General features: G+C 39.8%; 1 pseudogene; it reads left to right on the forward strand.

Annotated features, from left to right (window-relative positions):
* Nucleotides 1-595: 595 nt before the first annotated feature.
* LOC121458827 lies at nucleotides 596-35,074 on the forward strand (annotated as a pseudogene).
* Nucleotides 35,075-72,089: the final 37,015 nt, after the last annotated feature.

Consider the following 72,089-nt stretch of genomic DNA (forward strand, 5'->3'; position numbering starts at 1 on the left):
TATATTGAGTATAATCTCTATATATCTAAAGAACCTGATTTGTCTAATTATAAATGACAAACTTAGATGACTATTAATTTATATAATTCTCAATATCTATCTAACTTAAAGACTAAGAAAATAAACGACTGTGAAACAAATGAGGACAATGACCTCCAAATATAAACAATGTACAAATATACATTGCAGTAGGTAAATATATATCAATACACAAACATTATATAAGTATCTTAATCAGAGGTAGAAATGTACACTGCAATATGGTAAATATATACTATATATATATATATATAAATTCAATATGTCAATACATAAAAAATGTTTTAAACAGAGGTAGAAACATGCATGCATACAATAGTCAATATAATTTAACTTTGTATCAATATACAAGAATCTATACCAATATATTTGTCTAAAAACAGTAACTCACAATTACAAATCTATTATCCCATCATCCCTCTTTTTTTTTTTTTTGAAAATGATCCCTGAGCTTATAAAATTCCTCCCCCAACCCTCAATCGTATACTAATTATAATCAACCCCTAAATGATGTCCCTAAACCCAAGGGCAAACTTTACTGGGAGAGGGGGCGCTTATGCCTCCACATGACAGATACACCCTGAGGAGTTGCAGCTTTCAGCAACTGGCAACTGCGTGCTCTGGTTTGCACCACGTAAGAGCTGTGCTTGCAAGGGAGATTTAAAAATGACTCAGAAAAGAGCAAACCACGCTGGCAGAGACTACGCAGGCCTGTTGAGTTTAATTCCACGTGGGGAGGCAGATGATAGGGTGCATGGGGACTGGAAGTCAATCTGTGGTGTCCAAAGGGAAAATATAAAGAACTGCAGCAAGAAAAGCCAGTGCGTGATGATTTATGTTAAGCTGCTGGCTCCACGCACAAGACACAGGCCACAAGGCCGCCACAAGGTCGCCGCCGAGGAAGGGAGGCTCACGCCAAGCTGAACTCGAGGCCGGCAGCCGAGAGGGGGAAGGAGGGGTCCTAACACCAAACTTTGAGTGCCAACTGAAGGTGTAAGTCACAAACAATGCCACACCAATTTGGTTATGATTGATAGGGTGGTATTTATTTAAAGGGGAAAAAACTTACAGATCACCATCCCAGACTACAGCCCTCTGCGCAACCAGGAAGGGAGTCTAGGAAGTGAAGAGAACTAGGAGAGGGAAGTGGCCACTTTTTTAAAGGGAGAGACCATGCCCCAATGGGCTGGTGTCTCAGCGGCTATAGGCTGAAGGAGTGGGAGGACCTCCCGCAACACATCTTGCTTGTTATACTTGCTTTGATTTTTTTAAATCAATATGACTGTTTTATATGCCTGCATGGATATGTACCATGAAAGTGATCAAAGGATATCAGAAATCCTTACTCTGGAAAATGGATAGTTATAATCCCCATGCAAGTACAGGCAAATTTGTCCATCTCCATTCAAAATCAGCAAGAGTGCTGACTTAATCTGCCCTCTCTCCAGGTCTGTGTTGATTATTTATGACCAACATTTATATTTCTACTGTTTTCATCTGTCCACTTTTAACTGTTTTATACAGGAAGTTCTTTTTGTTCAAAATGTTATTGGTATTGCAGTTTATATTAGGATACTTCAGGGTCTGGAAGAAGACTACAGAACTGGAGTGAAAACAACTCTTTGTAGAAACTTCAATAAAAGCCTGTTAGTTTTTCTATCCCATTGTTTGTGTTATTGAGGTTTGCAATGGAGACAGAGTCTTAATGTGTACTGCCACCTCTCCTGGACCTGATTATATTGACTTGCATGACATTTAACTCAGAGACAAATATACCCACCTCTGTTTTCTGAGTGTTGTGGTCAAAGGCACAATACACCAATACACCCATTTGTGTATCTTTTTTCCTTTCTATGATGAGGAATTTTTCATACAATTTTTCTCATGCATACAATTTACTGTTGATCTTTTTTCTCATCTCACCCTGTTAATAGATATTGTTCTTATAAGGTGAAATCCCATTCAAAGTGTATAGAAATGACAGAATTGACTCTCCTTTTCAATTTATTTCTAAAGTAACTGACTATATCAGAGAATAAGAATGGGGAGCACCAGAATCATACAACGGTACTGTCAAAGAAGTATGCATTTCCAATGATGTCACTGTCATGCTTACATTGTATACATGTGTGGTATATTTTTGAAGGCAGTGACCTATGATGATGTGCATATCAACTTCACTCAGGAAGAGTGGGATTTGCTGAATCCTTTCCAGAAGAATCTCTACAAAGATGTGATGCTGGAGACCTTCAGGAACCTCACTACTATAGGTAAAAATGAATTTCCTTCATGTTTCAAAATATGGAGACAACCTTTCCTTGTCTTATAATGTTGTTCTGTAATTTGATTTAGAAAGAAGAAAATGAGATGAATAACACAATCATAGTTGTTAGGTGCACTTAAGATAATGAGCTAATTGTTGTACAATATTAAATAATATAATATACATATTCTGGTACTGTATTTCAGGGTACATTTTGGAGGACTGTAACACTGAAGAACATAGTCAATGTTCTAGAAGACCTGCAAGGTAATTTTCCTGTGCAAGTTTATAAAAATGTGCCTCTGATGAGTTTGTAATATGTCCTGGAACAATGAATCAAAAGCAGTAGCATAAATAAGCACAGCTTTAAATGCATTGATGGTTATTAAATTCTCACAAATCCATATTCCTCAATTTCTCATATGTGAATTGCATTTGCAAGGCATTCATTAAAGAAAAAGTCAAGGAAGCAATGACTAAACAGAAATCACCATTTGAATCATAGCAACGTGAGAGCTATGTAGTAGATCTGTCAGTCCATTTCTTTCTTGCTATTCATGACAAAAACTGTATACACATTTCAGTGATGAGTGTAGCTGCAAACTTTCTCCTAAATCAATAGCTCATGGTAAGACTTGGATTACTCATATACTTTTTGTGACTTGTTAAGTTTAGTGAAAGTGGCAGTTAGAGTCAAGGGTCAAGGGGCAGTTGTTGTGGAGAAACCTTAATATCTATACCACAAGTCTATGAGGAACAGCAAGTCAAACCATGAGGATTCAATGTGGAAATCTTTTATTCACTATTCTTCCTTGACTATGTATATCATATGTTAACTCTTGATACAAGCATATGAGAATATGGATATGGAAAGATGTAGCATACGTCTCATTAAGAACAATTAGAAGATAAACTGTAGTTCCCATGGAGAATATACTTGTTCAATTAAGTCCAAGTATACAGTAATTGGTTTTCTACCATCATTGTTAATACATAAACAACTTCACATTACAAAAAAGCCCCATGAGTTCTAAGTCTGTCAATCCTTCTTGGTGTCTTAGTTCACTTAGCCAATGCATAAGGATTCATAGTAAAATTTATAAATGCGGTAAAGTTCGTAATGCACTCAGTGTATGCAGTTCCTTAAAAAACATGAAAAATATCATAGAAAAAATATAGGGACAAGTATAGATGAAATGATAAACCATGACACAATAGAATTTATTATCACAAATATTTTTCCAGATGCAAAATGACCCCTAATGAAAGAAGAAAACATGATTTTAAATGAAGTTATAAGACATTAATATTTGATTCATTTTTATAATTGGAACAAATTATGAAATTAATTCATACAGATCTGAGGTTCAACAGTATATTGAATGTGGTAAAGCTTTTACATGTGTAAATTATCCTTGCAGGATTAAAAGAAATCAAATTGGAGAGAAATTTTCAGGATGTTCTCACTGTGATAAAGCCTTGTCTTATGACACTCACCTTCTAAGGAATGAAAAAACACATACCAGAGAAAAATGCTGTGAAATTAACCAATGTGGTAAAGCCTTTGATTATCACAGTCATCATCAAATGCATGAAAGAACACACACTGGAGAGAAAGCCTATGAATATAGTCAAGATGATAAAGACTTAGTTCTTTATGAAACTCATCAAAGTCATAAAAGAACACATAATGAAGAAAAATCATATGAATTTAATCTGCTTGTTAAGGCCTTTGCTGATCACAGTCATCTTCAAAAGCATAAAAGAACACATACTGGAGAGAAACCCTATGAATGTAATCAGTGTGGTAAGGCCTTTGCACGTCACAGTCACCTTCAATACCATAAAAGAACACATACTGGAGAGAAACCCTATGAATGTAATCAGTGTGGTAAGGCCTTTGCTCAACGTGGTACTCTTCAAAAGCATAAAAGAACACATACTGGAGAGAAACCCTTTGAATGTAATCAGTGTGGTAAGGTCTTTGCTCACAACTGTTCTCTTCAAAATCATAAAAGAACACACACTGGAGAGAAACCCTATGAATGTAATCAGTGTGGTAAGGCCTTTTCACGTCATAGTTACCTTCAATACCATAAAAGAGCACATACTGGAAAGAAACCCTATGAATGTAATCAGTGTGGTAAGGCCTTTGCTCAACGTGGTACTCTTCAAATGCATAAAAGAACACATACTGGAGAGAAACCCTATCAATGTAATCAGTGTGGTAAGGCCTTTGCTGACAACAGTAGTCTACGACAGCATATAAGAACACACACTGGAGAGAAACCCTATGAATGTAATCAGTGTGGTAAGGCCTTTGCTCAACGTGGTACACTTCAAAGGCATAAAAGAACACATACTGGAGAGAAACACTATGAATGTAATCAGTGTGGTAAGGCCTTTGCTCAACGTGGTACACTTCAAATGCATAAAAGAACACATACTGGAGAGAAACCCTATGAATGTAATCAGTGTGGTAAGGCCTTTGTTGAAAATAGTACTCTTCAAACGCATAAAAGAACACACACTGGAGAGAAACCCTATGAATGTAATCAGTGTGGCAAGGCCTTTGCACGTCATAGTCAGCTTCAATACCATAAAAGAGCACATACTGGAGAGAAACCCTATGAATGTCATCACTGTGGTAAGGCCTTTGCTCAATGTGGTACTCTTCAAATGCATAAAAGAATACATACTGGAGAGAAACCCTATGAATGTAATCAGTGTGGTAAGGCCTTTGCACGTCACAGTCATCTTCAAAGGCATAAAAGAACACATACTGGTGAGAGACCTTATGAATGTAATCAATGATGTAAGGTCTTTGCTCACAACTGTTCTCTTCAAAATCATAAAAGAACACATACTGGAGAGAAACCCTATGAATGCCATCAATGTGGTAAGGACTTTGCATGTCACAATCATCTTCAATTGCATAAAAGAACACATACTGGAGAAATATATGTGAATGGAATCTGTCCTGAATCCTTTTTCCCAATCATTTTCAAATATGTAAAATAAGACATCCTATAGCGAAACTCTGAGTTTAATATGTGTGTTCTTTAAAAACATGAGAAAAATCATACTGTAGTGATACTCAATGAAAATCAGTGTCAGAATGTTTGGTGCTTCATATAGGCGTAAGACTTTTTGTGTGTAATCAATCTGATTAAGTTTGTGGTGCATATTACCATAATCTTTGGACCTGAGGAAAAAACTGAGGGCTTATTGTAAATTATTCTTTAAACAAAGACAGTTATTGTATAGAAAAGAATTTTATAGTGTCAAAAATTTGTTCAAGCATCATGATACCTCTTATTACTTTAGTTTGAAGTAGCAAACTAATGGACAAACATTTTATGAAGCATTAATGGTTGGAGAAAGGGTATTCAAAGAAACATATATTGGTCCTGAAACCAGAGCCAAAAGAAAGTACCTTGTCTCTGAATCTAGAAGTAGTTTATGAAACAACATCTCTCTGAAAAGAGCCAACATTAAAAGGGGCCAGTAAAGTTGACACACAATTTGGCTCTCAAATCAGATCCATAAAAACAAACTCTATCCTTGTCCAACTGAGCACAAAAGCAACGAATCGCTCGGCATAAAATCAAGGCCATCCCTGAGCTTTTTCAGGATCAGGGATTGAAATCCAGCAAATTCCCACCATCAAAATCTCCTTTGCTCTCTGTTATTAAGAAGTCCTATTTGAGCCATATGCTCATTCAGTATACAGCTGTCCCTTTCCACACTTTGCAGAGGTATTCATACTCATGTTTTCTTCCTTCTCAAATAAATCTGATTCAAGATTTATGTGAATACCTCTTTTACTGGAATGTTTCAGAAACTCCTGGAGTTGAGCCAAGGTACAATTGATGCCTCTGTTTGGGAACTAGTTCAGAAGATGACAGAGGAATTCGACATATATTATGAAATATTCCCTTGGGAGTAGAGGAGATCAGCACCAGATATTTCTACTGGGAAACTTTCTTTTTTTTGGTTTTTGTTTTTTTTTCTTCTGTTTTTTGAGACTGGGTTTCTCTGTAGCTTTGGGGCCTGTCCTGGAACTACCTCTTGTAGACCAGGCTGGTCTCTAACTCACAGAGATAGATCCACCTGCCTCTGCCTCCCAAGTGCTGGGATTAAAGTTGTACACCACCACTGCCCAGCCTGGAAAACTTTCTTAGAAGAATTAATTTCTTTTACTTCAAGTCTAAGTTTGCTTTTTTTTACATGAACAAATTCATTGGGTAAGTAAGCTGTACAATGACTCTCAGCTCCTCTTTTACAGAAATGAATGAATGTTTACAGGAGAAAAGTGTTCATGAGTGAAAAACTGTCTTAAAAGTTGTGTTCATTTTAGTTATGTAATGTATGTGTGTGTGTCTTGTGTGTATTTGAATGTGCATTCTGTATCCACATAAAGATAATACCTTGGATATTATTGCAGAAGAAATTACAGGAAGCTGTCAAACATCTGACATTAGTTCTCACCTAGGCATGACTCTAGTGCCTCATATATTTTAAGTCTATTTATATCTTTTTGAAATCTGGAAATAGGAACACACTCTTAAAAAAAGAAAGTTCAATTCATGACAACAATTGGTTAATTTCTTTCACAGTTTTCTTTAGCTTTAAGTAAAAATTTTTATCATAACCTTGAAGGAAGTAAATTACATACCATGGTTAATCAAGACTGGTGGAAATCATTGCATTGTGGTTTCTACATTGAAATATTTGAAGTATGTACTAAAGTGAGCTATATGTGTGGCAAATCCATTTAGTGAATTCTATTTTGTAGTCTTTATATTACTTCTATGGATTTTGTTCATCTTTTATTGTGCCTTTACCAAGTGATGGGTATTTTTCTGCTATAATGTATAGAATGGTAAACCCATCATACTTGTTTCCCATTGGTTATTGAAGTGTCAGGCCATGTGGGAACATACTTTTTGAGTAAATGTTTTGGGTTGTTTCTGGTTTTGATTTTTATCTTTTCAGAAATTCCCTTCAGCTTTTGTTTGTTATTAATCCTAGCTTGGATATCAGTAAAAATTTAGGGATAATTTGAACTCATGGTGCTCATATGTCTGCCCCCTGTATACAAGTCCAAGGTTCGATGATGAACTCCAAATGTGTGTGGTTTTTCAACAGAATTTGATAATATTCACATTAAATGACTGATAAAATAAATAATAAGAAACATTAAATATCTTATGTGTATTCAAAGAAGTATTCTCATTCATGTTTTATAGATGTAATAAAGAAGTATAATCAGCAATCAACTGTTTATCTGACACCATCGCTTAATGTTCTTTTCTTTTAAAATTTTTTGATCTTTATTGAGCTCTACATTTTTTTTTGCTGCTCCCCTCCTGCATCCTCCCTTCCCTTCAATACTATCACAAGGCCCCATCCTCCCAATTTACTCTGGAGATCTTGTCTTTTTCTATTCGCATGTATATTAGAACTTTGTATGCCTCTTTAGTGTCCTCATGTTGTCTAAGTTCTCTGGTGCTGTGATTTGTAGGCTGGTTTTCTTTGCTTTATGATTAAAACCCACTTAATGACTGAGTACATGTGATAATTGTCTTCTGTGTCTGGGTCACCTCACTCAAAATGATGTTTTTTAGCTCCATCCATTTGCCTGGAAAGTTCAAGATGTAATCGAGGTTGGGATTCTAGTCTTGCCCATAAGAGTCCTTTCCCACTGAGTCATCTCATTGGTGCTCAAATTCAATTAGAAGAAATATTACAACAGTAGAGTCTTATTTTCTTTTCAAATTGTAAATGCAATTTCATTCAATAATAGAGGACCATGGGAAATTTTGAATAGTCAATCTGCTATGCATGTGAAAATATTCTTACCAGCACAGATTTTTTTAATTTCTTCATTCTGAGAACAAGACATGTATTTATACTTGCTCAAAACCAAAATTACATGCCAGAAAGTTGCATCATTTATTAAAGTTCATTGCCTCTAAGTCTGATAACCTGGCTTCCATATCTTGTTTACCCTAAAACTCTTACAAATTTTTTCATATTTGCTGACTTCATCAGTTACTTATACACACTCCTACATCATCTCATTCACAAATAATTTTTAAATGAAAGGAAGTGTCTTTCAGTGTATTTGCAGTCAAATGACTCCCTAAGTTTAAGGACTAAAACTCACAAAATGGAAGTAGATCATAGACCCCTGTTAATTTTCCTATCTGTGCTACATGCACATCATGGTGCAGGTGTATTCACAAAAGCACACTTCAAACATTTTTAAATGGATGGAATTGACAATGCAATAACAATGACTCATTTTGAACATAAATTATTTGGCCATTTAAATTATACAATTTGAAGAAATATTGTTATTTATCAAAACAATGATGTTCCTTTTTAAGTCTTTCATTATGTTTTCTTTTACTCAATAAGTCCTTTACAAACATTTCAGCTCAACATAGAGGTGCATGGCTCTAATCACAGAACACGGAGTGTGGGTGGGTCCAATTTCAGTGAGTTTGATGCCAGCTTGTTCCACATAATGCATACCTGGCATCAACGGCCACATGGACATATCCTATCTCAAAAAGATCACAAAAGACTCCCAAATTATGGAAGTTTTCCTAATAAAATCTGCCTGGAGTCAGACTGATTTCAACCAACATTTTAAATATTCCCTCACATAAAGAGAACTGTCTTAACAATGAAAATAAGAAGCAATATACAAATTCCATTCACATTCCATCCATTGAATCTTTGACAACCATCTTGAGTGGACTTTATTCTTCAAATGATGAGAGACAGAAGGAACAGTGTGACTTCTCTCCCTTAAGAATTATGACACATGTGGGACCTGGAGAGTTGTCTCAGGAGTACTGCTCCTCTTGGGTACCCAGGTTTGACTCATAGTACCATATCTGATTGGACAGAACTCCCTGTAATTGGAGGTCCTGGAGATGGGTGCATTCTTCTGGCCTCTTAGGGTACAAAATGGGCAAATACTGAAAAGACAGATCTGTATTTGATTCTATATTTTAAATAGGTTTTCTTCATGTGTCTGTTACCTTAAAAAGGAATGAAATTCAATCTAGATGTAGGAGTTTGACCAGTGAGTGTAGCAAGTGTATCTCAGGTACTAGTGATAACCAGAAGACAGTTTCTACTCTCCTGTGACCGGAGGTACAGGCAGTTGTGAGCTGTCTTGTGGGTGCTGGGTATCAAAGATTCTCTGGATGAGTCACCAATGTTCTAAGAGCTGAGCCTTCTTTTCAGCCTCATGAACATGAAGCTGCATTTAACTATGTAGTTTTGTGTTTAGATTCCTTTTCCAAGGTATTTCAGATTTTATCTGAAAATTTTGGCCACACATTGGAATGCCATTTTTATTTTTTTTACTTTAAAATTATACCTTTAATTATAGAATATTGTTAGGATAATACAGCCATAGACAAGACACTAGGATAACTTACCAATACCAACGGGATCCGCTCTCCACAACCACAGAACACAGGCACAGAGTGTCTGGGTATGTGCAGGAGCAGCCAGGGGCCTGCAAACAGCAGGCATGCAAACAGCATTGGTGAAGTGTGACAGAGGCATGACTTCCACAGAGCTCAGCACTGGGAGTGGGCCGCGGATGACTGCAGGAGGAGGGCACTCAGCTGGCGCAGACAGGTATGGGGAGATGGGAAGGCAATCAGAGACCCTCCCTGAGCCTTTCGTCTACAAGGCAAAAGCAGCAAATGGCACACTAGCAAAACCTTTAGGCTGGAGGTGGTGTTGCAGGGCTGGGGGGATGGGGACCGGGTAGAGAAAGGGGTAAAATGAAGTTGGATCAGAGGTGCTGTCTTCTACAAGCTACTCCCAAGCAGACACTTACAATGACTCAACCAAGTCATTGGCTACATACAGATGCCATATCTGAGTTTAGTTACCAAGGATACATAAGTCACCTAATGGGTAAAATGTGAATACCCACAGCAGGCTAGATGCCGTACAGAATAGAAACCACATGCCTGCCCCAAGTTCATGCTCAAATGGGAGGGGCCACTCGGAGTGCTTTTCATTTGGTTGCTTTTGAGGCTGTCACTAGTGAATGACACGGTAGGTGTCACCCAGCTGCGCTCACAGTGACTCTGTAGTGAAAGCACTAAATGCCAAATCCCAAAGAACTTCAACAAAAAAAAAATTTTTGTTTTTTCAAGACAAGGACTCTCTGTGTAGCCCTGGCTGTCCTGGAACTCGATCCTGTAAACCAGGCTGGCCTTGAACTCACAGAGATCTGCCAGCCTCTACCTTCCAAGTGCTGGGATTAAAGGCATGTGCCACCCCCAATCCCCACCCCTGCAAAAAAAAAAGGTTTCTTGAAAAAAAAAACATGTTAACATTTGCAAGTCTGCACTAAGCACCATAAAATGCACTGGGCCCCATCCCCTTCCATCCCCACGGGATGAAGTAAGCACCAATATCCGGGCTACTCATAATTCCTGCCTGGGCTGAGATAAAGAGAACTGAGATACTGGGCGACACTGGGCAACTCTCACTGTAACTCTTTGTACCTGGAGGTGGGAAACACACTCCTCTTTAGGCTTATTCATTTCTTCTGATGAGGCCAAAGAGGTTTCGTCAGAGGAGAAGATAACTCAGTCTGAGAAAGGGCAAAGGACCTAACTGTCCAGTCATTGTCTCACAACTGATGGACACATACGAGCAAGAGTTTAGTTCTGTACAAAACCAAGCCTTACAGGAGAGTGCATGCCTGCGCACTAGTGTTCAAATTCTTTCCCATAACACAAGAAAAATAAGGAATTCTCTCACATGGAGTATGCCTACAGTTCTATCTTATGGTCTACATCACGTAAGAACATGCTGATTCTTAGGAATTCGGTCTCTGCTATTAGAATACACACTTCACTATACATACACATTCCTTTAAGCGAGCTATGATAAAGACTGGGGCGTGGCCCTATCAAACCCTAGAGTTAGCAGTACAAGGGCGAGTGACCTAACTGTTAAAGTTAGATGGCAAAGGACACAGAAATGACTGTCGCTCCCTGGGAAGGGCTCGGTGCTCCCTTCCCTGAAGGAGTCAACCCACTTCTACTCCTTCCATCATCACCTGCGGTCCTGTCCTTTCCTAAAGGCAGTTTCCACACTGCGATCTCTAAAGTGATTTCTTAAGACAATTCATAAACCTGATTAATGACAGCATCAATGGGTATCTCTTGCTAAGGTCACCACCACCCAAGGGCCCTTGATCCTCAACCTTGTACCCTTCTCCTTTCACACTGTGTCTTCGGGTAGCTTTCAAAAGCATGCAAGCTATATACAAGTGAGAAACAAGGGAAATGATTCAGTCACTGCCTTCAGCGTGCAGAATCCTGTGCGCAAGATGGCCAGGTACCAATATGAGCTACTCAAGGAAAAAGCCCTTTGGAAGGGAAGTGCATGAGCCTGGCCACTTCGGTGTGTGAACAGTGGCTACCCAGGACAAGTCTGCCTGCCTTCTGCCAGAGCAGCTGTGGCCACCCTAGTCCAGTTCTACATTCCCACTACAGTCTTTTGGGGCCAAAGATACGAGAGGAAAAAACAACTTTTGAAAAACCTACTCCATTTCCAGGACTAAGCATCCACCAGCATCTTGTCCTCTGGTCTTCAGCTTTCAAGTTACTAGGAATGGGGGCTGCTTCTGATGGAAGCAATTCATGTAATAAAATCGGTGAAGAAAACTATTTTGGAGAAGGAGAAAATTTCCCCAACGCTGTGGGTCGGAATTTCAAAGGGGTCATATTCTTCCATGTTTGAAAATGTGGCCAACAATAAGGAAAGCCAGTCTAAACGAAGCTCACTGATATCAAATCAAATATAACTGTACCTCCACAAGTCATTTCTTACTCAGGAATACAGGACTTAGTCGGTATGGACTCTCTTGTGTTTAATAAGAGCTGAGCTCCGGCTGAAACTCTTGTCACACTTGGTACATTCGTAAGGCTTCGCTCCCGTGTGAACTCTTTGATGGGTGATGAGGTTGGAGCTTTGTGTAAACCCCTTTCCACACTGCACACACTCGTAGGGCTTTTCTCCCGTGTGAGTCCTCTGGTGCTTAATCAGATCTGACCTCTCCCTGAAGCTTCGCCAGCACTCGTTACACTCATAAGGCTTCTCCCCGGTGTGAATTTTCTGGTGTGTGATCAGATGGGAGCTGTGGCTGAAGCTTTTCCCACAGGCCGTGCACTCGTAAGGCTTCTCTCCCGTGTGCGTCCGCTGGCGCTGGACCAAGTGCGAGATGCGGCTGAAGTTCTCCCCGCACTCGTTGCACTGGTATGGCTTTTCCCCGGTGTGGATTGTCTGGTGCTGAATGAGGTGAGAGCTCCTTCCAAAGCTCTTCCTGCACTCGTTGCAGTCTTAGGGCCGCTCGCCCGTGTGTGTTCTCTGATGCTGGATAAGGTGGGAGCTGCGGCTGAAGCCCTTGCCGCATTTGTAACACTTGTAGGGTCTGTGTCCCGTGTGCGTTTTTTGGTGTCGATTGAGGTCTGAAATCTGACTGAAGGCCTCCCCACACTGAGAACATATGTGATAGCGGATGCCTGTGTGAACTTCTTTGTGGGCCAGCAGGTCAGTGACCTGCTGGAGAGGGTAGCTGACCCACTCCTCTGCGGTCAGCTCTCCCCACTGTCTTTCGCACCTGTCCCCACTTTCAAAGACGTCTTCGCTTTCCAGGTTCTTCTCAGCATCCCCAATAGGCTCTTCGGACATGGTCACAAACTCCACATCTTCACTAAGCTCTTCTTTCAGATTTGTTTCGTTCTCGCTCCTGATCTCAAAGTCCACTGAGACAACATTTCCGTAATTCTCCTGCATCGCGTCCCTGTAAAGGTCTCTTTGTGTAGGATCCAGAGGTCTCCATTCTTCCTGAGTGAGGTACATGGCCATATCTTCAAATGTCACAGGGGCCTGAAATCACACAATGCTTCCTCACTACTTAGCATCTAGGAGTTTAGTCCCAGCCTTTCTTCTTGAAATTAGAGACATGGTTAGAAATGTCGAGAAGGCATTGGCATTAAGTATGATCTGGGACCCAGCCATGAGCAGGGTGGCTGCCATCTCAGGCTCAAACGTTCGTCTCCTGGGAGAGAGAGCAGGAAAAGTAGCTAGTAGACAACGCTGAAGGAGAGGAAAGCAGGGAGAGAGGCGGCTAGAGGCCCTGCCCACTCCCTAGGGCTGGAGTTCTGGTGGCCGCCGGGTATGCAGGAACAGCCCAGGACCGGTCACTCTCCTCCTTCTCTGACCCCCGAGCGAGACTCGCTCTCCGCGTCTCGGTTAATAACAAGTACATGCAAGGCTAGAGTAAGGGAGGACAGCCCCTGGCTAGGTGCCCCCCGAACTGGGGGTCAGGCGGATGCTATTAGACAGAGGCTTTCAACCCAGCCCTACAGAACGCCTCTGTGTAGAGATAAGTCCCGCCCCTTGGGGGGCGTGTTCGCCTTGGACTAATGTCTGCCTATAAATTTGGCGAGCGAGCTCCAAGCTGTCGCTTCTGCTTTCCTGGTCTCTGCTGGAATGGTGGTTCTGTAAGTCTATTTTGACATTAAAGCTATATATATATATATATATATATATATATATATATATATATATATATAGTTATATAGTTATATAGTTATATTGTTATAATCTGTCTACATTCGTTTAAGCCGTTACATTTTGGCGTCCAACGTGGGCTCTTTTTGCCCCGACTCAAGCGGGTTGCCCGCTAGCTAACACAGCACCCTCCAGGGTGCTGTTTTTTAGTTCGTGACTCCGGCCCCAGTGCCGAGTCCGAGACATACTCGGCCACACAGGCCCATTCTGCCTGCCTTGGCTAAGTTTGCAGCGGAACCCCACTGCTTGAATTAGCAGAAACTCAAGTACCTGCGGTTTTGCAACAAAAGCTGCCACAGCGGCAGATTTGGTCTGATAAAAAGAGACTTGGCTGGGCAGTGGTGGCGCAAGCCTTTGATACCAGCACTTGGGAGGCAAAGGCAGGTGGATCTCTGTGAGTTTGAGGCCGGCCGGGCGATGGTGGCGCACGCCTTTAATCCCAGCACTCGGGAGGCAGAGGCAGGCGGATCTCTGTTTTTTTTTTATACATAATATTTTTTTGATTTATTTATTATGTATACAATATTCTGCCTCCATATATGCCCACATGCCAGAAGAGGGCGCCAGATCTCATTACAGATGGTTGTGAGCAATCATGTGGTTTCTGGGAATTGAACTCAGGACCTTTGGAAGAGCAGGCAATGCTTTTAACCACTGAGCCATCTCTCCAGCCCCCTTTACAGAGAATCTCTTACTTTAAAACAGTTGATCCGACCAAGGACATTCTTAGTGCCAAAGCCAACACACTTGGTAGTCTCAGCCTCTTGTGAACAGTTGGCTGTGGGTATTCCATCAGTCCTTGAGTTGATGGCCCTGGTTCTTGGGCACAACTATTTTAGTTTTGTTTTTTGTTTTTCGAGACATGGTTTCTCTGTGGCTTTGGTACCTGACCAGGGTGAGTTCGAGGCCACCCTGCTCTACAGAGCTAGTTCTAGGACAGGCTCCAAAAACAGAGAAACCACCACTGGCAGGAACCGATCATTGCAGGTAAAAAAATTTTCTTTTATAAATAAAATGTCTGAACACATTACTGTTCAAGAATTTAACAGTTTTTTTTAATTGTACCATGTGGGAGATTTTACAAGAGGTGTCTATCACCCCACATCTATGGATCCTTCTGGGATTCGTAGTTTTCATTGGCACCAAATGGTTTGATAATAGAAATATGATAAAGTCTTTATGAGATGAATCCAGGATTCTTTTTTTAAAAATATTTATTTATTATGTATACAATATTCTGTGTGCATGCATGTCTGCAGGCCAGAAGAGGGCACCAGACCTCTTTACAGATGGTTGTGAGCCACCATGTGGTGACTGGGAATTGAACTTAGGACCTTTGGAAGAGCAGGCAATGCTCTTAACCACTGAGCCATCTCTCCAGCCCCGAATCCATGATTCTTAAGGCAGAGATTGAATGCTTAAAAACAATTGAGAATGACAACAATCTTCTCAAGAATCAGTTTGAAGTTCTCCAGGCTGATGTTAAAGAGAAATTCATTACTATGGAAGAGGGAACAGCTGATCTGGATTGTAAGTTTCAGTCCCTTTCTGTAGGAACTGAAACATTAGTGGCTGATATTAAGGAGAAATTCATTACTATGGAAGAGGGAACAGCTGATCTGGATCATAACCTTCAGTCCCTTTCTGTAGGAACTGAAACATTAGTGGCTGATATTAAGGAGAAATTCATTACTATGGAAGAGGGAACAGCTGATTTGGACCATAAGATTCAGTCCCTTTCTGTAGGAAATGAAACATTAACTGAGAGAATCAAAACTGCTGAATGTGACAATCAGATTTTGTCTAAAGCTTATGACAGATTGGCGGAAAGCTTGTCAATACAAGAAGGCACGGTTTATGCCATAAAAATTATGTCCAAAGATGAGATGTTGTCTCTAACAGACAAACTTCATAATTTAGAATCCTCAATGAAGGCTTTGGAACATAATTCTGGACAGGAGATTCAGACATTGCAGAAGGCAATGGTGAATAGAATTGAAAAGATTGAGGAATTTCTAAATTCTGATGAAGAAGAGCAAAGGGTAGAAAGGCAAATTTTAACTACATCTATGGGTAAATCTCTCCGGAACAATTTCCACAAAGCTCTACCTACAGCTCTACCTGCCTTTCCAGTAATAACAACAGAGAAGGTGATTGGTTCCAAAAACCCTATAGTCATCAAGGAGGATACATGGGAGCCTGTCCGTATGAATGATCTCAAGGAAATAAAACAGGCTGTCATGAATTTTGGGATGCAAGCCTCTTTTGTTAAAGAGATGCTAAGATCTTGGGCCACAACAAGCAGAGCAACCCCCTCGGACTGGCTCCAGCTGAGCTCTGCGGTACTTGAGAGTGGACCACAATTGAAATGGAAATGCTTATTCAGGCAAGAGGCTAGAATTTTAGAACAGCAGCAAAAGTCGAAGGGAATTGACATTTCCCTAGATAAAATTCTAGGTGAAGGGTTCTTTTCTGACCCTCAGGAACAAGCTAATTTGGATGAAAACACACTCTCCATGTGTACTACAGCAGCCTTAAGGGCTTGGGACAGGGTACAAGACCCAGGACAGAGAATGGAATCATTTGTCAGAGTTAAACAGGGTCAGAGAGAACCCTTTAGTGACTTTTTACAAAGATTAACTAAGGCTGTAAAATAGGAATATCTGACCCAGAAGCAAGACGTATAATGATTGAGTCTTTGGCTTATGAAAATGCAAATGTGGAATGCAAAAGGATTTTGGGTCCATTAAAGCTCAGATCAGCGGCCTTGGAAGAATGGGTCTTGCATACACTCAATGTTGATACATTTGATTATGGCACTGAAGCATGGGTAGAAGAAGCAATTTCCAATGGTAAAAGGAGACACCAGAATACCAAATGTTTTAATTGTGTCAAAATGGGTCATATGAAAAGGAATTGTAGACAACGGATTTTCGGAAATAATAATAATAATAATAATAATAATAACAATAATAATAATAAATCTTTCAGAAATAATAATATTAATAATGCATCTTCTAGAAATAACAGAAATAGGAGGACTCAGCCTTCAGGTTTATATAGAAGATGTGGAAAGGGCAGACATTGGACGAATGAATGCAGGTCTACAAGAGATAGACAAGGCAACCCGATACAGTCAGGAAACGTGAAAGGGGGGGCTTCAGAGGCCGCCATGGCAAACATGGTTCAGTCATTCACAGTTTCTGCAGAGAATGTGCCTCATCAGGACAATTAGGAAGCCCCATGCCTACTGTTACAAGCAATAATGATCAGAAAGATAAGTTACGTGTGTTTTGGCAAACTTCTATAAATGATCAATGACCTAAACTGAGAGTGTGTGTAAATGGCATTTTTATTACTGGCCTGCTGGACACAGGTGCTGATGTAAGTATCATTACCCCAGAATCTTGGCATCCGTATTGGCCTCTTCAGAATGTAAATGTTCAGCTCCTGGGAATTGGAACCCTATCTCGAGTAAGGCAGAGCACGAGATGGGTTGAATGTATAGGGCCAGAGGGACAAATAGGAAAATTAAAGCCATATGTAGCCAATATCGCAATGAATTTATGGGGTCGTGACCTATTACAACAATGGAATACTGAAATTAACATTCCCGCTACTTCTAGAGTCTATATTTCTGAGAATATTAAAAGATATGATAAATGGAGAAAACCGGCCATTCGGGCTGTACAAGAACAAGCAATTGATGTCCCTTCAGAGATACCAACAGCCTTGCCTCTAAAATGGTTGACTGAGAAACCAATATGGACAAAGCAATGGCCTTTAGCTGAGGAAAAGTTACAGGCTTTAGAACAGCTGGTACAAGAACAATTAGATGCTGAATATATAGAAGAATCTACCAGCCCTTGGAATTCTCCTGTATTTGTGGTTAAGAAAAAATTAGGTAAATGGAGAATGGTGACATATCTCAGGGCCATCAAAAGGTTATATAACCTATGGGCCCTCTGCAATCTGGAATTCCTTTGCCCTCTTTATTACCAAAAGGATGGCCTCTCATAGTTATTGATTTAAAGGATTGTTTTTTCACTATAACTTTGCAAAAAGAAGATAGAGAAAAATTTGCCTTCACAGTGCCTACTTATAACAGTTCTCAAACTTCGAGGAGGTACCACTGGACCTTTCTCCCCCAGGGTATGTTAAATAGCCCCTCCCTGTGCCAATATTTTGTGAACCTACCATTGCAAATAATACACAAGAAATTTCCCAAATCTATAGTATACCATTACTTGGACGACATCTTGTTATCCGATTCAAACATGGATACCTTGAACAGACTGTTTGAAGAAATAAAGATACTTTTACCTAAGTGGGGATTGCAAATAGCTCCTGAAAAGATTCAGAAGGGAGATTCTGTTAATTTTTTAGGTTATAAAATAGGTTTGCAAAAAATTAAGACACAAAAAGCACAAATTAGGAGAGATCGCCTACGGACTCTTAATGACTTTCAAAGACTGTTAGGAGACATTTCCAGTCTATGACCAGCTATTGAAATAACACCTGATCTAATAATTCATTTGAACAAAACCTTGGATGGTGATAAAGATTTAAACAGTCCCAGAAAATTAACAGCTGAAGCAGAAAAGGAACTGACAATGATTGAGGAAAAATTACAACAGGCACATGAGGACAGGGTGAATCCAGAGCTCGATTGTATTCTCGTCATATTACCATCAAAAATTTCTCCTACAGGAATTTTAATGCAGAGAGATGATATTATTCTGGAATGGATCTTTTTACCACATAAACCAAGTAAGAAACTGAAAACTTATGTGGAAAAAGTCTCTGAGTTAATTATAAAAGGCAAGCTGAGACTTCGTCAACTAGCAGGCATAGACCAAGCAGAAATTATAGTGCCTTTCACTGCTGATGAACTAAAGAAATTAAGGGAATATAACGGACCATGGCAAAGAGCTTGTGCAAATTTTTTGGGAGACATTAATAACAACTATCCAAAAAGCAAGCGGCTTAACTTCATAAAGAGAACTTCTTGGATCCTTCCTCGAATCGTCCGTGATGCTCCAATAACTGGAGCCCGTACATTCTATACTGATGCCGATAAATCAAGGAAGGCAGGTTACAAATCAGAAGACTTGGGTAAGGTGGAACAAAGTCCGTATAATTCTGTCCAGAAGGCGGAATTATATTCCATTCTTATGGTTTTAAGGGATTTTAAAGAACCTGTTAATATAGTCACTGATTCACAATACACAGAAAGAGTTATTTTACACATTAAAACTGCTGAATTTATACCTGATGATACAGAACTAACCTCATTGTTCCTCCAGGTTCAAGATTTGATCAGGAACAGGCTTTGCCCTATGTACATAACACACATCCGATCCCATACGGGTCTGCCAGGTCCTCTAGCACAAGGTAATGCAGAAATTGATCAATTATTGATTGGTAGTGTGCTACAAGTCTCTGAATTTCATAAAAAACATCATGTTAATAGCAAAGGTTTGAAGAAAGAATTTTCAATTACATGGCAACAAGCTAAGGAGATTGTAAAGAAGTGCCCTACTTGCTCTTTCTATAACCAAATGCTACTGCCAGCAGGGGCTAATCCAAAGGGCACCCAAAGGAATGAAATCTGGCAGATGGATGTGTTCCACTTTGCAGAATTTGGCAAATTAAAATATGTTCATCACACCATTGACACTTATTCAGGCTTTCAGTGGGCAACTGCTTTAAGTTCAGAAAAAGCTGATTCAGTAATCACTCATTTATTAGAAGTCATGGCTATCATGGGTATACCTACACAAATAAAGACGGATAATGGTCCTGCTTATGTTTCTAGGAAAATGAAACGTTTTTTTGATTATTACACTATCAAGCATGTTACAAGTATACCATACAATCCTACAGGCCAAGCAGTCATAGAAAGATCAAATCGAACTATAAAGGATATGTTGAGCAAACAGAAAGGGGTGAAAAACACCCCCAGAAATAGGTTACATAATACTTTGTTAACCTTGAATTTTCTCAACGCTAATGAGAAGGGAACAACAGCAGCAGAAAGACATTGGATAATGGAAAAGTCTACTGAACTATATCAACCAGTTTATTTCAAGGATGTGCTGACCTCACAATGGAAGCCAGGAGATGTGCTTCGTTGGGGAAGGGGTTTTGCTCTTATCTCCACAGGTGAGGAAAAATTTTGGATACCGTCAAAATTAATAAAGGTTCGGTTTGAAGAAGAGAAGCCACTTGGAAAAGATAAATAACAATCCTTTCATAAGGATGGTGAGCATACTGATGGTAAGAAATACAGATAGGTTGGAGGCAGGGTTCTTTTCTTATCTCCACAGGAAAATACTCATCTTCAAAGAAATTAAGGGACCCTGAATATTTAATTACTGATGGATGGACACATTTTGTAAGTATTAATATATATATATATATATGTGTGTGTGTGTGTGTGTGTGTGTGTCTTATTAAACATTTCTTTATAAATATATAGAGCTGGTTTTGAAGTTGGACTCTGGCTCAGTCCCTCTCCAATTCCAAGCCTGTTAGTAAGAGAAAAACCCAGAGTTTCTGGAGTTTCTGTCTCATGTCAAGAGCCATGATATGGGACAGTAAGAAATATGAGTTTAGAAAACATCTTTGCTTTACTCCATATCTATCATACTTTTCATTGAATATATCTATCATACCTTTCATTGAATATATATATATATGTCTATATGATTAATGTTTAAGTTTTTCATAATGAACAATGAGTTTTTCCTGAAGTGACATTTGAAGTTTCCAGGAAGAAGATGGGGCCCAACAACAACAACTCTACCTGGTTGATATGACGTCATGATACTGATATCGCTACTACAAGACCTGTTTTGGATACCAGCTGCACAAGATGATCCCAATTTGGTTAGCTGAAATGGTGCACATCTTGTACAACATTCTGGCCAGACCTCCACAAAATACTCAGAGACTATTTGCAATTTTAAAAGACGTTGATCTTGAAATTTAACCATCATTTTACTTTCACAGGATCCCCCAGAAAGAACATCGCCCCCATGACAACTGGAAGTAATTCTAGAGGACGACGTCCCCTCTCCCAGTAAAATTTACCCCTGGGTTTAGGGACATCATTTAGGGGTTGGGAGGTTGGGGGAGGAATTTTAAAAGCTCAGGAATCATTTTGAAAAAACAAAGAGAGGGAATGATGGGATAATAGATTTATAATTGTGAGTTACTGCTTTTAGACAAATATATTGGTATCGATTCTTGTATATTGATACAAAGTTAAGTTATATTGACTATTGTATGCATGCATGTTTCTATCTCTGTTTAAAACATTTTTTATGTATTGACATATATTTATTGATATATATATATATTGTATATATTTACCATATTGCAGTGTACATTTCTACCTCTGATTAAGATACTTATATAATGTTTGTGTATTGATATATATTTACCATATTGCAATGTATATTTGTACAGTGTTTATATTTGGAGGTCATTATCCTCATTTGTTACACAGTTGTTTATTGTCTTAGTCTTTAAGTTAGATAGATATTGAGAATTATATAGATAAATAGTCATCTAAGTTTGTCATTTATAATTAGACTAATCAGGTTCTCTAGATATATAGAGATTATACTCAGTATAGATAGATAATCTTCGACCTCTTCAAAGAGCTGTAGAAAATGGTCTTTAATCTAACTCAGAGTTTCGTGATAGTGAGACCCAATTGCTCCTGACAACACCGCTCTATTCCCAAGAGAATGTTGAGCATCAAAGACACTCCACCTGGAGCCTTTCTATTTGGCAGAACTGGCCTTTGGGCAAAGAAATGCCCATACCTCAACCACTGACAGAGATACAGAGCATGCATCAGTGGATAAAACAGGACTGTCATATCCTGCCAAGACAGGGTAAGATAGTTTTGAAAAGTTCCTTGTCTTTAATAATGGTATGTCAGTTATGTTAGGCCTTAGCCAAAATTGGTTGACTCAACATTGCAAACGAGACTTTGGGTGATTGCCCAGGTAGTCAGTTGTCTCTGTCAATTGTTGCACATTTTGGATATATCTCGTTTGTTGAGTAGTGTTTATTCCCTTCTCAGATCTTTGACGGAGTTGAAAATTATATAATTGTAGTTACTGTCTACATTATTTGGACTCCTTGAGATAGAATGTTTAGCAAAGATTTTGTTCTCAATATTGTTTGTTATATTTATTATTTGTTGTTATTGTATATAGTTCTAATTTGTTTGGTTCTGTCTTATTTAGACAAAAAGGGGAGATGTAGGGATAAGCCCCGCCCCTTGGGGGGCGTGTACGCCTCAGGCTAATGTCTGCCTATAAATTTGGCGCGCGAGCTCCCAGCTGTCGCTTCTGCTTTCCTGGTCTCCCCTTGAATGGTGGTTCAGTAAGTCTATTTTGACATTAAAGCTACATATATATATATATATATATATATATATATATATAGTTAAAATCTGTCTGCATTCGTTTACACACCTCTGCTCTTCTGGAATGCCATTTTTAAACAGTCATTTCTTTCCTACATATCAGTTCAAAGTAACTACATAGAGGATTTTAATAATTGAAAATACTTGACCAATATATCAGGCTTATTACTAACTACCTGTGACATTTTTAAGTTAACACATATTCTCAACATAATAGAACATTTATTAACATGACACAATCTAGACATGCTCCCTCTGTCTCATGCCTATCTTGCTGGACAGTCATTGTTTTATTAAACCAAGTTGAGTGACAAATCTTCAGAGGATACAACAGAATACTCACTCCACCACAGATGTTCCTTGTACATGGGATTTGCTTTGCAAAATATTCAAAACCTGTCACAAAGTTGATATCTTTTTTACATCAAACCTACTCAATAGCTGAGAATGTGTGTGTTACAAATATAAACCAGCATAAATAACCATAGAAAGACACAATCAAAGCTAGCAATGAATTGTATGTACTATTGTATGAATTTCTATGTGCTATTGTACAACTGTGTGTGTATGTTTGGGCATTCTGTATGTATATACTTGTGGAAATATAAGTATGTGATTATATATGTATGTGTGTGTATATATTTGGAAGACAGAAGTGAATCTCTGGTTTCAGGCCTTTGATTTGACCAAACTTTTATTTTCTATTTCTTTTCAGATAGGGTCTCTGATTGCTTTGTAACTTTCCAAGTAGACTAGGCTAGCTGACCAACAAGCCCCAGGTTCTCATTTGTCTCCATGTCCCTTTCCCATTACTAGTGTTAAAAGTCCTTGTGACTTTTTTCGTTTTCTCTTCAGCATGGATTCTTGGGCTCAAACTGAGTTCCTTCTTCTTACAAGAAAATCTCACCTGTCTTCTCAGGCCTTCTCAACTACAGATATTCTGTCAGTATTGTTTAGTTTTGGTTTAGTTTGTCAGATAGTTCCATGTAGCCTTGAGATTGGACTCCAAGTGCTTTATCTCTCTACCTAACTATGTACCTATCAATCTGTCTTTCTAATTTTTTTGAGATAGTATCTTAAAGTGGAGCACTCAAATTCTCCTACTCTAGCTAATCAATAAATCCCAGGAATCTTCTTGTCTGCTTCTTCCCCTGACCTGTAATTACAGGCATAGGCATCTTGAACCTGACATTTTATGTGGGTGCTGGGAACCCCAAATCAGGTGTCTAATTCTTGGACTAAGGACTTTAACATCCCCCCCATGCCCCACTGTCATCTCCTAGAAAACAGGTTATGAAAACAGTGTGAACAGATGGATAGATGTTAGATATACAGATGACACAGAATGGCTAGCAATTGTGAAGTCTAGCTTTAGTGTTTAGGAGTTCATTGCCATGGTTAGAGTTTGAAAATGAAATGAGCCCATAGTTCATATGCCTATTGACTTGTTTCCCAGATGGTGGTACCATTTGGGGTTAGTGTGATCTTTAGAGTATAGTTGGAGGAAGTAGGTCACTGGAGATGTGCCGTGCAAGTTATATATTTCCCTGGCCTTTCCTGTATTCCTTCTCTCTGCTTTCTAGTCCCCATGTCATAAAGAAACTTCTCAGTAACCTTTCAAGTCATTGTGAATTTCTGCCTAATGGCACAGGACTAAACAACTGTGAACAGTTGTTCCCAGAAGAATGCCACACCTACACTGGGCCTTCTGCAAGAATAATCAATTGATTAGAACTTTTGTGATTCTGGAGAGGTTTGGATGATGTAGGTTTAGAGCATAATTATAGTTTATCTTAGATTATCTTTAGTCCCTTTAATAGTTATTTGTCTTAGTGTTCTATTTTCTGTACTAAGAGATTTTAAAGGACCTCTCTGGTGGTCTCTGTATGGGGGTCATGATATGGGCACAACAAGAGGCACTGGGATTTTCTGAGTTTGAGACCAGTTCAGCCTACTTAATGATTTCCATACCTACACAAAAAAATCCTGTCTTGAATTCACCAAAACAAGAAAATCTGAATCAAACAAGACTATGATCTAACTTTAACCTTCTCACCTTCTGGTAGCAGCAGTTACATAGAAAGTATATTGAAGTAGAAAAGTCTCTTTGTTGTCACCTTGCTCTGCCTACCAAGCTCATTCCTTTACTAGTACTAGAGACTACTTCTTTGAATTTTGGTGAATACTTAAAACCAGCTGAGACATCAAGCCTCAGGGGCTGGAAAACCACTGGATTCTTCACTTGATCTTTGGGAAAAGGCTGAGACGCAATCTACTGGATTCTTTAATTGTCTTTTATAAGTAGCTATTTTTAGACAACCTGAAACACAGCTTGTGAGACATTCTAATAAGCCCACTTTTTACATATACATACATGGTGAAATTCATTCTACCTGCCCTGTTCATGTGGAGAATCTTGAATACTGCAGTTGTATATTTTATTCACCTACCATGGAGGAAGATGTGCTGGCTAACTTAGTGCTCATGAAGTCATTCCTTCTAGCTCCATTATTCTCTGTGTATTCACATTTCCATGAACACTACCCTTTTTATTATTATTCATTTTCCTGGAGTTTGCTTCAAATTTCAGTAATAAAACCATCATCCAGCCCTCTGATGGGGAAAAGACCTATCATCTTGTTTGATATCTGGTTCCTGCTTTTCTCTTTTCTGTTGTGTGAAATATCTGTGAAAACCATGTAAAAAGGACCTTCAGTTCATCTGACCTCAGCATGAAGCCACAGCATAAGTATCTACTTTTATGACCTTAAAACTCTCTTTAATTGTTAATATTCTGGGCATTCTTTCTCCTGTGGGACAGGGAATTCCTGCACCCACCTAGCACAGTGCACTGTATAAGCTAGCTAGCCACAGTGTGTCCTTGGAGGAAAAAGGGAAAGTTCCTATGGAGTGCAAGATTATGACAGTTTCTACTTTTGGAGCCAGGGAAAGTAATATTGAAATGCATACCTCGGTTAGTCTAGAAAAGATGTTTGACTGGGGTGGAAGAAATGACCAGAAACCTCTGTGCTGTGCCTTTAAGCACACTACAGCTCTGTGGGAGGTGTTCTTGTCACTCAGACCTCACTAGCCAATCAGGCCCTCCAGGTGACCTGCCAGTCAGGAGTAGTGCCGGGTTTTTCAGGGCGTCCGCTTTCAGAATGGACTTTGCAGAGGACCTGGCGCCAGTGGCTTCTGTGCTGCAGTGAATCTGCTGTTGCAGGGAGATGATGAACAGAGCTTTGGCGAGCTGAGAAACCACAACATGGTGAGCGGGGGAAATGCTGTCTCCTGATGGGGAGGAGCAGAGGGTGAGGGGTGGGAGACAGCATGGTGCGTCCTCCCGGGATCCGTGTGGGAACCTGCCGCCAGATTCCCTGTGTTGTGAAGTCCCATGCGGTCCTGTTAATTCCTAAATCTAGGGACAGAACTCTGAATAACTTGCGCTTTGGGCTTAATTACCTTAGAGAATTGGGAGCAGGGCGCTGAGTGTACAAACATCTTTCTTGTCAATTTCAATATGCCAAACTCGGAGAAGCCTAATTTCTCCTGTATTTTCTCAATATTGAGAACTTTGCCTTTAACTTTTACATAAATCTCCATTTATATTTAACTATGTGGAGGATATCAAGGGATATCACCTGTTGGGTAGCGCTGCACTTCTAAGCCGCAATGTAGAAGAGGAGAATTGCTGATATAAAGGATTTTCCAATGCCTTGGAAATAGTTCAGTTTCACAAAGTAGAATTAGCTGAGGGAGGACTGCCTCTACATCACCCAGAAGATAAATGTGTTTTAAGCAGGGCTGTTAGAGGTTAGGATGCTAGGGTACACATTCTTCAACTGGATTGTCCAGATATTTGGCGCCAACCCATGACAAAGAAGCCACCACCGATTTAAACCAGACACCAGGCACATCGCTGAAGGACTCTAAATGCATTTCTGAGGCCTCTCAGCTCTAAAGACATTTTCTGAAGCCTCTCAGCATTTGGAAACCCGACAGTCTCCCACACACATCCTGACTACTCATCCTCCAGTGTCCTTGTGAATAATCTTCAAACAGAACTCCATTCTGGGAATTGAGGCAAAGACAACCCACAGATGTTGACTCAGTTCCTGATGTGTTGATTTAGTCACTGGGACAAGGTCAGGATGGCTCACAGATGCTCCTCCTTATCTCGCCTGATCAGGAAGCTATTCTCCTGCCCTGGAATAGACCAGTCACTGTTAGTAACCCTTTGAATAAGCCAATCCAATAACTTGGAAAACAACCTTCATGTTCCCCCCCTTGTGTCAATGGCTTTTCGCTTTAAAAGATGGGCTGTAGCAGCTATCGGATGTCCTTTATATCCCGAACCTGAAGGACCCTGTCATAACAGCATAAATTCCTCTTGCTTTTGCATCAATTATGGTTATGTGAGTGGTGTCTGGAGCAACTCCTCCCTGATGTTTGGACTTCTAGTCCAACATTTTGGTGCATTGGCCGAGAAGTGAGTTGCTTCCAGACCCATTCCAGGCCCATATGGAGGTTGGAGCGCTCATATTGTCTTTGTCTGCCTGTCTGCTTTTTTTGTTTCTGTGACTATTGTAGTTTGCATTCGTTGGTATTCTGAGAAATTGTACCTATGTAGGGCCAGTATCTCAATGAAATCTGGAGGATGCTCCAGTAATCTGAAGGGGCTAAGAGTGACCAGGTCACTCCTCTAATTCCCAGGAGGCATGACTTTTTGTCGCTTACCTCCATCTGAATCTGTAGTGGTGCGCAGCTTCTGATTTTGAGTTTGGTTTTGACTTTTCATGTCTTTTTCATGGAGCATCTCTGCTTTTGTGTATCTGTTTGTACTTGAGTCTAAATCTGGTACCATGGGGCAGCAAGTGACCACCCCATCGACCCTGACTTTAGATCATTGGAAGGAGGTTAAACATAGAGTCTTTGGAAATACGAAAGTAACGCTGGGAAGCGGTCTGCTCCTTGGAATGGCCCACTTTTAAACTGGACTGGCCACAGGGCGGGGCCTTCAATCTAGATACTGTTTTGCAGGTTAAAGAAAAAAATCTTCCAGCCTGACCCTTATGGCCAACTGGATCAGGTTCCCTATATTGTCACCTGGGAGAGCTTATCCAGAGAATCCCCCCTCCTCTGGGTCAAACCATTACATCACAGAGCACAGGGCAGGTACTGTGCCAGCTTCCCTCTGACTTTGATAAAGGCAGTCTGCCCCTCCCCTGCCTGACACCCAGTCCGACCGCCTGCTCTTTGACCCTCCTTCTGGGAAGCGCCCCCAGGCCAGGGTCGATGTGGGGGGGGAGCGCGTGAGTCCTGCACCTCACGGCAGGCCCTGGCTGTCCTTGTCTTGCCGGGGCTGCATTGCTGAACCGCACTGCTCTCTGTTGCGACTGCCGGCCCTGATGCCTCCGCTGTCACCATAGGCGAAAAGACAGGCCCGGAAGGCTCGCCAAGGGCTCCAGCTATGCTGCCTGGCCAAGCAGCCTCCGCTATTGTCGCCAGCGCGCTGACGCTCGAACTCCTAGCATCATCTCCCGAGCCCAGGGCGCATTACTCTTCCCTCAGTGCCCGGTCTTGGGGCGGCACTGAGCCTCCTCCGCACCCCACTCCACAGGGGAGCTCACTAACGGGAGAGCCATCTTAGCTGTATTAAAACCAAACAAAGGCTTTGGCTCCCTTAGTCGCTGCTCAGGAATAAGCCCAGCTGATGGCTCATCCCTCCTCTTGGGCTGTGTAATCCTGCCCACCTCTGCTCACAGCTCCCTGCTACAGCAGGTAGAGACTGGGGCCAGAGTATCCACGAGAGGGGAATGCTTGCCCCTGAAGTCCCTGTGCTGACCTGGAGTCCACCAGCACCGTGCAGGAGGACTCGGGGGAGGAGGGCTTCCTTAGACAGTCCGGGGTGTTCCCTCCCCCTATAGCAGCCAATGCCAAGGTCTTCCCAGCTCTTACAGGCAGGAGTGTCTTCAAGGGCCTTCCTCTTCCACTTCTGCCCACTGCCTATGTGAAAAAGCTAGCATTTCCCAGCGCCACCTCAGCCAGGCCTGGTGCTCCCCAATCCTTGGGCTTAGTGTGAGGGCTCAAGAGGAGTCTCCCATGGTGAAGGATGTGGCCTTGCCAAGGAACTAAGTTGAGTCTTCCAGATGGCCCACCAATCCTGACCTGAAAAGTTCCCTAGAATGGATTCCTCATGGGGCCTCTGGTGGTTTACTAGCTTTCCTCCCAGCCCACCAGTCAAGTCAGCCATTGATCATCCCCTCCCCAGTCTCTCTTTGGGGGTCTTTGGGAATGTGCCAGTTTGGCACAACTGTGATTCCCTTCATCCACTTCTGTTCCAAGTGGGGCCTCTGGAATCCCATTCAGAGAAAAGCTGCTAGGTTGCTGTGAGTACTGAGGTGGGGGTGTGGGAAGCTTGTGCTATACAGCTAGGAGCTCACTGTGGATGGAGCTGAGGTTGGAGCCAGGTCCTTGGGGGATCCCCAATGAGGTTCCCGGAGTGGGGAAGGGTCTCCTTTCCAAAGAGAAGGCTTGTTCTCCCTGGAAACTAAGGTGCTAGGGACTGAATGGCAGCCTCCCCTCTGCAGGTGCCATGTGAAGCCTCGTGCCAAAGATCTGTGGCCCTTGCCCAGGGGAGGTAGCCTGTGCTAGTGCCAGGGTCACGGAACTAAGGCCTCCCGTGGAGGCACACATGCCAGCGGGGTCCAAGCTGGTGCTAATTCCTCCCCACAGGACCCGGTAAGCCTGGGAACCTGCAGTAGGCTGTTTTTCTGGGCTCAGATACCCTCTTAGAAAGAGCCTGGACCTCTTTATTTGGCAACAGGGCTAGAGATTTATTTTACATCGTTAAGTGACTTGTTGGGCACAAAACGTTACACAAGAGTAGAAATATATGTACAGTATGTTTTTATCAAAAATAACCTTGAATTTGCATAAATATATAAAAATATGTTAAACAAGATTAGAAACATATACAGTATAACAAAAATATCCTCAAATATGTATTAATATACAAAAACCCATAATAATGTAAAATATTTAATAAAAATGGTTGGTTTTGATTTAAAGCCAATTTAGTAATCTATCATTTATCCTATAATTTCTATATCTTCTTTTTTTCTTCTCAGAACAAGATAACTGAATATAATCTTCTTTGTTTATATTTTTTACCATAACACGTAGTAACTTGTTACCACTGCCACCTCAATGATGACATAAACTGGCCTTTGGGCAAAGACATGTTCATGTCTCAACCACTGACAAGATAGATGGTATCCGAAAATGAATAAGCAGGACTGTTAATTTCCTACCTCTGAAATTGGTCTGTCAGTTATTCTAGGTCTTAGCCAAAGTTGGTTGCTTCAACATTGCAAATGAGAATTTGGATGATTGCCCAGGTAGCCAGTTGTCTCTGTTATTTGTTGCACATTTTGAAAGTTGCTTGATTGCACTTCCTGCTTACTCAAGTAAAATTATTTCCCTTCTTGGATCTTCAGTGGGGTTGAAGACTAGATAGTTGTAGTTAATTTCCACTCATGACTTGGTCAAGTTATTTATTATACAAAACTTAATCTAGTTAGGTGATAGGATAATTATTGAATATATTGTTCTTATTGTATATAATTTTGTATTGGGCTTAGAACTCTTATTTAAACAAAAGGGGGAGGTGCTGTAGAGAGACTTACAGCCAGTGGTTTCCTGCCCAGTAGAGTGTGGCCTCTTATAGTATATATGCCAATGTAGAGCATGAGTCTGGTCACTTTCTGGATGCACAATTCGGTTTTTGATCTTTGTTCAAGCATAGACTTGAGATTTGTGAGTCTACCCCCAAATAAATAACAATCTATTTTTCAATTCTGAGCTAGTGTTTAATTTCTTTTAAGTGTCCTTCAAAGATCTTTAAATGTGAGTCATTGAAATGACTAAATGCAGTTTTTTCATTGTTGACCATGAGCCAATAGTGACTGGATTCAGAATGTACTTGACGTATGAACAACCTCCCAGAAAATACCATGTATGTGAACAAGTTTTTCTCTTTGGTGGGTTTTCTTTCATCTTTTTGTGAATCTTTAGTAGGAGAAGCCTTTCTAGATGAAATTCCTGATTATATGCTATGAGTCTCAATACTCATGGATTTCCTGACATTCATATCTGCTGTGTTGCGTTTGATATTAATCAACCAACTTCATGCTTATACTGAAATGCTTTTATCATCATTATAGGCTCAATCTCTAAATTACATAAGATATAGAAGAAACAGTTACTATTCAGTGCTCAGGAGTTTTGTAACCTGCTGTTTTAATTGTGTTTTCTTATCTGAGTCATTGTGTGGCTCTAAATTTCTGAAAGTAAAGGGAGGCATCATTCCTGGCTCTATTTTTTTTTTTGTTATTGGATGATGGCCCTGGAATGTAGGACTTTTTCATATCAAGTATATGCTACTATGCTTAGCTTCATGTCCATTTTGAATTTTAAAATTTGGCAGAGGGTATCACTTTGATTCCCAGGATGCCATGTATTCATAACATTAATACTGCCTGAGTATTCTGAGTTATTAAATTGTAGTTGCATGAACTGTTTCCTGCTTGTTATGCTTGCTTTGATTTTTTAAAATCACTATGAGTATTTTATATGTCTGCCTGGATATGCACCATATAGATACCTGGTCATCAGAGTGACCAAAGGATCTCAAAAATCCTGACCATGGAAAAATGGAGAGTTCTGATTCCCATGTAACTACTGGCAAATGTGTCCACTTCCATTCAAGATCAGCAAGAGCGCTGTATTACTCTGCCCTCTCTCCAGCTCTGTGTTGATTATTTATGACCAACATTTATATTTCTACTGTTTTCATCTGTCCACTTGTAACTGTTTTATACAGGAAGTTGTTTTGCTTCAAAATATTATTGGTATTTCAGTTTATATTAGGGTACTTCAGGGGTCTGGAAGAAGACTACAGAACTGGAGTGAAAACAGTTCTTTGTAGGAACTTAAATAAAAAGCCTTTCAGTTTTTCTATCCCATTGTTTGTTACATTGAGCTTTGCAATGGAGACAGAGTCTTAATGTGTACTGCCACCTCTCCTGGGCCTGATTGCATAGACTTGACTGGCATTCAACTCAGAGACAAATATACCCACCTCTGTTTTCTGAGTGTTGTGGTTAAAGGCACATTGCATCAATACACCCAGTTTGTCCATTTTTCTTTTCCCTTCTGTCGTCAGTAATTTTTCATACAATTGTCTCATGCATATGATATACTGTTGATTTTTTTCTTGTCTCTCCCTGTTAATAGACATTGCTCTCAAAAGGTGAAATTCCATTCAAAGTGTAGAGAAATGACAGAATTGTCTCTCCTTTAAATGTTCTTCTAAAGTGACTGTCTACATCTTAGAATATGAGTAAGGAGGGGCTGGAGAGATGGCTCAGAGGTTAAGAGCATTGCCTGCTCTTCCAAAGGTCCTGAGTTCAATTCCCGGCAACCACATGGTGGCTCACAACCATCTGTAATGAGGTCTGGTGCCCTCTTCTGGCCTACAGACATACACACAGACAGAATATTGTGTACATAACAAATAAATAAATAAATATTTAAAAAAAAGAGTAAGAAACACCAGAATCATACAACTATACTTTTTTTATATTTATTTATTTATTTATTATGCATACAATATTATCTTGTATATATGCCTGAAGGCCAGAAGAGGGCACCAGACCTCATTACAGATGGTTGTGAGCCAACATGTGGTTGCTGGGAATTGAAATCAGGACCTTTGGAAGAGCAGGCAATGCTCTTAACCTCTGAGCCATCTCTCCAGCCCACAACTATACTTTCAAAGAAGTATGCATTTCCAATGTTGTCACTGTCATGCTTACAATGTACACTTGTATGGCATATTTTTGAGGGCAGTGACTTATGATGATGTGCATATAAACTTCACTCAGGAAGAGTGGGATTTGCTGGATCCTTCCCAGAAGAATCTCTACAAAGATGTGATGCTGGAGACCTACAGGAACCTCACTACTATAGGTAAAAATGAATTTCCTTCATGTTTCATAATAGGAGACTTTTCCTTAGTTTATTATGTTGTTCTGTAATTTGATTTAGAAAAAAGAAAATGGGGTGAATAATGCAGTCATAATTCTTAGGTGCACTTAAGATAATAAGCTAATTGTTGCACAATGTTAAATAATATCACTTACATATTCTGGTACTGTATTTTAGGATACATTTGGGGAGACTGTAACAATGAAGAACATAGTCAATGTTCTAGAAGAGATGCAAGGTAATTTTCTTGTGCAAATTCATAACAATGTGTCTCTGATGAGTTTATAATGTCCTAGGACACATTATAAACTCATAAACAAAAGCAACAGTGTAAATAAGAAGAGCTTTAAAGCATTGATGGTTATTAAATTCTCACAAATCCATATACCTCAATTTCATGTATGTGAATTGCATTTGCAAGGCTTTCATTTAAGAAAAAGTCAAGAAAGCAATATTTATACAGATATCACCATTTGATTCATAGCATCACGAGAGCTATGTTATAGATCTGCCGGTCCATTGGTTTCTTACTACTCATGACAAAAAATGTGTACACATTTTAGGGATAATGAGTAGAGCTGCAAAACTTTCTACTAAATCAATAACCCATGGTAAGTCTTGTATTACTCATATTCTTTTTGTGACTATGCTAATTTTAGTGAAAGCAGCTGTTAGAGTCAAGGGTCAAGGGGCAGATGTTGTGGAGAAACCTTAATATCTATACCACAAGTCTGTGAAGAACAGAAAGTCAAATTGTGAGAATTCAGTGTGGAAATCTTCCACTATTCTTTCTTTCCTATGTATATCATGTTATTCTTGACACAAGCATATGAACATAGGGATATGGAAAGATTTATCATATCTCTCCTATAGAACAGTTAGAAGATAAATTGTATTTCTCATGTAGAGTATACTTGTTGAGTTTAGTCCAATTATACAAGTAATTAGTTTTCTACCATCATTGTTAATACATAAACCAACTCACATCACAAAAACCCCCATGAGTTCTTGGTCTGTGCAAATACTTCTGGGTGTCTTAGTTCATTGGGAATGTATAATTCACAATATAGTAAAATTTATGAATGCAGAAAAGTTGAGTTGGTAAAGCAATCAAAGTATGCAGTTCTCTTCAAAAATGTGAAAAATATCATGGAAAAAATATAGGGATAAGTATAGATGAAATGGTAAACCATGACACAAAGGAAATTATCACAAATATTTTTCCAGATGCAAAATGGCCCCTAAGGAAAGAACAAAACATGATTTCAAACAAAGTTATAAAACCTTAATATTTAATCCCTTTTTACAATTGGAAAGAATATGAAATTCATTTATATAGATATGAGGTTTAAGAGTGCATTGAATGTGGTAAAGTTTTTACATTTGCCAATTATCCTTTCAGGATTGAAAGAAATCAAACAGGAGAGAAGTTTTCAGTATATTCTCACTGTGCTAAAGCCTTGTCTTATAACACTCATCCTTTAAGGAATGAAAAAACACATACTGAAGAAAAATGCTGTGAAATTAAGCAATGTGATAAAGCCTTTGCTTATCACAGTCATCTTCAAATGCATAAAAGAACACATACTGGAGAGAAACCCTATGGATATAGTCAAGATGATAAAGACTCTGTTCTTTATGAAACTCATCAAAGTCATAAAAGAACACATAGTGGAGAGAAATCATATGATTGTAATCTGAATGGTAAGGCCTTTGCTGACCACAGTCATCTTCAAAAGAATAAAAGAACACGTACTAGAGAGAAACTGGATGAATGTAATCAGTATGATAAAGACTTTGCTCAACACAGTGTTCTTCAAACACATAAAAGACCACAAACTGAAGAAAAACTCTATGAATGTAATCACTGTGGTAAGGACTTTGCACGTCATGGTCATCTTCAATTGCATAAAAGAACACATACTGGAGAGAAACCATATGAATGTAATCAGTGTGGTAAGGCCTTTGCTTATCACAGTGTTCTTTAAAGTCATAAAAGAACATATTCCGGAGAGAAACCCTATGAATGTAATCAGTGTGGTAAGGCTTTTGCTCATCACAGTATTCTTCGAAGTCATAAAAGAACACATACTGGAGAGAAACCCTTTGAATGTAATCAGTGTGGTCAGGCCCTTGCTCAAAACCGTGCTTTTCAAAATCATAAAAGAATGCATACTGGAGAAAAACCCTATGAATGTAATCAGTGTTGTAAGGTCTTTGCACGAAAGGATCATCTTCAAATGCATAAAAGAACACATACTGGAGAGAAACCCTATGAATGTAATCAGTGTGTTAAGGCCTTTGTTCAAAACTCTAATTTTCAAATTCATAAAAGAACACATACTGGAAAGAAACCATATGAATGTAATCAGTGTGATATGGCATTTGCACGTAAAGATCATCTTCAAATGCATAAAAGAACACATACTGGAGAGAAACCCTACGAATGTAATCAGTGTGGTAAGGCCTTTGCAGCTAAGAGTAATCTTCAAAAGCATAATAGAACACACACTGGAGAGAAACCCTATGAATGTAATCAGTGTGGTAAGGCCTTTGCTCAACACAGTCATCTTCAAAAGCATAAAAGAACACATACTGGGGAGAAACTATATGAATTTAGCCATTCTGTAGAGAAACTCTGAATTTAATGTGTGTATTCTTCAAAAACATGAGGAAAACCATACTGTAGTGAAACTCTATAAATGAATTCAGTGTCATAATATTTTGTGCTTCATATATTAGTAAGACTTTTTGTGTGTAATCAATCTGATAAAGCTTGTATGTGCATATTACCATAATCTTGTGGACCTGAGGAAAACACTCAGGGTTATTTTAAACTATCCCTTAAAATCTAAAGCCACTTATAGTCAGTTAACTATTGTATTGTATAGAAATAATTTGATAGTGTCAACAATCTGTTCAAGCATCATGATACCTCTTCTTATTTTAGTTTGAACCAGCAATCTAATGGACAAACCCTTTTATGAAGCATTATAGTTTGGAGAAAGGGTATTCAAAGAAACACACATTGGTCCTGAAACCAGAGTCAACAGTAAGCACTTTGTCTCTGAATCTGAACTAGGTAAAGAAACATCCTCCTGAAAACAGCCAAAACATTACAAAGGGCCACTGAAAGACACACACTTTGGATCTCCAACCAGAATCAAAAAAACAAACTCTACCCTTGTCCAAATGAGCACAAAAGCAACCAATCCCTTAGCATAAAATCAAGCCCATCTCTGAGTTTTTCAGGTTCAGGGATTGAAATCCAGCAAATTCTCACCTTCAAAATCTTCTTTGATGCTATCTGGTCCTAGAAATCCTATGCTCATTCAGTGTGCAGCTGCCGCTTTCCACACTGGCTGAGGTGTTCATACTCATGTTTTCTTTCCTCTCAAATAAATCTCTGGTTTTCCATGATGCCACAATAAAGGTCCTACCTGCTCCTCATTCTGGCACACTCATCTTTAGTGATAACAATTGATTTTCTAAAGCCAGGCGATGGTGGCGCACGCCTTTAATCCCAGCACTTGGGAGGCAGAGGCAGGCAGATCTCTGTGAGTTTGAGACCAGCTTGGTCAACAAGAGCTAGTTCCAGGACAGGCTCCAAAACCACAGAGAAACCCTGTCTCAAAAAACCAATATATATATATATATATATATATATATATATATATATATATATATATATTTCCTAGATACCTTCCTTCTCATCTCCCCCAAGGAACAGATACCTGCTGTTTGCCTTTCCAGCCACACCTCTCACTGAACGGACACCTAGCTTTCTCCTTTCCCACATCACCCCGTGCCCATAGGAAGTAGCCAGATTTGAGTATATGCTCTTTTTTCCAAAGAGAGCCTAAATGTTTGTCATAATTACCACTCCAATTTTCTGTCACCCCTATATGCAAAAAGTCTAGAATGTTAAGTTGGGAGCTGAATCCCCAGCCACTTGCATCTGTCCTAGGCCCCTGCCTCTTAGAGTTAGCACTCTGGACTCCAAATTCCAGCAGGCCAAATCCTGATCCCTCCCTGGAGGGAGGTCAGGACCACACCCAAGAGTATTTAAGTGATCTCCCAAAAGAGGAACACATGGTCTCCTTTTTTCCCTCCCGGTGGTCTCATTTGTGCAGCTTCCCAGTTACCCCTAGGGGCCACCCAAGAGACCAAACTCCCATTAAACCTGGGTACTTCTTAATTTGGCTTGTTTTGATTTCGCTTGATTAGAAATTTGTGTCAGCTGTCAGCGGAGAGCTCACATTAGGAAAATATTCCTAACAATGTGAATACCTTCTTTCACTGGAATAGTTGAGAAATTCCTGGAGTTGAGCCAAGAGACAATTGATACCTCTGTTTGGAAACAGCCCAGAAGAGCACAGAAGCAATGGACATATCTTACCTAACATTCCTTTAGGGGAGTGGAGGAGATCAGCACCAGATATTTTTACTGGGAAACTTTCTTAGAAAAATTGATTTCTCTTACTTCAAATCTAACTTTGGTTTTTCTTCACATGAACCAATTCATTGTGCAAGTAAGCTGTAAAATGCCTCTCAGCTCCTCTTTTACAGGAATGAATGTTTTTTTTTTTTTTTTTTTTTTTTTTTTTTTAAATATTTATTTATTTATTTATTAAGTATACAATATTCTGTCTGTGTGTATGTCTGCAGGCCAGAAGAGGGCACCAGACCTCTTTACAGATGGTTGTGAGCCACCATGTGGTTGCCGGGAATTGAACTCAGGACCTTTGGAAGAGCAGGCAATGCTCTTAACCACTGAGCCATCTCTCCAGCCCCCAGGAATGAATGTTTACATGAGAAAAGTGTTCATGAGTGAAAAATCATTTATCTTAAAAGTTGTTTTAATTGTAATTATGTGATGTATGTATGTCTCTGTATTTGAATATGCATTCTGTATCCACAGAAAGTTAATACCTTGGATCTTCTTGTGGAAGGAATTATAGGAAGCTGTCAGACATCTGACCTTAGTCCTGTGAATGAACATATTTTACTCACCTAGCCATAACTCTAGTGCCTTAAATATTTAAGTCTATTTATATCACTTTGAAGTCTGGAAATAGGAACAAACTCAAAAAAAGAAGGTTCTATTTATGAAAACAATTGGTTAATGTATTTGGACATCACAGTTTTGTTTAGCTATAAGTAAAATTATTTTTATTATAGCCATGAAGGAAGTAAATTACATGCCATGCTCACTCAAGACTGATGGAAATCATGGCATTTTGGTTTCTATTTTGAAATATTTGAGGTAGGTATTAAAGTGTGCTATATGTGGCAAATCCATTTAGTAAATTTTATTTTGTAGTCCTTATATTCCTTCAATGGAGTTTCTTTTATTTAGTCTTTTATTGTGCCTTTACCAAATGTATTATTCTGCTCTAATGTATAGAATGGTAAACCCATCATACTTGTGTCCCATTGGTTATTGAAGTGTCAGGCCATGTGGGAACATACTTTTCAAGTAAATGTGGTGGGTTGTTGTTTCTGGTTTCGAATTTTATCTTTTCACCAATTCTGTTGAGATTTTTTTGTTTGTTATACAATCTAGCTTGGATGTCAGAAAAGAATCAGGGATAAATTTGAACTCTTGATGCCCATGTGTCTGCCTCCTGAATACAAGTCCAAGGGTAGATGATGAACTCCAAATGTGTGTGTGTTTTTGTTCAACAGAATTTGACAATATTTATGTTAAATGACTGATAAAATAAATTATATGGAGCTGGAGAGATGGCTCAGAGGTTAAGAGCACTGACTGCTCTTCCAGAGGCCCTGAGTTCAATTCCCAGCAACCACATGGTAGCTCACAGCCATCTATTGTGAGATCTGGTGCCCTCTTCTGGCAAGCATACATGGAAGGAATATTGTATACATAATAAATGAATAAATCTTTTAAAAAAATAAATAAATTATATGAAACATTAAATACCTTGTGTGTATACAAAGAAACATTTTAATTTATCCTTTATAGATGTAATAAAGTAGGATAATCAGCAATCAACTGTGTATCTGACACTATAACTTGATGTTATTTTTTTATTTTTTTAATTGATCTTTCTTGAGCCCTACACTTTTCTGTGCTCCCCTCCCTGCCTCTCCTCTCCCCTTCAATCCTCCCCCAAGGTCCCTATGCTCCTAATTCACTTAGGAGATCTTGTGTGTTTCTACTTGCCATGTATATTAGAAGTATGTATGTCTCCTTAGTATCCTCATTGTTGTCTAAGTTCTCTGGGACTGTGAGTTGTAGGCTGGTTTTCTTTGTTTTATGATTAAAACCTACTTATGACTGAGTACGTGTGATAATTGTCTTTCTGTGTCTGGGTTACCTCACTCAAAAGGATGTTTTCTAACTCCATCTATTTTGCTGCAAAATTCAAGATGCCATCGAGGTTGGGATTCTAGTCTTGCACAAAACAGTCCTTTCCCACTGAGTCATATCATTGGTGCTCAAATTCAATTAGAAGAAATATTACAACAGTAAATTCTTCTTTTCTTTTCAAATTGGAAATGTAACTTCATACAGGAATAGAGGAACATGGGATAATTTGAATAGTCAATCTTCTTGGCATGTAAAAATATTCTTACCAGCACAGATTTTTTAAAGTTTTACATTCATAGAACAAGACATATATTTGTAATACAGTCTCAGAACCAAAACTGTATGCCACAGAATTCTGTCATTTAGTAAAATTCATTGCTGCTAAGTCTGATAACCTGGGTTCTATGTCTTGTTTACCCTAATACTCTTACAAATTTTTTCATATTTGTTGACTTCATCAGTTACTTACACACTCCTACATCAGCTCATTCACAAATAATTTTTAAACCCAAAGAAGTGTCTTTGAGGTTATTTGCAACCAAATGACTCCTTAGGTTTAAGGACTAAAACTCACAAAGTGGAAGTAGATCATAGACACCTGTTAGTTTTCCTATCTGTGTTACATGCACAACATGGCTCATGTGTATTCACAAAAACACACTTCAAACATTTTTAAATGGATGGAATTGACAATGCAATAAAAATGACTCATGATTGTGAACATACGAAATGACTTGGTGATTTAAATTATAGAATTTCAAGAAATATTGTTATTTATCAAAGTCATGATGTTTCCTTTTAAGTCTTTCATTATGTTTTTATGACTCAATGATAAGTCCCTTAAAAACACACATTTCAACTCAACTTCGAGGTACATGGCTATAATCACAGAACATGGGAGTGTGGGTGGGTTCGATCTCAGTGAGTTTGAGGCCATATAGCCTTGAGACTGGCCCCAAGTGAAATATGTGTATGTGAAGGCCAGAGGTTGATATGAAGAGTCTTTCTCAATCTCCCTCTGCTATTTATCTACCTACCTATCTATGTACCTATCAATCTATCTTTCTGTTTTGGTTTTTTTTTTTTTTTTGAGACAGTATCTCAGAGTGGAGCTCTCTAATTCTCCTACTCTAGCTAATCAACAAATCCCAGGAATCTTCATGTCTACTGCTTCCCCTTACATGGGATCACAGGCATAGGCATCCAGAACCTGACATTTTATGTGGGTGCTGGGAATCCAAAATCAGGTATCTAATTCTTGCACACAGGACTTTAACATCCCCCCATGTCCCACTGCCATTTCCTAAAAAGCAGGTTATGAAAACAGTGTGAACAGATGGATAGATGTTAGATAAACAGATTGATATATGATGAGACAGAATGGCTATCAATTGTGAAGTCTTGGTTTGGTGTTTAGGAGTTCATTGGCATGGTTAGAGTTTGAAAATGAAATGAGCCCATAGTTCATATGCTTATTGACTTGTTTCCCAGATGGTGGCACCATTTGGGATTAGTGTGATCTTTTGAGTATAATTGGAGGAAATAGGTCACTGGAGATGTGCCTTGCAAGTTATATATTTCCCTGGCCTTTCCTGTATTCCTTCTCTCTGCTTTCTAGTCCCCATGTCATAAAGAAACTTCTCAGTAACCTTTCCAGTCATTGTGATTTTCTGCCTAAAAGCACAGGACTAAACAACTGTGAACAGTTGTTCCCAGAAGAACGCCACACCTACACTGGGTCTTCTGCAAGAACAATCAATTGATTATTTTTCTGCGATTGTGGAGAGGTTTGGATAATGTAGGTTCAGAGAATAATTATAGTTTATCTTAGATTATCTTTAACCCCTTTAATAGACATTTGTCTTAGGGTTCTATTTTCTGTAGAGACACCATGTCCTTGGTAACTCTCAAAAAAGGAATCATTTAATTTCAGAGGTTTAGTCTATTATTGTCATAGAGGGAAGAATGACAGCACCCTGGGAGACATGGTGCATCATAAAAAGTTGAGATTTCTATGTCAAGATCTGTAGACAGCAGGAAAATAGAAACACTGGCCCTGGCTTGGGCTCTTAAACCATAAATCCTCTTTTTGCAACAAATTGGTGCCCACATAGCCAACTAAATCCATGTAAAACCTGAGAGGGCTTGAAAAGGAATTCCAGCGGGGGGAAAAACATACAGAGTTTTAACACAGCTTCTTGCTGTTTGCTAGTGGCATGCCACACCTCCTTTAAGAGAGGTTTTCCTGACTCAGCAGCAGCAACAGAAAAGAAGCTGCACTGTTCTGAAATGCAAGCTTTCTGGGCCATGCTGCCAGTATGAGCTCTGGCTTTTTCAGGAGACCAGGTATTTGGATGGGGTTTGTGAGTAGCATGCTGCAGCTTGCTTAATGGTGGCATGCACTGGCTGTGTCCCTGAAATTAGGACAGTGCGTGCAGCTTATATGTGGCAAGCAGCTCTGCCATGCTGGACTAGGTGGGGAAAGCAGGCTCTGCTGTTTTTTTTTTTATTTTATTTATTTATTATGTATACAACATTCTGTCTGTGTGTATGCCTGCAGGCCAGAAGAGGGCACCAGACCTCATTACAGATGGTTGTGAGCCACCATGTGGTTGCTGGGAATTGAACTCAGGACCTTTGGAAGAACAGGCAATGCTCTAAACCTCTGAGCCATCTCTCCAGCCCTCTGCTGTATTTTCCTTAGCAATGATGCAGCTTAAGTTTTTAAGAAGTGCTTAGCATTTGAAAAAGCACCCCTGGACAGTAAATAATTATAGGTATGCAATAAAGACAAATGCAGACAAGTCATAGTGTTAAATAATGTGTGTAGGATTGAGAGAGAGAAGAAAAAAAGTAAAGAGAGTCATAAAATAAAGTTAATGCTTTTTAAAAAGGTAAAGTTTTTAAAGAGAAAGAATAAAAATAGGGGGCTGGAGTGATGGCTCAGTGGTTAAGAGCACTGATTGCTCTTCCAGAGGACCTGGGTTCAATTCCTAGCACTCACATGGCATCTCACAACTGTCTGAAGATCCAGTTGCAAGGGATCTGACACATCACACCTATGCACATATAATAAAGTTAAATAAATTATTTAAAAAAAAGGAAAGAAAGAATAAAAATAAATAAGTCACATAAAGATGGAATATACACAGAGTCTGGATCATATATATTATTATGTTTTCTTTGAATTTTTGACTGAGAGAAAGCTAAGAAATCCTTGGCCTTGGGGTAGCTGCCCTAATACAGGCCCCTCGGACTGAATGAATTACTTTAATGAATTAAAACTAATTACCTTCATAAGAGAAGTAAGTGCTGTTCAGATTTTGATGTTATGCCACCAATATAGTGCTTTACAAGTTCAAGAAGATACTAAAATCTAGTTCTATGATTAGAACTAGGTACTAGCAGAAGTGGGGAGATGAAAGACCTGGATAAATCCAGACACCCCCCCCCCAGCAGGAAGAAAATAGCTGAAAATCTAAGCAGGAAGAGAAGAATCAGGAATCTAGCATTAGCCAGTTCATGACTGTGTTTCAGGAACTAGCTGAAGATAAAGTTCGATTGTAATCTTGAGAATAATCTTGAGAAACAGGGAGTTTTCCCCTTGTGATTATCATTAGGTATTTTTGGAATACTGTGTTTCAGGAACTAGCTGATTATGACTTTGAGTGATCTTGAGAGGCAGGGAGTTGTCCCCTTGTGACTTTTTGTGACACCTTCCCTGCCCCTTTCGGATTACTGGGCTGTGGTTTCTTCCTATAAAAACCCCTTCTCCAGGTCATTCGGGGTCAAACTCTTCCCCTGCGTGGGTTATGAGTCTCGGCCCCAGTGCACTGGTTCCCATCTCATCAATTGATTGCAGCAAGGACAGTCTCTAGTGAGTTACTAGGGAGGTCGTGTTAGGGAGATTGAGTGAGAGTCCTCCCCAGCACTGGGGGTCTTTCATTGACTTAACAGAATGGGAGGGAGCAAAAGTCCTTGTACCCATGCCAAAGCAGCTTCAAAGAATCTCTTTGTAGTTATATCTTTAAAAGCTTACCCCACAGAGGAGATACAACTCCTCCTTGCTGTAAAGGGGATGGAGATGAGCTCCAAACATGTTTGTATTATGCTGATTAAACCTTGCTTATTAAAGTCTGGACCTCTCTGGTGGTCTTTCTCTGGGGGTCATAATCTGGGCACAACATTTGGTGCATTGGCCTGGAACCCCAGGGATTCCACTGGGATGATGAAAGTCTGGAGGTTTATTAGCATCTACTGATGACAGAGCTCTCTTTGTCTTTTGTCTCTTGTCTCTTTGTCTCTTGTCTTGTCTGTCTGACTATGGTTGCTTTGGTTTTGTACCGGTCAGCTGATTTGGGATTTTGGTATTGACAGGTGTTCTCTGAAGCGGACACACGTGTACAGAGACCCTGGATCAGCAAGGGATGCCTTGTCTTCCATTTCCAGACAGGGGCCTTTCTGGCCCCAGGTCTTTTTTAGACTGGGAGTTTTGCTCCTGGATGGGAATTCTCCCAGTTCCGGGTCAATAGACAGGGGCCAACATTCTCCCATCCCTGGGTCATTTGCAGCTACCTCAAAGAAAGCTGTTTGGGTTTCTCCCACTGTGGGAAAATGTGTCACTGTGTCTTGTCCCAGGAATTTGTCAAATTCTCTTTGTGTTATGTTATGGTAATTGTTGCTTTGTTTTCTATCTCTCTCAACTTCTATCCTAGAGGGTTTTTCAGCTCCTCTGGAGCCCCAGCCCCCTCCCCTGCAGCCCTTAGGGATGGAGAAGAGAGAGGTAAAAATCTTGCAGAGCACCAGAAAGAAACTGGGTGTGGAGAGGGTAGGGGGTGCATGCCTATGACTTGGAATGTCTTTGAGGCCACTACATCCGGTTAATGATGATCCCCTGGAGTTCCGGAAAACTGTTGTCTCTTTGCTAATTATGTTTAAGACTGGACTGATGAGGACTAAAAAGAAAAAATAAGACAAAACTTAAATGTAAAAATACAGCTGACTGGGCTGGAGAGATGGCTCAATGGTTAAGAGGACTGACTACTCTTCCAGAGGACCCAGGTTCAATTCCCAGCACCCACATGGCAGCTCACAACTGTCTGAAGATCAGTTCCAGGGGATCTGACACTTCACACCAATGCACATAAAATAAAATTAAATAAACCATAAAAATTAAAAATAAAAATACAGCTTACTTGACAGCAGCCCATCTAGCGTCTGTATCCCTAGCCCTGAGCCAGGTCTGATGGCAGAGAATACACTGCCTGGATGCTGAGAGCTAAGCCTTGTGACTGGAAAATGCAACGTGGCAGAGGATCTTTGGGGCCTGTGGGGCTCCAAGGCCAGGGAGCAGCAGCACCTGGGATAGAGCAGGAGGCAAAGTCTCAAGCACCCTGCTGAGGGCAGAGGAATGCCTCTTCAGAAGGCAGGAGGTGGATCTAGTGCCAGAGAGGCTGGCTGCAGCAGAACAGGGCAGCCCCCTCTCCCTTTTTCTTTCTCGGAATCTTGAGGGACTTTGCCTTAGACAGGAGAGAGGGGCATGCACGCGGGTGGCAGGGAATTGACTGCTGGCAATTAAAAACCTGGGTAAATGTAAAACAGAGAATCTGAGTTCATGGTCAAAAAAACGTTTAAAAAACTCTTTTTAAAAAGCTTTGGCAGCCAAGGACACTCTCTGGGCCTCTTTTCTTGTCTGAGCCAAGTTCTTCAGTATGATAACACTCAAGGTTCTTCTGCTGCCCAGCAGTTTCTCGTCTTAACCCTTTCCTGTCCTGATATTGCTTATAAGATGTTTTAAATTATACTAACCTGTAACTTTAAAAAAATGTTGATTTAAAAATAAATGTCAAAGATACATTATGTCTAAAAATGCTTTTGTTTCCACAGGAAAAAAATATGGATTATAAAAAATTACAAAAGGTATATAAAAAGTCACAAAAGGTATAAAATTTTTTTAAAGGCCAAAAGATGTTTGCTGTAATTTCTTGTACCTAAATGTTTTTTTAATATTTATTTATTATGTGTAGAGTTAAGCCAGCCCCTTTAGGAGGCGGGTTTGCCTCGGGCGAATGCATACAGATAAATGGGTGCACAGGAGGCAGCCCCTCCCTTTCTTTCCTACCTCCTGTGCTACGCCAGAACCTCGTATCATTAAATTTGTATATATTCTTTAATATTTACCTGCGTTTATTCGCGCCGATACATTTGGCGCCCAGACGTGATGGACTAAATCAACTTAAAAACCTGAGAAGGCTTAAAAATAAGGAAGAGAGAGTTTAACACAGATTTTTGCTGTTTGTTGGTGACGTGCTGTAGAGAGATTTCCTGATTCGGCAAGAGCAGCATAAAAATCGCTGCGTCATTTTAAATCGCGACTTCCTGGGTCTGTGCTGCCAGCGTGAACTCAGCTTTAAAGCATTTCAAAGGCTTTTTATGGGACTGGATGTTTATGTTCCCCCTTGGGATCAGAAGGAGAGTGCTCTGAGACCATGTCTGGGCAGACTGCTGAATCAGGCTTAGGCAGGCGGAAGGGCATGGCGTGTTTTCAGACTGCGCAGTGCTCTGCGTGTCAGATTTGGCTGTAACTTGGATGAAAAGAATTTCTGTGCTGCATGCTCAGTCTCAGAATTAAAGTGCTGAGTGCCACTCCTACCTGGCGGCCCCAGAGCTAGCACAAAATAGTATGTCCTCCATTTTGAAATTTTCCTGACTCAGCAGCAGGAAAAAACTGGCTGTTTTAAAATGCTGGCTTTCTGGGCTGTGCCGCCATTGCGATCTGTCTCCTGTGGGAGACAGAGCTTTTGAATGGAGCATTTGGAGTAAAGTGCTATGATTTGTTTGATGGCAACTAGACTGCTGTATGCCTAAAAGGGGGACATTGCGTGCCGCAGCTCAGAGGCACAAGCAGCTTGGCCATGCTAGTGGTGTAATGTGCAAGGATCAGAGGCACGAGCGGCTCCGCCATGTTGGACTGGGCAGGGCCAGCAGGCAGTACCTGTTTTTGACCTAGGAATGTCACAGCTTAGATTCTTAAGCGCCTAGTGATTTAAAGGCGCAAATAAAAGGTGCTCCTGGATAGTAAAAAATTGCAGATTCTCAATAGGACAGATTCAGACCACTAAATGAGTCACACTGTTGGATGAATGTACATAGGCTTGAGAGAGAGAAGAAAAAGAATATAGAAAATAAAATTAATGGTTTAAAAAAAAGGTAAAGTCTTTAAAGAGACAGAGTACAGATAGTTGTAGATTAAAAGAAATAAAGAAAAATAAGCCATGTAAAAATGGGAAATTCGCCGGGCAGTGGTGGTGCACGCCTTTAATCCCAGCAATTGGGAGGCAGAGGGAGGTGGATCTTTGTGAGTTCGAGGCCAGCCTGGTCTACAAGAGCTAGTTCCAGGACAGGAACCAAAAGCTACGGAGAAACCCTGTCTCAAAAATAAAAAAAAAAAAAAAAAAAAGGGAAATTCACAGAGAATCTGGATTATGTACATTGTGTTTTCTTTAAAATTTTCGACTGTGAAGGAGCTAAGTACAGAGAGACATTTCATTACATGGGCTGCCAAGCTAAACCAGAATGGATATAGGGTATTATAATTTCAAAATTTGGGTCTAAGGATATGATGCTTTGGAGAGGGTCTTCTTTTGTTTTCACAGAGGACCAGACCCTGTGGATTGCATCTATCCTGATATGGTATGATGGACCACGACTTCCTGAAAAGTTTCTGTGAACATCTTCAGAAAATTGCTTCTCTCAACTGACAACTGAGATGAAACTAGAACACAGGTTATACCATGAAACACCTAATTAACGCTGCCACCATTCAGCAGGAAGCAGTTTGGAGAGAAAAAACTGCGCCCATGTTCCCAAAATATTGTTTATAAATGTTCTTTTACATTTAAAGGGGGATATGATATAGATATGAATAATTTGTATTAGTATAGATTTTGCTTATTGATAGAGATTTAAAGTCAATTTTGTTATATGTACATGCATATTTCTGCTATTGATTAAGATATTGTGATTGTGTAGTTCATTAAAAAATGTAATGTAAGCCGGGCAGTGGTGGTGCACGCCTTTAATCCCAGCACTCGGGAGGCAGAGGAATGCGGATCTCTGTGAGTTCGAGACCAGCCTGATCTACAAGAGCTAGTTCTAGGACAGGCTCCAAAACCACAGAGAAACCCTGTCTTGAAAAACCAAAAAAAATAAAAAAATAAATAAATAAATGTAATGTATAATTAAGAAATATAGGTTAATGGATAATCATCAGTAATAGTCAAGCTTGTAGTCATGTTAGTTAGATTTTCTAGATATATAGAGATACATTTCAGTTAGATAGACATTCTTCATATCTTTCAAAGACTGCAGAATATGGCATTTTAAATGTTTTAATAACTTAGGACTTTTCATGACAAAGAGACACGTCTGCTCCTGGCAGCACCAGCTACTTCAAGAGGAAGATGGGCATCGAAGAGGATTCTTATGGAGCTTGAGAGCCATTTGGGCAAGAAACTGCTCTTGCCTGGACTGATGCATAAACTGGACACAAAGAACCCACAGAGAGAGGACTGCTGAACTTGCCTAAAGGTGAGATGGTCTTTCAGGGTTCCTGACACTTGAAAAAGTCTGCGAGACATTCTGCAGGATACAGCAGAAAGTTTCTGAACTGTCTTTAGAATTTCCTGCTTGATGAAAATGTCTGCTGGATACTTTGGGCCGGAAGGCTGAAGATGGATGCCCCAACGGTACAAAAGAACTTTGGGTGACTGACTGTCCAGGCAGCGAGATGTCTCTGTTATTTCTAACGTTTTGGACTTCGTGTTTGTTAGGTAATATTATATCCTTCTGGAGTCTTTGATGGAGTTGAAGAATGGATAGATAGTTATAGTTTTCCATTGTTATGATAAAAGAAAATAGATATAAATATTGTAACTGTAATTCTTGCTTGATAACTGTTTTGTTATATGTAATCTTACTATGTTAAAGTTAAAGCCTTCCTTTTTTTGTTTAAACAGAAAAAGGGGAAGTGATGTGGGAGTGTCATATATCAATCTGTTGATTTCATTGGTTAAGCAATAAAGAAACTTCTAGGCCCATTTGATAGGCCCACCGTTAGGTGGGTGGAGTAAACAGAACGGAAGGCTTGGAGAAAGAAGCTGAATCAGAGAGACGCCATGCTCCCGGCTCCTGGGAAGACACACGCGATGAAGCTCCGACCCAGGATGGATGTAGGCTAGAATCTTCCCGGTAAGTGCACCTAGCTGTGCTACATAGAATATTAGAAATGGGCTAGTCCAGGAGTGAGAGTTAGCCTAGAAGTGGCTAGATAGAAATCGGCCAAGCAGTGTTTAAAAGAATATAGTTTCTGTGTAATTATTTTGGGTAAAGTTAGCCGTGGGGGCGGCCAGGTGCCATAGACGCAGCACGCCGCTCCTTATTATTACAGATGGTGCCCAACATGGTATGTAGCCAATATTGCAATGAATTTATGGGGTCGTGACCTATTACAACAACGGAATACCCAAATTAACATTCCTGCTACTTCTAGAGCCTATATTTCTGAGAATAATATTATAAGATATTACAAACAGAGAAAACCAGCCATTAGGGCTGTGCAAGAACAAGCAATTGATGTCCCTTCAGAGATACCAACAGCCTTGCCTCTAAAATGGTTGACTGAGAAACCAATATGGACAAAGCAATGGCCTTTAGCTGAGGAAAAGTTACAGGCTTTAGAACAGCTGGTACAAGAACAACTAGATGCTGGACATATAGAAGAATCTACCAGCCCTTGGAATTCTCCTGTATTTGTGGTTAAGAAAAAATCAGGTAAATGGTGAATGGTGACAGATCTCAGGGCCATCAACAAGGTTATTCAACCTATGGGCCCTCTGCAATCTGGAATTCCTTTGCCCTCTTTATTAACAAAAGGATGTCCTCTCATAGTTATTGATTTAAAGGATTGTTTTTTCACTATACCTTTGCAAAAAGAAGATAGAGAAAAATTTGCCTTCACAGTGCCTACTTATAACAATTCTCAACCTTCAAGGAGGTACCACTGGACCGTCCTACCCCAGGGTATGTTAAATAGCCCCTCCCTGTGCCAATATTTTGTGAACCAACCATTGCAAATAATACGCAAGAAATTTCCCAAATCTATAATATACCATTACATGGACGACATTTTGTTATCCGATTCAAACATGGATACCTTGAACAGACTGTTTGAAGAACTAAAGAGACTTTTACCTAAATAAGGATTGCAAATAGCTCCTGAAAAGATTCAGAATGGAGATTCTGTTAATTATTTAGGTTATAAAATAGGTTTGCAAAAAATTAAGACGCAAAAAGCACAAATTAGGAGAGATCGCCTACGGACTCTTAATGACTTTCAAAGACTGTTAGGAGACATTTCCAGTCTACGACCAGCTATTGGAATAACACCTGATCTAATAATTCATTTGAACAAAACCTTGGATGGTGATAAAGATTTAAACAGTCCCAGAAGAATTAACAGCTGAAGCAGAAAAGGAATTGACAATGATCGAGGAAAAATTACAACAGGCACATGTGGACAGGGTGAATCCAGAGCTCGATTGTATTCTCGTCATACTACCATCAAAATATAATGTAATATAATATATAAAAACACTTCATCAGGAGAGAAACCACAACCTAATCATAGCGAGTGAACTACAGTGCACTTCTGTGTACTCAAGGACTGACTATTGGCCGGGCATTCTACTGATAGAGGAGGTATGCTCCCTCCTTACTTGGCCTGCCAAGCATGTCAGCAAGAGTGCCACCTCAAGTCACCCCTGCACAGAGTTTCTATGAAGTTCCAAACAGCCCTCCACAGTGAAGTTGTGTTTCTGCATTAGCATAATCTTTGACTGGACTTACTGAACCTCTGATTTCTTTCTGTCCTTGAGTTGTTCTCATGGGTACCTTTGTCACAGTCACTGGAATCTTTGTACCACTACAGCTATTTATTGTAGATTTATCTCATTTTTTTCTGTATTTGAAAATTTTTCATACCTACACACCAAAGGAAGAAATGAAAGAGGAATTAAGGGGCTGGAGAGATGTCTCAGAGGTTAAGAACATTGCCTCCTCTTCCAAAGGTCCTGAGTTCAATTCCCAGCAACCACATGGTGGCTCACAACCATCTGTAGAGGGGTCTGGTACCCTCTTCTGGCCTGCAGGCATACACACAGACAGAATATTGTATACATAATAAATAAATAAATAAATAAATAAATAAATAAATAAATATTTTAAAAAAAAGAAAGAAAGGAATTAAAAAAGAAAGTAAGAGAGAGTCAGCAAACCTGGAAGAAAACTAGGTAGCTGGAAGAGTGGATAGATAAGGAGAACCTTCAAATATTGTCCAATATTACAACAATTAATAACATGACCAGTGAAGAGGCAGCTTGATTCAACTGAGATACTTAGAGTACTATATACTTTCTCTACTCCAAAATTTAGTAATCAGAGCCAGGCGATGCTGGTGCACGCCTCTAATCCCAGCACTCGGGAGGCAGAGGCAGGCGGATCTCTGTGAGTCCGAGACCAGCCTGGTCTACAGAGCTAGTTCCAGGACAGGTTCCAAAGCCACGGAGAAACCCTGTCTTGAAAAACGAAAAAAAAAATAGTAATCAAAGTGAATACACTTAGTAAACAAAGTATGACTGTACTCACACATTGAAATTACTCATTTTTCCTCTTTCTGCATTTCTGTTATGATTGCCAAATTGCTTGAAACATGACTTTGATTTCACTTTTACTTGTGCCAGTTTGTTTTCTATTGTGACATCAATCACAATGTTCTTATCATCTTGAGGAGGAAAGGGCTTATTTAACTTATGTTTCCCAATTGCAACCTGTCAATGAGGAAGTCACAGCAGGAACTAAAGAAGAGGAATGTTGACTGGTGTTTTGTTCCACATTTCCTGCTTAGCCTGCCCAGGGGTGTCATAATGCACCGTGGTCTGGGTGCTCCCACTTAAATCATTAATCACAAAACATTCCTTATAGGTCAGATCTGATAGAGACATTTCTCTGTTGAGATTCACTATTTCCAGATGTCAATAAGTTATATCACAGTGGTGAAAAACTATATGACACATTACTGGGCAGAACCACTGTTCACTTTTTTTTTGTTTTTGTTTTTTTTGTTTTTCGAGACAGGGTTTCTCTGTGGTTTTGGAGCCTATCCTGGAACTAGCTCTTGTAGACCAGGCTGGTCTCGAACTCACAGAGATCCGCCTGCCTCTGCCTCCCGAGTGCTGGGATTAAAGGCGTGCGCCACCACCGCCCGGCCACTGTTCACTTTTAGTGCTTCAAGCTGTGTTCTGATTTGGAGCAATCATAGATGAATCCAACACTGTCAGTGAAGTCAAAATGCTATTAATCCAGGACCAAGACGAGGTGGACAAGAGAAGTCCTTGTGATTTCTGCTGTTGTGAATCACAGTGACTGCCTTGCTGAAGAAATGGTTTGATGCTTTTCTATCGGGCATAGACACTTTCCTGGACAACATATTGAAATGTCAGTACTTTTGAACATGTCAGTATAATAGAGTACACAGTGTTCAAGGATCACAGCTACAGAGAATCACAGATAGCTGTGTATTCTATAAAGGTGCGACTGTGCAGAAGAAGGTGGATAGTCCTCTCCAAAGTAACACTGGTTGAGCTTCTGAGAAACTAGAAGGTAGAGGAAAGCTAACACCCTCACTACTGCCTTCTATCATGGATGCTGAATCCTGTTCTACGTCCTATACTGACCAACAAGCTTTTATTTATTTTTGGTAAGGTCAGGAAATTGCCTGGAATTCAAATCACATGAGGCTTCCTATTCCTATGAGAAACACTGATGACTGTCAGGGAGCTTGCCTATTAGCAGGACATCTGCATGATTACGAAGGTTACCAAAAGCAATGTTAAATTACCACAGTCTAATTGAGCTCTTGGAAGGGAAAGTGATGTGGCCTTCCAGTTGAATCTCTGGGAAGAGAGCTGTGGGAACTGAGGAGTATTAGCTGGCCATCCTAAATATTTTGGTTTATCTGCTTGGATGTCCCCAAACTCATCAGACCATTGCAAGCCTTGTCTAAAGCACAGGTAAGGGTGTGAGCTCTGAGAGGCACAGGAGGAATCACAGACTGCAGAAAAGACCTGAAGATGGGCTGGAGAGATGGCTCAGAGGTTAAGAGCACTGGCTGCTCTCCCAGAGGATCCAGGTTCAATTCCCAGCAACCACATGGTGGCTCACAACCACCTATGATCTGGTGCCCTCTTCTGGCAGGCAGGCATACATGCAGACAGAACATTGTATACATAATAAATAAATTAATTAATTAAAAAAAAGGCCGGGCAATGGTGGTGCATGCCTTTAATCCCAGCACTCGGGAGACAGAGGCAGGCATATCTCTGTGAGTTCAAGACCAGCAGACTGGTCTACAGAGCTAGTTCCAGGACAGGCTCCAAAGCCACAGAGAAACCCTGTCTCAAAAAAAAAAGACATGAAGATGGACCTAGGAACTCATTTCATGGCAATGACAGGAAAGAGAATTGGATCGGATGCAGGGATGATTTATAAATCTAGTGACATGGAACTCATGAGGTACTTTGTATTTCTTAATGTGGAAAAGTATGGAGGAAGCAAGTATAACACCTCTGCTGGCTGAACCTGCCATGGATGGTTCTACAACAGGAAGGAAAAAGATTGGCACAGAAATTAATGATATAATACTGAAAATGAATGAGAAATGCAATGAAGTCATAATATGATTCTTTAGAAAATGGTAATCAAATCCTAAACTTTTAGAAAATAAGACTCATGATTTTAGAATCAGAAAAGGAATGGGAGAAAATACTCCATATTTGCAGAATAACAATCATAAAGTAATACTGAAACATGTTGTAAAAGATGAAAACCTAAAAATGTTAACAATGTTTTTACCATGCAGTGAAATATGACAGGCATGAAGAGTCAAATCTCTCATGTGTTCACTTGTATGTTTTGCTTAAAATTTCCCTTAGAAGTTGGTGGTATAATATGGCTAGCAAAAGATTGTGAGTGGTCCTCAAGAAGGCAGATAGAAGGTGGTTACAAGGAATATTTTTTTGAAATAGAAAGATAGCTACAATTAATATATCATGGAAACAACACACTTAACAATAGCCACAAATAATATAAAATATTGTGGAATAACTCTAAAAATGGAAGGCATGTATGATAAGAACTTTACACTTTGGAAGAAAGAAAATAGATGGAGAGATCAGAGAATGGGAATATCTCCCATGCCCTTTGGTAGGTTGATATTAATGTAGTAAAAATGAAAATCTTTCCAAAAGCAATTCAACTGGTTCAATACCATTCCCATGTAAATCTCAGCAAAATTATTCACAAACCTTAAAAAAATACTCACCTTCATATAGAAAAGCAAAAAACCCACAGCATAAATCCAACCACAGTGAATCATAAAATAAGAGAATGTGGGAAGTATTTTGAGTTCATTCACACAGGAGACTATTTTCTAAATATAACCCCAGTAGCACAGACAAAGAGAGTAATAATTAATAAATGGGCCCTCCTGATACTGAGAAATTTCTGTGAACCAAAGGACATGATCAACAGTACAAAAAAAGGCAGCCTATAGTATGGAAAAAGATCTTCACCTACCCCACGATGGACAGTGGAATGATCTCCAAAACATACAAAGAACTAAAAAAAAAAAAAAAGTCACCAAAAGAACAAATAATCCAATAAAAATGGGGTACAGACCTAAACAGAGAACTCTCAATGCATGAATCTAAATTGCCTGAGAGACACATAGGGAAATTTCCAACATCCTTAGCCATTAGAGAAATGAACATTGAAACAACTCTGAGATTCCATCTTACATCTGTTAACAATAGCCAAGATCAAAAACACTGATGACAACTTAAGCTAGAGAGGATGTAGGGGTTAAGGGAATATTCCTCCATTGCTTATGGGAGTGCAAACTTGTACAGCCACTTTGGATATCAGTATGGTGATTTCTCATAAAATTAAGAAGTAAACCACCTGGTGATGGGGCATACCTTTAATCCCTGCACTTGGGAGGCAGAGACAGGCAGATCTCTGTGATTTTGAAGCCAGCCTGGTTTACAAGGCTTAGTTCCAGGACAAGCTCCAAAGCTACAGAGAAATTGTGTCCTAAAAAAACAAGCAACAAAAACAAAAAGACAGAAAATAAGGTAACAACCTATCTCAAAACACAGCAGTACCAGTTTTGGGTATGGACCCAACGGATGCTCAACCATACTACAAGGACAAGTGCTCAACTATGTTCACAGCATCATTATTTGTCACAGCCAGAACCTGAAAACAACACCTCCACTGAAGAGCTGATAAAGAAATTATGGTACATTTACAAAATGGAGTACTACACAGTGGATAAGAATAATGAATCTTGAAATTCGTGGGCAAATTACTGGATCAGAAATCATATGAGAGTGAGTTAACCCAGACCCAGAAAGACAAAATAAAATATGTTCTCGCTCCTAAGTGTCTTTTAAATATAAAACAAAGGACAAACATCTTACAATTCACAAAGACAGAGAACATAGACAACAAAAAGGAAAATAAGAAATACATACATGGGTCTATTCTACATAGGACATAGAGAAAAACTATATCTGAGTAAAGATGGAGCATGTGGATCATGGGAGAAGGGGAGTGGAGAGGAAAGGAGAGTAGTGGAAAAATATATAGTTGAAAAAAACAGTTAAAAAATCCTTGCTACACAGAAAATCACGGGTGAATTATCCAAAGTGATAGTCATAAATGAATATCAGAAATATGGAACTTTGCTTAATTATGTAGCTGAATAAAATAACTCCTCATGCTAAGGGAAACTGATTTATGACACCTGATTAAAAATAATCCACACATATTTTGCAAGAGAAAATTGAAGATTCTGGGCTATAGAGATGGCTCAGTGGTTAAGAGCATTGCCTGCTCTTCCAAAGGTTCTGAGTTCTGTCTGAGTGTATGTCTGCTGCCCTCTTCTGGCCTGCAGACACACACGCAGACAGAATATTGTATATATAATAAATAAATAAATGTAAAAAAAAAGATTAAAAAGAAGAAAATAGATTCTGCTTTTGTTGCCACAAACTTTCCAGGTTAATATTATGTCCTTCTGGGTTCTTTGATTGACTTCAAAACTATATATAGTTATAGTTTTCTTTAGTTATGGTGTGTGTAAATTAGATATAAAAGTTGAGACTCACAAAGGTAGGATAGATGATATACATTAATTTGCTAAATGTAAGTTGACTAAATATTGTAATTATAATTAAACCAATTAAAATGCCCATGTTTTATTAAGCACAGCACTCTTGGGTGGCTGAGACAGAAAACCTGGGTGCACATGCAAACCTGGGACTATGGATTCCTCCTCCAGAAGCTCACTTAAATACCCTGTTGGAGTGGTCTTGACCCTCCCTTTAGGAGGGTTCAGGACCTGGCATGCTGGGATTTGGAGTCCAAACCAATGAAACTCCCAGGCTGTGGTCTGTGTTGGATGCCAGGGGCTAGGGTGATGCTCCCAACTTAACATTCCAGACTCTTTGGATATAGGGGTTACAGAAAGTTGAGATGATAATTTAGGATCTCTTTGGAAAAATGGGTGTAAACTCAAGTCTGGCTAATTCCTGTGGGCATGGGATGACATGGGAGGGGCAGAGGTGAAAGTTGGTGGGTGTAGAAAGGCATTCTGTTCACTATCATCCCAGAAATGGCAGGCACCTGCTTCTTGAGGGAGGTAAGAAGGCAAGTGTCTAGGAGAAAAAATATTGTTATTCCTGGCCCTATAAAATTGAGCTATCCATGGGATTTGACACAATAGCAGGTGAAACCAGATTTTAGTTGGCAGGTATTCTTAATCCAGAAGAGTTGTAGGTGTCCTTGATCTAAGAAAGCTGGTACCAATGGTAAAGTCCTAGGATCTGGTATAGTTGCTTACAGAATGCCCTGTAAGTTTGTCTCTAGTTAGGCAGCAGGAATTACCTACACAATATGCTTAAAACTGGCTGGGGTGCTGGGCGGTGGTGGTGCACACCTTTAATCCCAGCACTCGGGAGGCAGAGGCAGGCAGATCTCTGTGAGTTTGAGACCAGCCTGGTCTACAAGAGCTAGTTACAGGACAGGCTCCAAAACCACAGAGAAACCCTGTCTTGAAAAACCAAAAAACAAAACAAATAAACAAAAAAAAAACAAAAAACAAAAAACTGGCTGGGGTTAGTGTAACAGTAAAACAATTAAAAATTAAAAACCCTGGGGGGTGGCCCTTTGTTCGCGAGCTAACCAGGCAGCGCGGAGTTTCGATCTGGGCACCGAGTGAAACATCATTGTGGTGAGTGAGTGCTGCGGCAGCTGGGAACATACCTCAGCCCGCCCACACTTCCAGGCCATCCTACAGGGGCTATACTGCCCAAACCGCCTCTCTATTTCTATCCCATTCAGCTTACATCCAGATCCCCACACCCCCTGTCTCCCTCCTTCTCTCCCTCCTTTGGGGCATAGCGCCTCCCTACCCAGCCTGCTAGGACGCTGGGACCAAACCGGGAGGACAAAGGGGTGGCCGGTAGCTCCTTTGTTCCCATAGCCTGCCCGCAGCGAGCGGGGTGGGCCCTTTGTTCGCGAGCTAACCAGGCAGCGTGGAGTTTCGATCTGGGCACCGAGTGAAACATCATTGTGGAGAATCATCTCTGGGGAGTGACATCACTGGGAAGGTACATCAGTGGGCAAGAAGACCTGATCCTGTAAAAGAAGATCCAAAAGGGAGTATTGGGAGGAAGAGATGGGAAGACGCCAATGCAGGAATTCTCCCAACAATCTGAAAAACAACACGAAACCACCAGAAGCCAGTGACCCCACAACAGGAGGACATGAACACCTTAATCAAGAAGAAGTAGAAAAAACTGACTTCATGAAAGTGATTGACACCCTTAAACAGCATATAAAAAACGCCCTTACAGAAATGGATGAGAAGTATAATAGAAAGTTCGAGGAATTGAGTAAATCAGTGAATGATACCCTAGGAAACCAAGGAAAAACAATCAAGCAGATAAAGGAAACAGTTCATGACTTGAAAACTGAAATGGAGGCAAAGAAGAAAACACAAACAGAGGGCTGGCTGGACATGGAAAATCTAGGTAAACGAATAGAGACTACAGAATCAAGTATAACCAGCAGAATACAAGAGATAGAAGAAAGAATCTCAGATTCTGAGGATAACATAGAGAAAATAAACACTCTGATCAAAGAAAACAGCAAGTCCAACAAACTCTCATCACAAAACATTCAGGAAATATGGGACACAATAAAAAGACCAAACCTAAGAATAATTGGAGTAGAAGAAGGAGAAGAAGTGCAGCTCAACGGTACAGAAAATATACTTAATAAAATTATAGAAGAAAACTTTCCCAAACTGAAGACAGATGTACCTATGAAGGTTCAAGAAGCATACAGAACACCAAATAGGCTGGATCAAAAGAAAACATCCCCTCGCCATATAATAATCAAAACACAAAATATACAGAATAAAGAAAGAATTTTAAGAGCCGCAAAGGAAAAAGGCCAAGTTACTTATAAAGGTAAACCTATCAGACTTACACCTGACTTCTCTATGGAAACCATGAAAGCCAGAAGGTCCTGGATAGATGTTCTCCAAAAACTAAGAGACTACGGATGCAAGCCCAGACTACTATATCCAGCCAAACTTTCATTCACTATAAATGGAGAAAACAAAATTTTCCAGGATAAAAACAAATTTAAACAATACGTAGCCACAAATCCAGCCTTACAGAAAATAATAGAAGGAAAATCACTAACCAAGGAGTCCAACAATGACCACAATAACTCAGACATCTAGAGACTCTTCACCAGCGCAAATCAAAGAAGGAAAACACACAAACCCTACTACTAAAAAAGTGACCGGAGTTAACAACCACTGGTCATTAATATCACTTAATGTCAATGGGCTCAACTCACCTATAAAAAAGCACAGGCTAAGAGTTTGGATAAGAAAACAGGATCCAACATTCTGCTGTCTACAAGAAACACACCTCAACCACAAAGACAGGCACCTACTCAGAGTAAAGGGCTGGGAAAAGGCTTATCAAGCAAATGGACCTAAGAAACAAGCAGGTGTGGCCATACTAATTTCTAACAAAGTTGACTTCAAACTTAAATCAATCAGAAGAGATGGAGAGGGACATTTTATACTCATAACAGGAACAATTCATCAGGAAGAAGTCTCAATCCTGAATATCTATGCCCCTAATATAAAAGCACCCACGTACGTAAAAGAAACATTACTAAAACTCAAGGCAGACATCAAACCGCACACACTAATAGTAGGAGACTTCAACACTCCTCTCTCACCAATGGACAGGTCAATCAGACAGAAACCTAACAGAGAAATTAGAGAATTAATGGAGGTAATGAATCAAATGGACTTAACAGACATCTATAGATTATGCCACCCAAAGAGGAAAGAATATACCTTCTTCTCGGCAGCTCATGGAACCTTCTCAAAAATTGACCATATACTTGGTAACAAAGCTAACTTACACAGTTACAAAAAATATTAGTAACCACCTGTGTCTTATCAGATCACCATGGATTAAAGTTAGAATTCAACAACAATGCTACCCCCAGAAAGCCTACAAACTCATGGAAACTGAACAGTCAACTTCTGAACCATACCTGGATTAAGGAAGAAATAAAGAAAGAAATTAAAGTCTTCCTTGAATTCAATGAAAATAAAGAAACAACATACTCGAACTTATGGGACACTATGAAAGCAGTCCTGAGAGGAAAGTTCATAGCACTAAGTGCCCACCTAAAGAAAACAGAGAAAGCACATACTGGAGACTTAACAGCCCACTTGAAAGCTCTAGAAAAAAAAGAAGCAGACTCACCTAGGAGGAGTAGAAGACTGGAAATAATCAAATTGAGGGCTGAAATCAACAAAATAGAAACACAGAAAACAATCCAAAGAATCAATGAAACAAAAAGCTGGTTCCTGGAGAAAATCAACAAGATTGATAAACCCCTATCCAAACTAATCAAACGACAGAGAGAGAACACGCAAATTAATAAGATCAGAAATGAAAAGGGGGACATAACCACAGACACAGAGGAAATTCAGAGAGTCATTAGATCTTACTACAAAAGCCTGTATGCCACAAAACTGGAAAATGTAAAAGAAATGGACGCTTTTTTAGATAAATACCATCTACCAAAACTAAACCAGGACCAGGTGAACAATCTAAACAGACCTGTAAGTCGCCAAGAATTAGAAGCTGTTATCAAAAACCTCCCTACCAAAAAAAGTCCAGGACCAGATGGTTTCAATGCAGAATTCTACCAGAACTTCCAAGAAGACCTAATACCTATACTCCTTAATGTATTCCACAATATAGAAACAAAAGGGTCATTACCAAATTCCTTTTATGAAGCCACAATTACTCTGATACCAAAACCACTCAAAGACTCAACCAGGAAAGAGAACTACAGGCCAATCTCACTCATGAATATCGACGCAAAAATCCTCAACAAAATACTGGCAAATCGAATCCAAGAACACATCCGAAAAATTATCCATTATGATCAAGTAGGCTTCATTCCTCAGATGCAGGGCTGGTTCAACATACGAAAATCTATCAATGTAATCCAGCATATAAATAAACTGAAAGAAAAAAAACATATGATCATTTCATTAGATGCTGAAAAAGCATTTGACAAAATTCAACATCCATTTATGTTAAAAGTCTTGGAGAGATTAGGGATACAAGGGTCATACCTAAATATAATAAAAGCTATATACAGCAAGCCGACAGCTAACATCAAATTAAACGGAGAGAAACTCAAAGCCATCCCACTTAACTCAGGAACACGGCAAAGCTGTCCACTCTCGCCATACCTCTTCAATATAGTGCTTGAAGTTCTAGCAATAGCAATAAGACAACATAATGGGATCAAGGGGATTCGAATTGGAAAGGAAGAAGTTAAACTTTCGTTATTTGCAGATGATATGATAGTGTACATAAGCGACCCCCAAAACTCCACCAAAGAACTTATTCACCTGAAAAACAGCTTTAGTAATATGGCAGGATACAAGATCAACTCCAAAAAATCAGTCGCCCTCTTATACACAAAGGATATGGAAGCAGAGAGGGAAATCAGAGAAGCTTCACCATTCACGATAGCCACAAACAGCATAAAATATCTTGGGGTAAATCTAACCAAGGAAGTGAAAGATCTATTTGACAAGAACTTTAAGGCATTGAAGAAAGAAATTGAAGAGGATACCAAAAAATGGATGGACCTCCCTTGCTCTTGGATTGGGAGGATCAACATAGTAAAAATGGCAATTCTACCTAAGGCAATTTATAGATTCAATGCAATCCCCATCAAGATCCCATCAAAATTCTTCACAGATCTGGAGAAGACACTAATCAACTTTATATGGAAAAACAAAAAACCCAGGATAGCCAAAACAATCCTATACAATAAAGGATCTTCTGGAGGCATTACCGTCCCTGACTTCAAACTCTATTACAGAGCTACAGTAATGAAAACAGTGTGGTACTGGCATAAACACAGAGAAGTCGAACAATGGAATCGTATAGAAGACCCGGATTTTATCCCACAAACCTATGAACACCTCATTTTCGATAAAGGAGCTAAAAGTATACAATGGAAGAAAGAAAGCATCTTCAACAAATGGTGCTGGCACAACTGGATGTCAACCTGTAGAAGAATGAAAATAGACCCATATCTCTCACCGTGCACAAAACTCAAGTCCAAATGGATTAAAGACCTCAATATCAACCCGAACACACTGAACCTGATAGAAGAGAAAGGGGGAAATACCCTACAACAGATGGGCACAGGAGATTGCTTCCTATGTATAACCCCAGAAGCACAGACATTAAGGGCAACATTGAATAAATGGGACCTACTTAAACTGAGAAGCTTCTGTAAAGCAAAGGACATGGTCACTAAGACACAAAGGCAACCTACTGACTAGGAGAAGATTTTCACCAACCCCACAACAGACAAAGGTCTGATCTCCAAAATATATAGAGAACTCAAGAAACTAGACTTTAAAATGCTAATTAACCCAATTAAAAAATGGGGCACTGAACTGAACAGAGAATTCTCAACAGAAGAAGTTCAAATGGCCAAAAGACACTTAAGGTCGTGCTCAACTTCCTTAGCAATCAGGGAAATGCAAATCAAAACAACTTTGAGATATCATCTTACACCTGTCAGAATGGCTAAAGTCAAAAACACCAAGGATAACCTTTGCTGGAGAGGCTGTGGAGGAAGGGGTACCCCCATCCATTGCTGGTTGGAATGCAATCTTGTGCAACCACTGTGGAAGTCATTGTTTCGGTTTCTCAGAAAATTCGGGATCAACTTACCCCTGGACCCAGCAATACCACTCTTGGGAATATACCCAAGAGATGCCTTATCAAATGACAAAAGCATTTGTTCAACTATGTTCATAGCAGTATTATTTGTAATAGCCAGAACCTGGAAACAACCTAGATGCCCTTCAATGGAAGAATGGATGAAGAAAGTATGGAATATATACACGCTAGAGTACTACGCTGCGGTAAAAAACAATGACTTCTCGAATTTTGCATGCAAATGGATGGAAATAGAAAACACTATCCTGAGTGAGGTGTCCCAGACCCAAAAAGATGAATATGGGATGTACTCACTCATAATTGGTTTCTAGCCATAAATAAGGACCACGGAGTCTACAAGAGGTGAACCTAAAGAAGCTAAGTAAGAAGGTGAACCCAAGGAAAAACATATAGTTGTCCTCTTGGCTAAGGGAAGTAGACCAAATTTCCGGGGAGAAAATGGGATCTTGGGGATGGGGTGGGATGGGGGTAAAGGGAGATGGGGAGAGAAAAGGTAGAAGGGAAGGAGGGGGGACCTGGGAAACAGGAGAATTGGGATAAAGGAAAGGTGGATAGGGGAGCACGGAACCACAATTCTTGGTTAAGGGAGCCAGTTTAGGGTGGGCAAGAGACTTGACCCTAGAGGGGCTCCCTAGTGCCCAAGATGAGGTTCCCAGTTAGTTCCTTGGGCAGCTGAGGATTGGGAACCTGAAATGACCCTATCCTAGAGCAATACTGACGAATATCTTGCATATCATCATAGAATCTTCATCTGGTGATGGATAGAGATAGAGACAGAGACCCACACAGGAGCACTGGACTGAGCTCCCAAGGTCCCAAGGAGGAGCAGAAGGAGGGAGAACATGAGCAAAGAATTCGGGACCACGAGGCGTGCATCCACCCACTGAGACAGTGGAGCTGATCTACGGGGAGCTCACCAAGGCCAGCTGGACTGTGACCGAAAAAGCATGAGATAAAACTGGTCTCTCTGAACATGGCGAACAATGAGGGCTGATGAGACGCCAAGGACAATGCCAGGGGGTTTTGATCCTACTTAATGTGCTGGCTTTGTGGGAGCCTAGCCAGTTTGGATGTTCACCTTCCTAGATATGTACGGAGGGGTGAGGACCTAGGACTTACCACAGGGCAGGGAACCCGGACTGCTCTGTGGACTGGAGAGGGGGGGGGAGAGGAGTGCGGGGAGGGGGAGAAGGGTGGGAGGAGGGGGAGAAGGGTGGGAGGAGGGGGAGGGAAATGGGAGGCTGGGAGGAGGTGGAAACTTGTTTTTTTTATGTTTTTTTTTCTTCTTTTCGCAATAAAAAAAATTAAAAACCCTGGATTTTATCAGACATTATTCTGATGTAGCAATAGAACCTTTCCAGGAACCTGTAAGAGAACTGGAACAGATTTTATGTCTTGGTGTAATAGCAACAGGCTAGTGCTTCCGGTTAGAAGGCAATTAAAGGAAATTGGGAACTATGAACCTCTGAAGATTGAAACCTGTTAAACCTGGACTCTGAAGCCTGTTAAAGAAGAGTACCTCGAGTTGTCAAATGCCTTTCGACAGATCTGGGAGGAATTAATGAGCAAAAATGAGATAGCTTTTTGCTAGCAGGGAATCCCAAATCTTCTCCTTGTCCTTAGAGAACATCAGTCTTAGAAGCAGTGCTTGCTATTAGCTGCTGTGTGTGAGAGGCCCAAAGATTTTCCTCTGAGGGAGAAGATTTACTGTAAGTGTCTTGCCAAGATGAGGGGATCGATTCCCTGGGTGAAGCATCCAGGAGACTGGAGTAGTAAAAGGTCTCTTTTGCTTCTGTGTGGGTGATGTCGCCACACCCCGAGCAAGTCTGGAGACAGCAGGTCTTCTGTCTTCTTGAAGAAGCCATAGGGTGCTGCAAAACTGGCATGTCTGTGTGTGAGAAGCTCTTGTTTTTCAAATGCCATGAACCAGATCTCTAAAGACACTTGAGAGCTAGGTATTTTAAACTGGGCATATAAGCTAAATGTTTAGAGCTGCTATAATTTGGAAGCACACATGTCCATAAAACTTATGTTTTGAGCCCTTGTTATTCATGCCACAGCTGTGGCTGACAAGGCTGAGTGTCTGGCTATGCTGTGGCTTAGGGGACAGGGCGCATCAGAGTCATGCCAGAACCCATCCGCTGGGCTTATGGGGTGGCATGAGAGTGCTGTCTGTGAACAAGCAGGAGAGGGAAACGGAAGTTGGGGCAGGACAGAAAGGCACTGGAGAACCAGATCCCAAGTGCGAGGAGGCAGCCAAGTGGGAGGGTGCTAAATGGAAGTTAGGGCAGAACAAGAGATCTGTCCTTGACTAAGCACACGGAGAGAGATGGAAGTGGAGGCAGGATGAGAGAACTGTTTACAGACAAGGCCAAACACAGAGCCTGAGCATCCGAACATAGGACAAGAGAGTCTTCTGGGAATGAGCAGATTTCAAAGAAAGGTGGAAATAGGGGTGGGCCCAACTGCTTGGTTGCATGGTTGCAAATAAACAGAGAAAGAAAAGCAGAAGGGGGGGTAAGAATGAGGGTGCACTTAGAAAAACTTGCATTGTGGGCGTAATTGCTTTAAGTTGGATAGTCTCAATTAAAAAATTTGTAAACGCCTGCTTAACAGCATTTTGAAATTGGCTAGGGATCACAAGAAACCCACTTTATATGCAGGACTGTGACTCCAGGCCATTGTAGTGCATCCACTGGAATGGCGTTGAGTCAGGAAACAGGGGTACATGAGAAATTGGCCAGGGACATCTTCCCAAATCGCATCTCAGCAAGAGGCTGAAATGTGTGTTTGAAATGTAAAATACTGTTGTGTGAAGGATTGGCCTGATCAATCAAAAGTTTTATTTTGGACCTCAGGCAGGGAAGAGGTATAATCTTGGGAGACCTAGTATAATTTGGGACCTAAGCCTTGTGAGTTTCACTAAGGACCTGATGTATTGATAATAAAACAGAGCTCCTTCAGTAAAACTAGGAATATACTTTGGAAACCTGGTAATGTCCTGGTGTCAAGGCCTTTGTGGAGGAGTTGCTTCAGATCTTGAGAAAACAGTTCTTCCCCCTATATGGAGCTATGGTTATCAGCTCAGGGCAACTATGCACTTAGTAAATATTTCAAAATACCCTGTGTACCTCTTGTGTAGAGTTGTTGGACTAGCCTCCTCCTAAACTTGTCTCATTGTGTGATAGTTTCTACTGACTTCATATAATTCATATAATTAATTCTTCCATTTCCTTCTTGGAAGTAGTATGCAAATATGATATTTTCTTTCTTTCCTTCTTCTTCTTCTTCTTCTTCTTCTACTTTATTTTTGTTTTTTCAAGATAACTTTTCTCTGGGACAGTCCTGACTATTCTGGAACTCACTCTGTAAACCAGCCTGGCCTTGAACTCACTGACAACCACATGGTTCTTCACCCTGAGTCTTGAGATTAAATGTGTGTGCCACCAATGCCAAGCAAGATGCTTTTTTTCTTAAGAAGGTTAATAGGTGTGGGATGTATCTTCTGCAATACCTCCCCACCATATCTTTTTACTTTTTACTTTTCCTGTCTTTCTCATCCATTGTGATCTTAACATTAAAACCCTGTCAGTGAATCTTGAATTTTGCATGCAAATGGATGGAAATACAAAACACTTTACTGAGTGAGGTAACCCAGACCCAAAAAGAGGAAAATGGTATGTACTCACTCATAAGTGGATTCTAGCCATGAATAAAGGACATTGAGCCTATAATTCATGATCCTAGAGAAGTTAAATAAGAAGGTGAACCCAAAGAAAAACATATAGTTATCCTTCTGGATATTGGAAGTGGACAAGATTTCTGGGCAGGGGTTGGAAGCATGGGGGTGGGGTGGGGATAAGGGGAGATGGGGAGAAAGAAGAGAGACGGGAAGGATGGGGAGAGCTTGAGGGAATGGGATGGTTGGGATGGAGGAGGGGTGGATGTGGGAGCAGGGAAGTAGATAGTTTAATTAAGGAAGCAATTTTAGGGTTGGCAAGAGACTTGACTCTAGAGGGGTTCCCATGTATCCAAGGACATGTGCCCAACTTGTTCCTAGGGCAGCAGAGAGGGTACCTGAATTGGCCTTGTCCTATAGCCACACTAATGAATATCTTGCATATTATCATAGAACCTACATCTGGCAATGGATGGAGATAGAGACAGAGACCCACATTGGAGCACTGGACTGAGCTCCCAAGGTCCAAATGAGGAGCAGAAGGAGGGAGAACATGAGCAAAGAAGTCAGGGCTGTGAGGGGTGCGTCCACCCACTGAGACAGTGGGACTGATCTAATGGGAGATCACCAAGGCCAGTTGGAATGGAACTGATGGAGCATGTGATCAAACTGGACTCTCTGAATGTGGCTGATGGTGGAGGCTGACTGAGAAGCCAAGGGCAATGGCACTGGGTTTTGATTCTACTACATGGATGGGCTTTGTGGGAGCCTAGTCTGTTTGGATGCACACCTTCCTGGAGTTTGAGTCTCTATCTCTTTTCTCTAGTGAACCATGTCTATGCCTAACAGCAGCCTTTGAAGTCTTCAAAAGAATGATGACTTCCCACAAGGAAGATTCCACCAGAACTATGGTAACAGCACAAAGCTGAAAAACACTACCTAAAGACCTTATTTGGAATATAAACTGCTCAGGAAGATTTTGAGGTACCTAGCTGAGATGACCCAGCCTCTCAGGTTACTTTAGCCAGGGCTTGAGACAAGTCCTACACTGTCCCCTTACACAGAGACTGGACATTCAGTGATATAGCTACCTCTCCCAAAATGTGATGATTAACCCACATTTTTAAGGATCCCATGAAAATGCCATCACCCCCAGGCAGCAGGAAATAAATTTAAGAACAAAACAGTCACATTCCCAAGTAGATGAGTGATGTGGAATGTCCTTTTGTATATGTGTTGCTTTAATTAGTTGATGAATAATTCTCTTTTAGCCAATGGTCGAGCAGAGTAAAACCAGGCAGGAAATCTGAACAGAAATATATAGAGAGAGTAGGTCGGGTCAAGCGGACACCAGTCAGGTGCCAAGGAAAGAAGACATGTAGAAAATGAGGTATTGGGACTGGAGAAATGGCTCAGGGGTTAAGAGTACTAACTGTTCTTCCAGAGGTTCTGAATTCAATTCCAAGCAACCACATGGTGGCTCACAGCCATCTATAATGAGACCTGGCACCCCCTTTCTGGCCTGCGGGCACACATGGAAGGAATGCTGTACATATAATAAATAAATAAATCTTAAAAAAAAAGAAAATGAGGTATTGCGATGTCTATATGACTATACATAGACTAATAGAAATGGGCTAATTTAAGATGTGAGAGTTAACAGAAATATACCTGAGTTCTTGACCAAACTGTGTTGAAATTAATATAGTCACTGTGATTATTCAGTCTTAGGTGTCCTGAAATTGAAAGTGCAGTGCTGTTTATAGTGGGGCAGGTGGTTTTTGGTGTCCAATGAATTATATATTATTAAAGTGGGAGGGAAATGGAACCCACAGCATTCAGTCTGAGGATTCATGAAGACAGGTCTGTCCCATTTGAATGTAAGAATTCTATAGAGGTAAAAGAGCTTTATAGTGATTGGCTCCTTTATTTCTCTCATCTTTCTCAATATCTGACTATGGCTTTTATTTTTGGGAACAATTGGAATTTGTGCTACAGTGATATGTAAATTAAATTTTATTAAATTTATTAAATTTTGACTAAAATTTTATCAATCCATTAACTTCCAAAAAGTCAAAAAACTCTCTTGTTCTTGTTGTTTTTTGGAGTCGAACATCATTATTAACCCATCCTTTAAAAGCTTTTTTTTTTTTTGGTTTTTCAAGACAGGGTTTCTCTGTGGCTTTGGAGCCTGTCCTGGAACTAGCTCTGTAGACCAGGCTGGTCTCGAACTCACAGAGATCGCCTGCCTCTGCCTCCCGAGTGCTGGGATTAAAGGCGTGCGCCACCATCGCCCAGCAAAAGTTTTTTTTTTTTTTAAATCTACCAAGACAGCTTTCTTTATTAAAGGGGAAATTGAGACAACTGTTATTGCTGAATTATTTGGATATCTGATAGAAACGCGCCCTAAAATCTGATTGGAAAATCTTTGGTACCTCCTATGGTCAACTCTGGTTCTAATTTTATCTTCAGCTTTAGCAACTAAAGCATACACACATACCTCTAAAACTCACTTTAGTTGAGATGATACTAGAATAAGATACTTGCATTTAGCAAGTGATGTTGATTTCCATTCAGTATGTTTATTCAGTTGATTTATTTATTTATTTATTTATTTTGGTTTTTCGAGACAGGGTTTCTCTGTGGTTTTGGAGCCTGTCCTGGAACTAGCTCTTGTAGACCAGGCTGGTCTCGAATTCACAGAGATCCGCCTACCTCTGCCTCCTGAGTGCTGGAATTAAAGGCGTGCACCACCACCGCCTGGCCAGTTGATTTATTTTTATTTTATGTGCATTCGTGTTACATGTGCATGTATGTCTGTGTGATGGTGTCATGTCCCCTAGAACTGGAGCTAAACACAGTTGTGAGGTTCCAGGTGGGTGCTGACAATTGAACTTGGGTCCTCTAGAAGAACAGTCAGTATTCTTACCCACAGTGTCATCTCTCCAGCCCCATCAATCAACTACAATTCTAAATGTGGCTTTAGAAATGGGGACAGAAGTTACTTTCTCATTCCTAGGTGGTTGGAGCTTTAATGATGGTATTTCCCTTTTAAGCATCGATTTGCTTAATTTTGAATTTTAATAGACTTGAACAAATGGCTGCAAGATTAAATTAATTGGTAAATAGCTTTCCACCAACAAGTACCAATTACCTTGATCAAAACAATTAACCAAATCTTGTCAAGGATCTAATGGTTCTTACTGTTTAATAAAGTTTTCATCAGAAATAACACTCACGCTATGCTTCATGGTTTCCTGTATTCTTTAACGTATTGCAATACAAAAGGTCATTTTACGACTGAGTGGTGATTGAGTTAATCTAAAGTTTAGTTGGTTTAATCATGAGAGCAAGGTCATTTCCCTAGGGAACAATGGAGTGGGATCAAGGGTACTTGATCCAAAATGAGAACTTTTGATTCAGAAACATTTTTTTTTATAAATTGGAGATACTGATGTTCTAGAATTAATATGCCTTCCTCTGAATAAATTATTCCACAAAATTAAGTTTAATAAAAAAAATCTCTTTAAAAACTGGTTAATTTTTAAAAGAGGAGCCAGCCTGGAAAAAATTTTGCATACCATATAAAATGTCATTTTTAAGTCTCTTTTGTGTTCAGGCCCAAGGTTATACTGTGAACAATAAAAAGGAACATGAGAACTTAGGCAGTGGTTGCACATGCCTTTACTCCCAGCACTTTGGAAGCAGAGGCAGGTGGATCTCTGTGACTTCAAGGCCAGCCTGGTCTATAAGAGCTAGTTCCAGGAGAAGATTTAAAGCTACAGAGAAATCCTGTCTTGAAAAACAAAACAAAACAAAAAACTAACAACAACAAAGAAAAAGGCACATCTAACCACTTAGGCAGATGGAGATTTACAGAGCAAAACTATCTTTTTGATCATGCATAATGATCAGAAATTCTAAAAGAACCAAGTCTAAGTTAGATTCTGGTGCTGTCAATCTTTAGTTCTTCTGGGTCATGAAGGGTGATGAAAAGATAAACTTATTATATCAGCCTTTTCCATCTCACTATTATTAATGACATGCTCATGAGGCTGAAGACTCAGCACTTAGAACACTGGATACTCATCCACAGGGCCTAACATTGATACTACGTATCCACAGCTGTCTGTAACTCCAGACAAAGAGCATTAGACACCATCTTTTGATCACCACTGGTACCTGGGTTTTGGGGCTATAAACCAAACTTGGGTACCAAGAGGTGTAGTACTTTGAGACAACTCTCCAGTTCCCACATATGTCATTATAATGCGGAAGGTGAAGGTGTCCCACTGTTCCTTCTGTCTCTTAGCACATAAATGCCCTCTAGATGGTTGTCAAATGATTCAACGGATTGAATGTGAATGGAATATCTATAATGCTTATGTTATTGTTATCACAGTTTTTCTTGTGTAAGTAAAGATAAGAAAAAGTTGGTTGAAATCAATCTGAGTCCAGCCAGATTTTGTTAGCAAAAAGTTACATAATTTTACATAGACTCTGTTAGAATTTCTGAGACAGGATACTTTCTCATAGCCATGGATGCCATGAATTTATTATGGGGAAGAAGCTGGCCACACTATGATCAGGCCCAACCACACTCTCATGTGCTTTATTTATAGCCATACACCTGTAAGTCCAGTTGAAATATGTGTTTTTAAAGGACGTATCATTGAATCAGAGAAAGAACAATAATAAAATAAAATTTAAAGTGGAGCATTACTGTTTTGATGAAGAGTAACGATTCTTGAAATTCTATACTTTAAATGGCCAAATCATTTCATATGTGTCATTCGCTTTGCATTGTTAATTCCATCTGTTTAAAAATATTGAAGTGTGACTGTGTGAATACATCTGTGCCATGATGTGTATGTAGCACTGACAGGAAAACCAGCAGGGGTCTATGACCTACTTCTGCTTTGTGAGTTCTAGTGATTAAACCTTTGGAGTTATTTGACTGCACATGACCTCAATGGCACTTCTTGTGAAGTGAATAAATATGAGAAAATTTGTAGAAGTATGGTGCATAACCCAGAGATAAAACCCAGTTCTGACTTAGCAGCAATGAACTTTACTAAATGAGGCAATTTTCTGGTGTATAATTTTGGTCCTAAGAAAGTGTTATAAATAAATGCATAGTCCTCAAAGTGAACAAATTTTCCTGTTGTAATATTTCTTCAAATTGAGTTTGAGCACCAATGTATTGGCTCAGGTGGAAAGGACTGTTGTGTGTAAGACTAGAAACTTATCCTCAATTTCTATAGAACATCAAGCTGTGGTATTAGATACACAGATGTTTGCTGATTCTCATACATTAGTACATCCATATCAGATAAATGAAAATCTTTGATACACACATGAATTATTTAATGTTTCTTATAATCTCTTTTATTAGTCATTTTAACATTTACATTGTTAAATTCCCTTGAAAACCCAGCACAGTGGAAGTTCATCATCTACCCTTGGACTTGTACTCAAGAGTAAGACAAACGAGCATCATGAGATCAAATGTATCCCTGAATCACTACTGACATCCAAGGTAAGACGAATAACAAATAACAAAATCTCAAGGGAATTTGTGAAAAGATGAAAATCAAAACCAGGAACACACACCACCACCCTATGTGTAAAGCATCATCAAAAATGGCCTGATATTTCAATAACCAATGGGAAAATTATATGATGGAGGTTCCATTATATACGTTACAGTAGAAAAATACCTATCACTAGGTACAGACAGAATAGAAGATAAACAAAAGTTATCGAAGAAATACAAGATCTACAAAATAAACTTCACTAAATGGATTTGAATACAGCACACTTTAGTGACTCCCTCAAATATTTTAAAATAGAAACCACAATACAATAATATCCATCAGACTTGACTGAATATGGTATGTAATTTACTTCCTTAAATGCTATGATGAAAAATAATTATTCTTGAAGGTAAAGAAATCTGTGATGCTTAATGTTATTAACAAAATTTTTTCATGAATAGGAATGTCTTCTTTATGAGTTTGTTCCTTTTTTTTTTTTGGTTTTTCAAGACAGGGTTTCTCTGTGGTTTTGGAGCCTGTCCTGGAACTAGCTCTTGTAGACCAGGCTGGTCTCGAACTCACAGAGATCCGCCTGCCTCTGCCTCCCGAGTGCTGGGATTAAAGGCGTGCGCCACCACCACCCGGCATGAGTTTGTTCCTATTGCAGACTGAAAAGTGACCCAAGTAGAATTTAAAACATTTATAGCACTAGAGCCATGGTGAGGTGACTAAGAAATGTTCACTCCCATGACTAAAATCAAATTTTTAACAGCTTTCTGTAAGTCTTGCTACAAGAAGTGTTAATTTTCTCAAGATACAGATTGCACATTCAAATAGACACACACACACACACAACACCCCATAATTACAATTAAAACAACTTTTTAATCAGTTTTTCACTCATGAACATATTTCTCCTGTAAGCATTCATTATACTAAATGAGGAGTTGGGGCATTTTACTGCTCACTTACAGAGTTTTTCTTCATGAATTGGTTCATGAAAGAGAAAGCATGTTTAAGCTTGAAGTAAGAGAAATTAGTCCTTCTAAATGGTGGTATCATTTGGGAAGATTTAGGACATGCTGTCCTGCTGAAGGAAATATGCCACTAAGTGTAGGCTATGAGAATTTACATCCGTACACCAGTTCCAATTCCATTCTCTGCTTCATGTGGGAGATTAAGGTCGTGAGTTCTTAAGCTCCTGCTTCAGGTGCCCTGTCTTACAATTTTTGTCATGGAACTTTCATGGTGATTCTCTTATCTTCTAGGACCAAGGGCCAAATAAAATGCATTTATAATTTGAAATAAAGATGATATCACAACAAAAGGAGTGAGTACACATCCTTAAATATTTATACCTGAATTACTTATGTCTTGCAATTGAAGAGAAGTATAAAATCTAATAGGGTTTCATTATGATTCAAATTCATAGTGCAAGAGGGAATGGTATCCTTACTGTCTGAAGTCAGGAAACACCTACAGTTGTGAAGAGAAGGGTGCCACACTAGTTGAGGCAATGATGTTCCTCTCTGAGAGAGAACCATCACAGCTGGGATCTGCTCCATTCTTCTAAGAGTTTCCCAGCAGAAATGTCTGTTACTGATC

Source organism: Microtus oregoni, unplaced genomic scaffold (assembly GCF_018167655.1).
Source record: "Microtus oregoni isolate MIOR12 unplaced genomic scaffold, Mior012 000018F_ref0000195, whole genome shotgun sequence".
NCBI lineage: Eukaryota > Metazoa > Chordata > Mammalia > Rodentia > Cricetidae > Microtus > Microtus oregoni.